At 44.2% G+C, this 71,777-nt stretch overlaps 5 protein-coding genes across 6 annotated transcripts; 1 reads left to right on the top strand and 4 right to left on the bottom strand.

Moving 5' to 3' along the window:
* Positions 1–27,319: 27,319 nt before the first annotated feature.
* LOC132383195 (histone H3) lies at positions 27,320–29,842 on the bottom strand. Its single transcript, XM_059954084.1, has one exon. The coding sequence runs from the start codon at positions 29,840–29,842 to the stop codon at positions 29,432–29,434; it is 411 nt and encodes a 136-aa protein (XP_059810067.1). The 3' UTR covers positions 27,320–29,431.
* Positions 29,843–30,311: 469 nt separating this feature from the next.
* Positions 30,312–31,143, bottom strand: LOC132383190 (histone H1-like). The gene has a single exon (XM_059954078.1). It carries the CDS (start codon positions 31,085–31,087, stop codon positions 30,461–30,463), a length of 627 nt encoding a protein of 208 aa, XP_059810061.1. The 5' UTR covers positions 31,088–31,143; the 3' UTR covers positions 30,312–30,460.
* A 5,223-nt stretch (positions 31,144–36,366) lies between these two features.
* Positions 36,367–40,790, top strand: LOC132383198 (late histone H2A.2.2-like). The gene has a single exon (XM_059954086.1). The coding sequence runs from the start codon at positions 39,544–39,546 to the stop codon at positions 39,934–39,936; it is 393 nt and encodes a 130-aa protein (XP_059810069.1). The 5' UTR covers positions 36,367–39,543; the 3' UTR covers positions 39,937–40,790.
* LOC132383202 (histone H2B 5-like) lies at positions 40,386–41,323 on the bottom strand. Its single transcript, XM_059954091.1, has one exon. The coding sequence runs from the start codon at positions 41,284–41,286 to the stop codon at positions 40,924–40,926; it is 363 nt and encodes a 120-aa protein (XP_059810074.1). The 5' UTR covers positions 41,287–41,323; the 3' UTR covers positions 40,386–40,923.
* Positions 41,324–66,036: 24,713 nt separating this feature from the next.
* LOC132383188 (zinc finger protein 229-like) lies at positions 66,037–70,569 on the bottom strand. Of its 2 annotated transcripts, none has more exons than XM_059954075.1 (2): positions 70,141–70,569; positions 66,037–69,369 (listed from the first exon to the last, which is right to left on the bottom strand). In XM_059954075.1, exon 2 carries the CDS (start codon positions 68,668–68,670, stop codon positions 67,564–67,566), a length of 1,107 nt encoding a protein of 368 aa, XP_059810058.1. In that variant the 5' UTR covers positions 68,671–69,369; positions 70,141–70,569; the 3' UTR covers positions 66,037–67,563. The 2 variants fall into 2 exon arrangements, with proteins under 2 accessions (XP_059810058.1, XP_059810059.1); XM_059954076.1 differs by having other exon boundaries at positions 70,516–70,548.
* Between the last annotated feature and the right edge of the window lie 1,208 nt (positions 70,570–71,777).

Raw genomic sequence — 71,777 nt, 5'->3', positions numbered from 1 at the left:
GATTTTGCACCTTGTGCATTATTCCCAAGAATACCTGCCATTGCTGTTCCACTGTCTTTTCTGCTAGGATATCCGTCCATTTAACTTTGGCCAGATCCTCTCTCATGGCTCCATAGTCTCCTTTGTTCAACTGCAACACTGACACCTCTGATCTGCCCTTATCCTTCTCAAATTGCAGATAAAAACTTATCATATTATGGTCACTACCTCCTAATGGCTCCTTTACTTCAAGATCGCTTATCAATCCTGGGCCATTAACAAGGGCTAGTAACATCATGAAGGATCCCATCTACCTTGCTCATGGACTGTTTGTTCCACAAGCATCAGGGAGGAGGCTATGTACAGTAGCCAAGACCACCAGACTCAGAAACAGTTACTTTCTCCAAGCAGTAAGTCTGATCTGCACTTTCACTCACTAACTCCAACACTATTCTGTTATTTCCCATCAGTCAATTTATGGACATACAATCAATGTATACAGTATATTATCTTATGGATTTGTATTAGTTGTGTGTCTTTATTATTATTGTGTTCTTTATCTTTTGTGTTTTTTTGTGTTGCATCAGATCCAGACTAACAGTTATTTTATTTTCCTTACACGTGTGTACAGGAGATGACAATAACAATCTTAAACTCTTTAAGCAACACTCGCAAAATGCTAGAGGACTCAGCAGGTCAGGTAGCATCTGTGGAAGTGAATAAACAGTCAAAGTTTTTGGCTGAGACTGCAAAGGAAGGAGAAGATGCCAGAATAAAAAGGTGGGAGAGGGGAAGAGGATCAGCTAGAAGGTGGTAGGTGAAGCCAAATGGGTGGGGGATGCAGGAATGAAGTGAGAAGCTGAGAAAAGTGATGGGTGGAAAAGATAAATGTCTGGAGAAAAAGGAGTCTGGTAGAAAAGCAGAATGGACCAGGGAGAAATGGAAAAAAGAGGGCACTGGGGGGGTAGGTGTTAGGCAGGTGAGAAGAGATAAGGGGCCAGAGTAGGGAATGCAAGAAAAGGGGAGGGTGAGGAATTTCTTTTTTACCAGAAGGTGAAATCAGTATTCATGCCCTCAGTTTGGAGGCCACCCAGATAGAATTTTAAGTGGTGTTCCTCCACCCTGATAGTGTAAAAAATGTTTTTCCACCCCCCCCCTTCTCTCACCTTCTATTCTCCACTCTGGCCTTTTGCCTCTTCCTCACCTGCCTATCCCCTCCCCCTGGTGTCTCTCCTTCTTCTTTTCTCCTGCTGTCCACTCTCCTCTCCTATCAGATACCTTCCCCTTCCCTTTACCTTTCCTACCTACGTGGTATCACCGGTCACTTTTCAGCTAGTCCTCCCCCTCAGCCCACTTTTATTCATTCATCTCCCCTCCCTCCCATTTCTAGACCCGAAAAAGGGTCTAGGCCAGAAACATTAACTGTTTATTAATTTCCATAGATGCTGCCTGACCTGCTTAGTTTCATCAGCATTTTGTGTCTATTGTGTTAAGATTTCCAGCATCTGCAGGATTACTTGTGTTTAAACTCTTTAAGAAGGGAGGGAGGCAAAAGACAGAAAATTATAAGCCACTTATTCTGCCTTGAGTGGTAGTGAAGATGTTGGAGTCCATTATTAAAGATGAGATTCCAGACTACTTGGAGATATGTGATAAAATAGGCTGAAATCAGCATGGTTTCCTTATTGGGAAATCTTGCTTAACAAATCTGTTGTAATTATCTGAGGAACTAACAGGCAGGATAGACATGGAAGAGTCAGTAGATGTTGTTTACTTGGATTTTCAGAAGGCCTTTGACAAGGTGCCACACACGAGGCTGCTGTACATAAGAGTCCATGGTATTACAGAAAGATACTAGTCTATTAGAAGTTTGGCTGACTCGCAGGAGACAAAGAGTTGTATAAAGGGGGCCTTCTCTGGTTGGCTGCTGGTGACTCGTGGTGTTGAGACCGCTTCTGAAACCCCTCTGGTTTCCTTGATTGCATAAGTCTCAGGAATACACACTCCAGTCTCATCAAACTCATGAGATTAAGACATCTCTCCCACCCCAAACCCCAGTTTGTGTGGATGCTGTGTAATTTGCTACCCTGTTACAAGTCAGTGCCACGAAATAATAAACAACTCACTGCATACGATTAAAGGAATCATATTTATGAATCTTAACTAAAAGGGTTACTAAAGAAAAGAAAGAAAAAAACAGAAAGGACCCAACATAATTAACATGTACAAACAAGATGGATGAACTCAACAGGTCGGGCAGCTTCCGTTGAAATGAGAAGTCAGCGTTTCGGGCCGAGACCCTTCATTAGAACAGAAGAAGGAGGGGGCAGAGGCCCTATAAAGAAGGTGGGGGGAGGGTGGAAGGTACCAGGTGAAAAACCAATCAGAGGAACGATCAAGGGGTTGGGGAGGGGAAGCAGGGAGGGGATAGGCAGGAAAGGTGAAGAAGGAATGTAAGGGGAAAGCACTATGGGTAGTAGAAGAAGGCAGAATCATGAGAGAGGTGATAGGCAGCTAGAAGAGGAGGCAGAGTGAAAGTGGAATGGGGGGAGGGGGGCAATTACCGGAAGATGGAGAACTCGATGTTCATACCAAGGGGCTGGAGACTACCCAGAAGTGTTGATCCTCCAACCGGAGTTTGGCCGTATCATGGCAGTAGAGGAGGCCATGTATGAACATATCCGAATGGGAATGTGAAGGAGAGTTGAAGTGGGTGGAAACTAGGAGATCCTGTCGGTTGTGGTGGACAGAGTGGATGTGCTCAACGAAGCGGTCCCCCAATTTGATTTGACCACAGCATCTGCAGTGACACCGGTCAGTGCACAGATCTCCTGAGAGAGAGGGTATGAGAGATACTGGTCAGTGTACAGATCATCCTTGAGAGAGAGGGATTGAGAGATACTGGTCAGTGTACAGATCTCCTGAGAGAGAGGGACTGAGAGACACTGGTCAGTGTACAGATCTCCCTCTGAGAGACGGACAGAGAGACACCGTTCAATGTACAGATCATCCCTGAGAGAGAGGGACTGAGAGACACTGGTCAGTGTACAGATCTCCTGAGAGAGAGGACTGAGAGACACTGGTCAGTGTTGCAGATCTTCTCCTGAGAGAGAGAGGGGGGAAAACACACTGCTCAGTGTACAGATCATCCCCGAGAGAGAGGGACTGAGAGACACTGGTCAGTGTACAGATCATCCTTTAGAGAGAGGGACTGAGAGACACTGGTCAGTGTACAGATCATCCCTGAGAGAGAGGGACAGAGAGACACCGGTCAGTGTACAGATCTCCTGAGAGAGAGGGACTGAGAGACACTGGTCAGTGTACAGATCATCCTTGAGAGAGAGGGACTGAGAGACACTGGTCAGTGTACAGATCTCCCCCTGAGAGAGAGGGACTGAGAGACACTGGTCAGTGTTCAGATCATTCCTGAGAGAGAGGGACTGAGAGACACTGGTCAGTGTACAGATCTCCTGAGAGAGAGGGACAGAGAGACACCGGTTAGTGTACAGATCTCCCCCTGAGAGAGAGGGACTGAGAGACACCGGTGAGTGTACAGATCTTTCCCTGGGAGAGAGGACTGAGAGACGCCGGTCAGTGTACAGATCTCCCCCTGAGAGAGAGTGATAAGAGAAACTGGTCAGTGTTGCAGATCTTCCTCTGAGAGAGAGGAACTGAGAATATAGAACATAGAACAGTACAGCACAGGAACAGACCCGTCAGCTTACAATGTTGTGCCTAACCAACTAAAAAGCAAAATCAAAAACACTGATTAACTAATCCATTTGAGCTGCACAATGTCCATATTCCTCAATCTTCCTCACATCCATGTGTCCATCTAGATGTCCCTGAAAACCCTCTAATACATTTACCTCTACCACCTTCCCAGGCATCCACCACTGTCTGAGTAAAAACCTTACCCCTCACATCCCCTTTGAATCTACCCCCTCATCTTTGATGAATACCCTCTGGCATTAGTCTTCTCTGCCCTAGGAAACAGATACTCCCTGTGTGCTTCATCGATGCCTCTGATCATCTTATACACCTCAATCTGATCTCCCCTCAGCGCCTGCCACTCTAAGGAAAACAACCAAAGTTTCTCCAGCCTCTCATGACAGCACATGCCCACTAAACCCGGCAGCATCCTGGTAAAGCTTCTTCAGCACCCTCTCCAAAGCCCCAACTTCCTTCCTATAGTGGAGCGACCACAACTGTATGCATTACGCCTAACCAGAGTTTTATAAATGTAACTCGTGGTTTGGCTAGCGACTTAATATAGTGGATAATAGCCCCCAGCATGGCCAAACTTAAGAAATCTCATTTCGGTGAATCCTACACAATGTGTCCCCTATTGCAAAATACCACAAAATGCAAAATACTCAGTACCACAAAATAACAAACAATACACAATATGGGATTATCCGATTGAGCTTGAAAATTCTTAATTTGACCATTTGCTTGGTAAAGAAAACAAATAAAGAAAAAGGGCCCATTCTCATGAAACAGTCTAATGTGCAACAGTGAAACTCACTGATGAGGCCGTTCGTTCACCCTCGGCCTCCGCCGATTGACGCTGACCGTCGGACCCTCGCTCCAAGTCTACCAACTCTCTCCATTCGCGTCTTCTCTCTTCATCTTTCCCCGGCAAAAAGACCGCAAATTCCCAGCTCCCAGACACACGACAGAACAACATCCCAGTCATTGGTTAACATGCCCTGTTATCTCTAGTCACTGCTGCTACAGAGAAACCATTACCTTAGCAGTGGAACACCACAGAGACGACATTACATTAGCAGTGAAACCTTACAGCGCGTTACATAAAGATGCGACATAACCTCGTGACTTTTGAACTCAATATCTTGAATAATAAAAGCAAGTAATCCATAAGCCTTCTTCACCACCCTGTTGACCTGCCTAGCTATTTTAGAGCTATGAACTTGGACCCCAAGATCTTTCTACTCAGAAAAATTGTTAAGGGCTATTAACAGTGTACTATCTTCTTATATTTGCCCTACCAAGGAGCAACACCTCACATTTATCTGGGTTAATACTGGTCAGTGTACAGATAACCCCCTGAGAGAGAGGGACTGAGAGACACTGGTCAGTGTACAGATCTCCCCCTGAGAGAGAGGGACTGAGAGACACTGGTCAGTGTACAGATCTCCCCCTGAGAGAGAGGGACTGAGAGACACTGGTCAGTGTACAGATAACCCCCTGAGAGAGAGGGACTGAGAGACACCAGTCAGCGTACAGATTTTTCCTGAGAGACACCAGTCAGTGTATAGATATCCCCTGACAGAGGGACTGAGGGACAGCAGTCTGTTTGCAGATCTCCCCCGAGAGAGAGGGACTGAGAGACACTGGTCAGTGTACAGATACCAGTCCGTGCATAAGTATGTCTTCACAGACAGGGAGTAGAGACTGTGGTCATTGTCAGGATATCCCACTGAGACAGAGGGACTGAGTGATACAATTCCTTTACAGCAACTGTGGGATGTTAGTCTTTGAACGGATATCCCTTGGGAGGAAGATCCCAGACAGTAATTTGGAATGAGCTGCCAGAAACAGTGGTTGAGGTGGTCACATTTGCAAATTTAAAAGCCACGTACTTATGCCGATGGATCGGAGAGATTCAGAGGGCTATGGTTCAAACACAGGCAGATGGAATCCCTGAGCGCTCACTGGGCAACATATTTGCCATTGCATGAGCAGCACATTCGCCGACTTCGTTTGCTGAACAATAACACCAGGTCAGGATAGGCCACATCCGTGGGCCGAGGAACAGAGCTCACAGCTCAGGTCACAGACCCTTCGCTACCCTCTGCTTTAATTTAGGTTTCCAGCATCTGCAGTTACTTTACCTTCACGTCCATGAGCACTGACCTTGTGCTCCTGTGGGGGCCCTGATTGAGAATCCAGATGTATCCCATTGCTGGTCTGCTTCTAGATACAGATTCACAAAGCTCAGAAACAGCCTTTCCAGCCCATCATGTCCAAACCAGCCTCTTTGCCCACCCACACAAACCCCACTTGCCCACATTAGGACCACCTCTCCCGTAAGCTGCCTGTTTCAGAGTGTGTCCAAATGTCTCTGAAACACCGTGTTTGTATCTGATCCCAGCACCTCCTCTGACAAGACCTCCCAGATATCAGCCACTGAGCTTAACCTTCAAATCACCATTAAAACTCGTTTCTCTCATCCTCAACTTGCCTACTGTTATGATGCCTTGACCACAGGAAGAGAATTCTCACAAAAATACAACTGCAGATGCTGTGGATCAAATAATACGTAGACAATGCTGGAAGAACTCAGCAGGTCAGGCAGCATCCGTGAGAAAAGAGTAGCCAACGTTTCGGGCCGAGACCCTTCATCAGGAATGGGGGGGAAGAGAGGGCTGAAGCCCAGTAATAGAGATAGGGGAGGGGGAGGGGATAAGCATGAAAGAAATGTAGAGATAAAGAAGCAGAAATTTGAAAGGGGAGAGAGGCAAAGAGGGACCTGTGATAGGGGAAGGAGGAGGGGGAGGGAATTACTGGAAATTGGAGAATTCAATGTTCATACCACAAGGCTGGAGGCTACCCAGATGGTAGATGAGGTGTTGCTCCTCCAACCTGAGTTTGGCCTCATCATGGCAGTAGAGGAGGCCATGTATGGACATATAGACTGGTAGGACTGAAGGCTAATAAATCCCCGGGTCCAGATGGTCTGCATCCGAGGGTTCTAAAAGAGGTGGCTCAGGAAATTGTGGATGCATTGGTAATCATTTTCCAATGTTCCTTAGATTCAGGATCAGTTCCTGAAGATTGGAGAGTGGCTAATGTTGTCCCACTTTTCAAGAAGGGAGGGAAGGAGAAAACGGAGAACTATCGCCCTGTTAGCCTAACGTCAGTCGTGGGGAAGATGCTTGAGTCCATTATTAAGGACGAAATAGTGGCACATCTAGATGGCAGAAATAGGATTAGGCCGAGCCAGCATGGATTTACCAAGGGCAAATCATGCTTGACTAATCTGTTGGAATTTTTTGAGGGTGTAACAAGGATGTTAGACGAGGGTAAGCCAGTAGATGTTGTGTACCTAGATTTTCAGAAGGCATTCGATAAGGTGCCACATAGGAGATTGGTGAGTAAAATCAGAGCTCATGGCATTGGGGGCAGGGTTTCAACATGGATAGAAAACTGGTTGGCAGATAGAAAGCAAAGGGTAGCAGTGAATGGGTGTTTCTCAGACTGGCTGGAGGTGACTAGTGGGGTACCACAGGACTCTGTATTGGGACCACAGCTCTTTACGATTTATGTCAATGATTTAGATGAGGGCATTGAAAACCATATCAGCAAGTTTGCTGACGATACTAAACTGGGTGGCAGTGTGACATGCGAAGAGGACGTTAGGAGAATACAGGGAGACTTGGATAGGCTGAGTGAGTGGGCAGATACTTGGCAGATGTCATTCAATGTGAATAAATGTGAAGTTATCCACTTTGGAAGCTGGAACAAGAGGGCAGAGTATTGTCTGAACGGTGTCGAGTTAGGTAAGGGAGAAATGCAAAGAGACCTAGGAGTCCTAGTTCATCTGTCAATGAAGGTGAATGAGCAAGTGCAACAGGCAGTGAAGAGGGCAAATGGAATGTTGGCCTTTGTTACAAGGGGAATTGAATACAAGAGCAAGGATGTTCTTTTGCATTTGTACAGGGCCCTGGTGAGACCACACCTGGAATATTGTGTACAGTTTTGGTCTCCAGGTTTAAGGAAGGACAATCTGGCAATTGAGGAAGTGCAGCGTAGATTCACTAGGTTGATTCCTGGGATGGCAGGGCTGTCTTACGCAGAGAGATTGGAGAGATTGGGCTTGTACACGCTGGAATTGAGGAGATTGAGAGGGGATCTGATTGAAACGTTTAAGATAATTAAAGGATTTGATAGGATTGAGGCAGGAAATATGTTCCAGATGTTGGGAGAGTCCAGTACCAGAGGGCATGGATTGAGAATAAGAGGTCAGTTATTTAAAACAGAGTTGAGGAAGAGCTTCTTCTCCCAGAGAGTTGTGGAGGTGTGGAATGCACTGCCTCGGAAGACGGTGGAGGCCAATTCTCTGGATGCTTTCAAGAAGGAGCTGGATAGATATCTGATGGATAGGGGAATCAAGGGATATGGGGACAAGGCAGGGACTGGGTATTGATAGTGAATGATCAGCCATGATCTCAGAATGGCGGTGCAGACTCGAGGGGCCGAATGGTCTACTTCTGCACCTATTGTCTATTGTCTATATCTAGATGGGAATGAGAGGGAGAGTTGAAGTGGGTGGCAACCAGGAGGTCCTGTCTATTGTGACGGACGGAGCGGGGGTGCTCGACGAAGCGGTCCCCCAATCTGCGTCGGGTCTCACTGATGTAGAGGAGGCCGCATCGGGAGCACCGGATGCAATAGACAACTCCAGCAGACTCACAGTTGAAGTGTTGCCTCACCTGGAAGGACTGTCTGGGGCCCTGATTGGTGGTAAGGGGGGAGGTGTTGGGACAGGTGTAGCATTTGCACTTGCAGGGATAAGTGCCAGGTGGGAGTTCTGTGGGATGTGTGGACCAGGTAGTCGTGGAGGGAACAATCCCTGCAAAAATCTGAGAGGGTTAGGGAGGGAAAGATGTGCTTGGTGGTGGGGTCCTGTTGAAGGTGGCGGAAGTTGCAGAGGATAATATGCTGGATCCAGAGGCTGGTGGGGTGGTAGGTGAGGACAAAGGGAACCTTGTCCCTGTTGTGGTGACAAGAGGATGGGTTAAGGGCTAAAGTGCGGGAAATGGAGGAGATGCAGGTGAGGGCATCTTTGATGACGCCAGAAGGGAAACCACAATCCTGAAAGAAAGAGGACATTTGAGAAGTTCTGGAACGGAAAGCCTCATCCTGGGAGCAGATGCGGTGGAGACGGAGGAACTGGGAATAGGGAATGGCATTTTTGCATTGGGCAGGGTGGGAAGAGGTATAGTCAAGATAGTTATGGGAGTCAGTGAGTTTGTAGAAGATGTCAGTGGATAGTCTGTCTCCAGAGATGGAGACCGAGAGATCAAAAAAGGGGAGAGAAGTGTCCAAGATGGACCAAGTGAATTTAAGGGCTTGGAGAAAGCTAGAGGCAAAGTTGATGAAATTGTCGAGCTCAGCAGAATTCTCTCTCTGCAATCTAATTATGAACTTAAACAGTTATATCCTTCTACCTATCTGGCAGCCCTCAGCTTCTTCACTCCAGGGAAAGTGAACCCAGGCTGTCCCAACTCTCCCCATAACTAAAGCTTCCAGTCCAGGCCACATCCTGGTGAATCTCTTCTGCACTCTCACCAATGTAATCACATCCTTCCTAAAATGTGCTCTGTGAAGATTTGTTTAAGTCCTTGACAATTTCTTCAATCCCCATTGCAAATCTGTTTGGGATTTCCCTTTAATGGACTCAAAAGCTTGAGCATGTAGATATTAAGAAAGAGGATGTGCTGGAGCTTTTGGAAAGCATCAAGTTGGGTAAGTCACTGAGACTGGACAATATGTACCCCAGGCTACTGTGGGAGGTGAGGGCGGAGATTGCTGAGCCTCTGGCAATGATCTTTACATCATCAATGGGGACGGGAGAGGTTCCGGAGGATTGGAGGGTTGCAGATGTTGTTCCATTATTCAAGAAAGGTTGTAAAGATAGCTTAGGAAATTATAGACCAGTGAGTCTTTCTTCAGTGGTTTGTAAGTTGATGGAGAAGATCCTGAGAGGCAGGATTTATGAACTTTTGGAGAGGCATAATATGATTAGGAATAGTCAGCATGGCTTTGTCAAAGGCAGGTCATGCCTTACAAGCCTGATTGGATTTTTTTTGAGGATGTGGCTAAACACATTGATGAAGGTAGAGCAGTAGATGTAGTGTATATAGATTTCAGCAAGGCATTTGACAAGGTACCCCATGCAAGGCTTATTGAGAAAGGAAGGTGGCATGGTATGCAAGGGGACATTGCTTTGTGGATCCAGAACTGGCTTCCCCACAGAAGGCAAAGAGTGATTGTAGACGGGTCATATTCTGCATGGAGGCCGATGACCAGTGGGGTGCCTCAGGGATCTGTTTTGGGATCCCTACACTTTGTGATTTTTATAAATCACCTGGATGAAGAAGTGGAGGGATGGGTTAGTAAATTTGCTGATGACACATAGGTTGGGGGTGTTGTGGATAGTGTGGAGGGCTGTCAGAGGGACATTGATAGGATGCAAAATTGGGCTGAGAAGTGGCAGATGGAATTCAACCCAGATAAGTGTGAAGTGGTTCATTTTGGTAGGTCAAATATGATGGCAAGATATAGTATTAATGTTAAGACTCTTGGCAGTGTGGAGGATCAGTGGGATCTTGGGGTCCGAGTCCATAGGACACTCAAAGCTGCTGCGCAGGTTGACACTGTGGTTAAGAAAGCATATGGTGCATTGGACTTCATCAATCATGGGATTGAGTTTAGGAGCCGAGAGGTAATGTTGCAGCTTTATAGGACCCTGGTCAGACCCCACTTGGCGTACTGTGTTCAGTTCTGGTCGCCTCACTACAGGAAGGATGTGGAAACCATAGAAAGGGTGCAGAGGAGATTTTCAAGGATGTTGCCTGGATTGGGGAGCTTGCCTTATGAGAATAGGTTGGGTGAACTCAGCCTTTTTTCCTTGGAGTGACAGGGGATGAGAGGTGACCTGATAGAGGTGTATAAGATGATGAGAGGCATTGATCGTGTGGATAGTCAGAGACTTTTTCCCAGGACTGGAATGGCCAGCATCAGAGGGCACAGTTTTAAGGCGCTTGGAACAATGGAGATGTCAGGGGTAAGTTTCTTATGCAGAGAGTGAAATGGGCTGCCGGTGATGGTAGTGGAGGCAGATACAATAGGGTCTTTTAAGAGACTCCTGGACAGTTAGATGAAGCTCAGAAAAATAGAGGGCTATGGGTACCCCTAGGTAATTTCTAAGGTAGGGACATGTTCGGCACAGCTTTGTGAGCCGAAGGGCTTGTATTATGCTGTAGGTTTTCTATGTTTCTATGTACCAATGGGACCTCCCTGGATTAGACCTATGGGATATTGTAGGGGCGACGAGGGGGCAGAGGGAAGAGATGTGAGAGGGGGTGGTTAGAGAGGATGGAGAGGTATTTGATGGTGGATCAGATGGGGGTGCAAGGGAGGGATGGGGATGATTGGAGGGAGATGAGGGGTTATTGGATGGTGGAGAATGAAGGGAAGTGAAGTGAGGGGGGATTGGAGAGGAGATGGAGGAATGGAGTGGAAGGAATGTGGGGCTGATTGGAAGGGACAGATACAGTGTTGGGGTGACAGAGCTGGTGAGATGGAGTGGATCTGTTAATCCTGTGTCACTGGGAGATTAGGATGGGATTAGTCATGGAATTTTTTCTCCTCCCCGGTACAGTGCCTGATACAACAACAACAACAACAACAACAACACCACCACCACCACCAAATGCAATGCGGGCACACAAGCCTCAGAGAACAATCTTGCTGATCAGATCCGTGCTAGTGGTGATTTTTCTGGTCTCCGCTCTCTCCGCGATTTGCTGGGTCACATGGAGGAATGGAGCTGAAGGAAGGCAAGTGGGTCTGACACCCAGTCCGTGAGACTGGTGACTGGGGGACAGAGGGAGAGGGCAGGAGTGGGATGATATTGAAATTGGGTTTGAACAGAGGGGTTTACATAGGGTGCAGAAGAACAAGGTTTCAATACATATCCCATCACCTCTGCTTTCTCTCCCACAGTTCCAACAGAGATGGACACCATTTACAGAGATTTGAGTGCATGAGGAAAGGCCGGCAGCCTCCTGAGGGGAACGAAAGGACAATGGCAGACACATTTCTCCAGGGAAAGGAGAAACTGAGGCACTGAACCCATTGATCTGCTCGGACCACCCTCACCTCAACACGAAAACACGCAGCTTTGCACAATGATACTGGGGAAGTGAACCCATCGGTCCACTGGGACCAGCTTCACCTCAACACAGAAACATACAATCCGACATACAGATACACTGGGGTACACTGTCCCACCCCAGTCACTGGAGAACACTCCCAATCACTGGGGTACTCTGTCCCCTATTCACCTGGTCACTGGGGTACACTGTCCCACATTCCCAGTCACTGGGATACATTGCCTCCCAGTCACTGGGGTACACTGTCCCACATTCCCAGTCACTGGGATACATTGCCTCCCAGTCACTGGGGAACACTGTCCCCATTCTCCCAATCACTGGGGTACACTTTCCCCCGCACACCCAGTCACTGGGGTACACTGTCACCCCCTGCGCACCAAGTCACTAGTGTACGTTGTCCCCTACACACAGGGGCGCATTTGATCCATCGCCTTATCTTGTCTCAAAATGAAGGCATCCTGAGGGTGAAGCAGCAACACCTCATATTCCGTTAGCCCCAAACCAGATGACATGAATATTGATTTCTCCTTACAGTAAAAAAAAATTCCCTTCTTCTCCTCTTTATTTTCCGACTTGGGCCACTCTCAGAGAGAGGAAGCCAGTGACATTGGTTAGTGAACAGATAATCCCATGGGGGAGAACAAACAAGAGACACCGGTCAGTGTACAGATATCACCCTGAGAGGGTGTAACTGAGAGAGACCATTAGTGTACCAATTTCCCCCTGAGAGAGAAGGACTGAGAGACACAGGTCACTGTATAGATATCTCCCTGAGAGAGTGACTGAAAGACACTGGTCAGTGTACATGGGACTACATTACTGCCAACCTGACACCCCCCCCCACCCACCAATATACAGTTAATGTATGTATCTATCTATAAATATACATGTTTCTGACTTCTTCTCCCAACAACATGGACGTAAAATATTTGTTAAATTTATTTGCTGTTTTATAAGTCCGCGACGTATATCAAACTATAGAAGAGAATTTTATTATTAGTGTACAAATATGTCTCCACAAAAGACACTGAGATTCATAAATTTCCAAAGTCTTGGACAACTCCAAAAGCCTATTGAGAATCCATATAGATATTAGCTGATTATTCTTTTGCTGTCTTACAGGTTTCAATTAAAGCTTTCAGTTCTGCCTGTTGTGCTGAGTATTAGGAGCCAGGTTTCCTGAGACTTTCTCTTCATAGAAACATAGAAAACCTACAGCACAATACAGGCCCTTTGGCTCACAATGCTGTGCCGAACATGTACTTATTTAGAAATTACCCAAGGTTATCCATAGCCCTCTATTTTTCTAAGCTCCATGTATCTATCCAGGAGTCCCCACCATGTATCAGATCATATCCGCCTCCACCACCGTTGTCGGCAGCCCATTCCATGCACTCACCACTTTCTGCATAAAAAACGTACCCCTGTCTACCTACTTCCAAGCACCTCAAAATGGTGTCCTTTCATGTTAGCCATTTCAGCCTGGGAAAAAGCCTCTGACTATCCATACGATCAATGCCTCTCATCATCTTATACACCTCTATCAGGTCACCTCTCATCCTCTGTCACTCCAAGGAAAAAAGACTGAGTCATCTTCTGCAACAAAATCCCAACCAGCCATTCAAGTTTCTCCCTCAATGATTGAGGAGCCATTGGTTGTTACGTACCCGTGACACGTGACAGTGGCGTACTTGTCACGTGACTGGGGTTGAAGCTATACTGGACTTGAGGTAATGGTCTTGTGATAGTGGAGTGACGTCATTTTCCCCACCAGTAGAGGTCATGTGACAGGTTTTTTTTACAGGGTATAAAAGGAGGACCCCTCCCTGTGAGGAGGGACAGTTTGTGGCTCGATTTGCCATGTTGACTTCATGCCACTGCGTGATTTAATGTAATAACGCAGTTTAGTTGAAAGATGGAGTTTTATTTAATGCCTAAAGTTTAAAAGGTCATTGCCAGCAGTTTCTTTATAATACTGCTAGTTAAAAATCAGTGGAGAGTGAACGGGAGTTAAAAGATCGAGGAAAGTCAGTTTCGATGGTGAAACAGGTTCGACCTTGTTTGATCCTCATTCAGAAGGAATTCGTTGACTGTCCCCGTGTTAATCCCTGTGAATAGCAGAAAGGACTGGGAACAGTTTTGTAAAGGAAAGGTCAGTGCCTTTAAGCCGTTTCATTTTCCAAATTTGTAAATTCTTCGTGGGAAAAGTAGTTCGACTGGGAAACGCAGCAACATGACGTAAAAGAGAATTTAAATCATCTTGAAAAGTCTCTCCCTTAAATGGACTGTAAGCATTTTGAACTTTTGCAATACTACTTTGAAGAACTGTTTTTGCAACATCGCTTTAAGAACTGTTTAAGCTGCCGCACAGCAGCTGATTTCTGGTTACGTTAGTGGTTTGTTTACTTTTGGGGGTTTGGTTTTCAGTGATTAATAAATGTTTTATTTGTTATAAAAATCCCTGCCTCACTCATATAGTTATTGTTGCTGAATCCGTAACATAAATATGGGGGCTCGTCTGGGATCAATCATTTTTGAGTTTAAATGCTTGTTAAATTTTGATTTGGTGTTTTGGAAAAGGGGAATACTCGATTCTTTTGTTTGATTGGCTTTTGTGAGTGTTATTCGGCAACAATGAATATTGATAAGTTTCTGGCTTCGCCAGATGCAGAGCTGTTAGCGAAGGCAAAAAAAAAAAACAGGTGTCTGAGATAGCTAGTAGATTGCAACTTAAAGGTAATTTGAAGTCTACATCAAAGGCTCTAATAGAGAGAAAAATCACGTCACACTATGTGGATTCGGGTGATTTTGATGAATCGATTTTAGAGTCGTTTCCAATAAGTAATCTGGAGATGCAGTTGCAAATCGAACAAATGAAGTTGGAACAAAGTAAAGCAGAATTGGAGTGTCATAGGTTAGAAGCTGATAATAAAAAATGGGAATTTGAATATGCGATGATGGAATTAAAGTCTGGGAATCAGTCTTCTGGTTCTAGAAAACCGTTTGTTGCTAGTCAAGAAATTAAATTGGTTCCTCCATTTAGTGAAACAGAAGTGGAAAGATATTTCCAACATTTTGAAATGATTGCTCAGATTTCAGAGTGGCTGAAAGATAAATGGTCAGTGTTGTTACAGAGTGTAATTAAAGACAAAGCACAACAAGTTTATACAGCTTTAACTGCTGTGCAAGCACTTGATTATGATATTGTGAAAAAGCATATTTTGAAAGCATACGAATTGGTCCCAGAAGCGTGTAGAGAAAGATTCAGAAGTTTGAAGAAATCTGTGGAAAAAACATGTGGAATTTGCCTATGATAAAGCTGTGTGTTTTGAGAGATGGGTTTCCTCTAAAAATGTAAATGGGGACTATGATATATTGAAAGAGCTGATTTTAATGGAGGAATTTAAAAGAAGCATCCCTGTTGAAGTAAGGACCTACTTAAATGAGAGGAATACTGATACATTACAGGACTCTGCTAGATTAGCTGATGAGTATGTTTTAATCCATAAGATTAAATTTCCTCAGGGCAGAATTTTGAAGAGGAAAAATAACACAGAGACTCAAGGTAAATCAGAAGTTAATGAGAAAGGTAAGGAGGAAGGAAAACCTGTGAAGGAAAGACAGTTTGGTCCTATTTGTAACTATTGTAAGAAACCTGGCCATGTAATAGCTAACTGTTTCCAATTGAAAAAGAAAGAGAAGGAAAAAGTTCCAGATGCTTGTGTGCAACATACTGAAGCACCTGTAAAATTACAGGGTTCGATAAACACAAATGAGGTTTTGTTAGAGTCTGACCAAGTTAAAAAGGGATATGATCATTTTATAACTGAAGGGTTTGTATCCTTGAAAGAAAGATCTACTCTGGTGCCAATAAAAATCCTTAGGGATACTGGAGCTTCTCAATCACTGATGTTAGACAGTGTATTGATGTTTAATGAAGAGTCTGATACTGGTGAGGTAAATTATATACGAGGTGTTGGGAGTGATTTAATGCCTGTACATTTACATAAAGTAAATTTAAAGTCAGGGTTAGTTACAGGATTTGATAAAGTAGGATTACAGCCTAGCTTACCTGTGAAGGCTATTTCTTTAGGTAATGACTTAGCAGGTGGACAAGGTTTTCCTGAAGTGCATTTGACAATGGAGTCAAAGGAACCAGAGATGAATTCTAACACAGATTCTTCCTGTGTTGTGACTAGAGCTATGGCTAAAAAGATTGATGTGCAGAATGAGGTTGTTACTCACGACTGTTCAACTCAGGATTCGAGTTTTGAGGATGTGTCAGAGACTTTCTTACCTTCGTTGTTTGAACAAGATTCTTGGAGTAAGTCTGACTATGAAGATTTATCTCTGTTTCGGAAGGAGATGATAGCAGAGCAGAATGGAGACCCTGAGATTATAAAATTTAGAGAACAAGCTCTACTAGATAGTGAAATTGAGAAGGTGCCAGTAGGGTATTACTTGGAAAAAGGGGTGTTAATGAGGAAGTGGAGATCACCTACAATTCCTGCAAGTGAGGAATGGAATATTGTTTACCAGGTAGTTGTCCCTAAAGTTTATCGAAATGAGATTTTGACTTTAGCTCATAGTGTGCCTTTAGGTGGACATCAAGGGGTAAGGAAAACTGGACAAGATTTAAAAACATTTTTACTGGCCTGGTCTAAGAAAAGATGTGGCGATGTTTTGTAAAACGTGCCATACTTGTCAAATTGTGGGTAAACCAAATTAAGTTACACCAGCTCCATTACAACCTATTCCAGCATTTGGTGAGCTGTTTTCTAAAGTTATTATAGATTATGTTGGTCCATTACCAAAGACAAAAACTGGTTATCAGTACTTGTTGACTATTATGTGTACTTCATCTAGGTTTCCAGAGGAATATAAAAGCTAAAACTGTGACAAAGGCCCTTATAAAATTCTTTACTTATTTTGGATTACCTAAGGAAATACAAACGGATCAAGGCAGTAATTTTATGTCTGGATTGATTCAACAGATAGTTTATAAATTGGGAGCTAAACAGATCACTTCATCTGCATACCATCCAGAATCGCAAGGTGCCTTGGAGACATTTCATTCTACCCTCAAGAATATGATTAGGACATATTGTGTGGAAAATGAAAGTGATGGGGATGAGGGTATAAACTTACTTTTATTTGCAGTAAGGGAATCGGTTCAAGAATCTTTAGGTTTCAGTCCATTTGAACTTGTATTTGGGCATAGAGTTAGAGGACCTTTAACTTTATCAAAAGAACAGTGGATTAGTAAGGAAATACACACTAATTTGTTGGACTATGTTTTGAAATTTAAGGACAGGTTACATAAACGTTGTAGCTTAGCCAAGGAAAATTTAAAATTGGCTCAGGAGAAAATGAAAAATTGGTATGATAAAGAAGCTAGGATGAGGATGTTTAAGCCTGGAGATAAGGTGCTGGTTCTTTTCCCAGTGCAAACGAATCCTTTACAAGCTAGATTTCATGGTCCTTATGAAATTGTGTCTAAAATCAATTATGTGGATTACGTGATAAAAACTCCAGATCGTAAAAGGCCAACACAATTTTGCCATATAAATATGACAAAAACATATTTTGAGAAACAATCTGATACTGTGACTGTTGTGGTTAATGATAATGAGTTTGATTTAACTAGGAACATGATAGATGATTCATCTGAATTTCATTCTAAATCCAACATTGTTTCTGTTAGGTTACCAAATTCAACCATTCTGGAAAATATTGATGGGAAACTAGCACATTTACAGCTAGAGCAGAAACAACAGATGAAGAAATTAATTTTTAAATATAAAGATTTGTTTCCAGATGTTCTGAGAAGGACTACTATAGCTTCACATGATGTAGATGTTGGAGATGCCAAACCTATTAAACAACACCCATATCGGATGAACATAGAAAAATGTGAACTTGCTGAGAAAGAAATTAAATATATGTTAGAGAATAATATCATTAGACCTTCTAACTCGAATTGGAGTTCACCCTGTGTTATGGTGCCAAAACCAGATGGTAGTATTAGGTTTTGTACGGACTATAGGAAGGTGAATGCTGTAACAAATACAGATGCATATCCAATTCCTAGTGTAGATGATTGTGTTGATAAAGTTGGAAAAGCAAAGTTCCTTACAAAGATTGATTTATTGAAAGGGTATTGGTCTGTTCCATTAACAGACAGAGGTAGAGAGATCTCTGCATTTGTAACTCCATCTGGGCTGTATGAATATAATATTCTTCTATGAATGCCCCAGGTAACTTTCCAGAGGATGATTAACTCTGTGATTCAGGGATTGAAAAATACTGATGCTTATATTGATGATTTAGTGACAGGTAATGATACTTGGGAAGCACACATTATTGCGGTGGAGAAATTGTTTAAAAGGCTTTCAAAAGCTAATTTAACTATTAATTTAGCTAAGAGAGAATTTGGACATGCCAGTGTGACTTACCTTGGTTATGTTGTGGGTCAAGGTAAGGTAGCTCCTGTTCAGGCAAAAGTTCGGGCAATTTTAGAGATTCCCACTCCAACGGGGAAAAAAAACTCTCAGAAGATTCTTGGGAATGGTAGGATATTATCAAAAATTTTGTAAGAATTTTGCTAATGTTGCCCTTCCATTAACTAAACTTTTGAAGAAGAATGTGAAGTTTGTGTGGATAGTGCCTTGTCAAGAAGCATTTGAAAAATTGAAAACTATGATATGTCAACAACCTGAGCTTAAGGCACCTGACTTTGAAAAACCTTTTTCATTAGCTGTAGATGCTAGTGATGAGGCTGCAGGAGCAGTATTAATGCAAAGGAATGAGGGTGATGAGGCTGATCATCCAGTAGCTTACTTTTCTAAGAAATTTAATAAGCATCAAAGAAACTATTCGACAATAGAGAAGGAATTGTTATCTCTTGTTTTAGCTTTAGAATATTTTGAGGTATATGTTGGTACAGCTCAAAAACCACTTATTGTTTACACTGATCATAATCCGTTAGTTTTTCTGAGTAAGATGAAAAAGTTCACCTGGAAGGATTGTTTAGGGTCCTGAATAGAGGTAAGTGGGCAGGTGTAGCATTTCTGTCACTTGCAGGAATATGTGCTAGGAGTGAGATAGTGGAGAGGGACAAATGGACAAGGGAATCATGGAGGAAGCGATTCCTGCAGGAGGTGGAGAGTTGGGGGAAGGTAAAGATGTGTTTGATGTTAGGATCCCATTGAAGGTGGTGGAAGTTCCAGAGAATCTTGTTGGAAATGTAGGCTCATGGGATGGTAGGTGAGGGCAAGAAGAACTCTATCCCAGTTAAAGTGCCAGGAAGATGGGGTGAGTGAGATGCCCAGGAAATGGAAGAGATGTTGCTGAGGGCAGACTCAATGGTAGAGGCCGAGCAACCTCATTCTTTGAAAAAAAAAGACCATATCTGTGATGTTCTGGATAGGAAAGACACATTCTATGAACAAATCTAGAGGAGATGAAGGAACTGAGGAAAGGGAATTGCATTTTCTGCAGGAGATCTGATTGGAAGGGATAAGGTCAAGATAGCTGTAGGAATTGATAGGTTTATAAAAAGATGTCGGTAGAGAGTTTGTCTCCAGAGACAGAGATGGAGAGATCAAGAAAGGGCATAGGGGTATCAGAAATGGACCAAGGGCGGGAAGTCAAAGTTGATGAAATTGACGAGTTTAGCATGGATATATGAAGCCGCATCAAAGTAGCCCTTAATATAGCAGAGGAAGAGTTGGAGTCTATTATCAGGGAAGTCTTGGGACTTGGACTGGTCTATGTAAGCAATGAGAAAGGCAGGTATAGCTCGAGTTTGGAGGAAGTGCAAGGAGCTGAAGGAGAAATCCTTGAGGATGAAGACCAGTTCTGCAAGACAGAGGAGGGTGGTGCTGGAGGGAAACTGATTGGTTCTTTTTTTGAGAAAGAAGTGGTGGGGGAAGAGACCTCCTCGATGGACATCCATGGTAAAAATGAAGTGGTTAGGGCCAGGGAGTTGAAAGTTGTTGAGGAGATTGAGGGCATGTGAAGCATCACGGCTGTGGGTGGAAAGGGACTGAGGCGAGTGGGGTACAATGGACGACACATGTTCAATTGGGCAGTTAGAGTCAGTGGTCCTACCCAGACCATCAAATTTGTGGATCTTGTGTAGGAGGTAGAAACAAGTAGTACAGAGAAAGGGATCTAGGAGTTTGACTGCTGTAGATGGGAGTTCTCAATGTGTGAGACCATAATGGTGTCTATTTGGGACTCCACACCTAACACAACCAATCCTATTCTGCGACCCCATCAGGCTGACCAATCAGGTGACCAATCAGGCTGTAGTACCTCATAAGCTAATGTTCTCAGCCATGTGTCTCCCACTGGGAGAGTCAGATCCAGGGGCGGGGGGGGGGGGAGTGAGAGGTAGGGGCTGAGACAGGTGGAGGAGGGAAGAGGGTGAGGGAAGGGAAGGGATGTGGGGAAGAAGGTGGCGGGTGTAGAGGATGGATAGACTGAAGTTATGGGTAGAAGTTTACCATCAAGGTGGCCATGCAAATGTGTGCTGCTATGGGTCAGTTTCTGCCTTCAGTCTTTCCCTCCCAACCCACCCACCGTAAAAATGGTTCTGTTTTGGGAGGGGGGATGGGGGGAATGTTATAGGGATACAGATTACAGGACAGTGGAAGGAAGAGATGTAGGGACCTGAGCACGGAGCCTCACGGACTCTGGCCTGTCCAACATTGTCACTGGACCTCACTCGACACCATAGTCAATTTCCACCCACAACCTGTATCCCTGGGCCAGACTGTCCCTCCCTCTTAAGCCCCCTCATCCAACATTTCCTCCCTGCCTCTACCATAAACTCCCTTCCTACCTTATCACCCTCACCCAAACAATTCCTCCCACTCCTCATCCAGACCCTACCCTTTGCCACTGCTCAACCACCAGCTCTTTTTCCCCCTCCCCTAATCCCAACACTCTCAACTACTAACCCCTCTTCCCCACAACTTCAGCCATCCAGCTTACACCTTCCCCCTCCCCTACTTTCCCCCACTCACTCATCCTGTTCCTTGCCTCCAGCCTCTCACTCCCCACACTCCATCCCTCCCCACTTTCCTATAGCCCACCCTCCCTCATACCCTTCCCACTCTCATATCACTTTCTGCCTCCCCTCCCCTACCTTTTACTCTCCGCCTTCCTTCCCCCTTCTCTTCCCCCCCCCCACTGCAGCCCTCCCTCCCATCCTCCCCGTTCCCCCACCCTCTCCCCAGATTGGACCTGTCGTCAGACACAGAGGAAGATCAAACCAAGCTGCCCAGACACAGTGTAATTTGGGGTAGAGATCCAATGATCAGTGTCCCCCGGACTGATGTGTCCCTGGAGGATTGGGGTACAGAGGGTCATTAACATTAAATTCCTGGGTGTCACTATCTTGAAGGACTTGTGCTGGACCAATCATGTAAAATTATTGCAAATAAAGTATGACAGCGCCTCTACTTGCTCAAGAGCCTGCAGAGTTTCAGCATGTCATTGAAAACATTGGCAGACTTCTATAGATGTGTGGTGGAAAGTGTGCAGACTGGCTGCATTACAACCTGGTACGGGAACACCAATTGCCTTTGAGCAGAAAATCCTCCAGAAGGTAGTGGATTCAGCCCAGTACATCACGGGCAAAACTATCCCAACCATTGTGCATATCTACATAAAACGTTGCCATAGGAAAGCAGCATAGATCATCAAAGATCCTCACCACCCAGGCCAAGCTCTTTTCTCACTGCTGCCATCTGGTGGAAGGTACAGGAGCCCCAGGACTTGCACCACAAGGTTCAAGAACAGTTACTTCCCCTCAGCCATCAATCATGCTCCTGAACAAAAGGAGATAGCTACACTCGTTAAAGGACTCTTTTATATTGTCATTTCATGCTTCTTGTTTTTTTGCTATTTATTTATATCTGCATTTGCAGTTTGTTTACAGTTTATAGTCCCTGATGTTTACAGTTACTGTTCTATAGATTTGCTAAGTATGCCTGCTGAAAAAGGACCTCAGGGTTGTATATGGTGACATGTATGTACTCTGCTCATTACTTTGACTTTTGACTTTGAACTCAATGCAATAACCTTAATGCACTCAGAGTTGATTCTGGTTCTGAATACTCACAAAAGCTGAAAGCTTGCAACTTACTTGAAGCTCCTTGAACTCTGTTCCAGATTAAAACCAAGCCACATCTCGCAAGTCACTGCTTGACTAAAATATCTAAAGCGTTCTCAGATATGTTGCCTATGAAAACTGTTGTAGTCAGACCACTGTTTTCCAACCATAGCCACAGAGGTTGGCACCAACACCTGTTAGCCCTTTGTTGGGCAATGGTTCATGGTGCTTGGCATGGAGTCAGTTGTGGCATCATCCAGTATCTTCCTTAATTTGGTTTCATTGCAGTAGATGTGGCAGGCAATTGGTGGATGGATCTCCAATCAAGTTGTAGTTGTCTCAGCCAATCATGTCCCCACAATGTTGGCCTTCCTGTTTTTACCACATGCAAAATCAAGTGGCTTGTTGGTTGTTGTCTTTCACTGTCACAAATGTCATTCCCATGGGAGTTATCTTTTCTCAAATTAAGTTCTTAGTTGGATATCTGCAGGCTTCAGTTCAGTACCTTTGAAATGCCATCCAAACTCATTTTGTGGAATGACTGAAACAGCTGAACCAGTGTCCAATTCCATTTTAATTTGCCGTTCTCTTCTGGCATAAACCATATTGCTTGTCCTTTGTTTGTTCAGACTGAAAGTCACAAGGCTACACAGTTTCATGTGACTCTCATCATTATCAGATTTATGAACAGCATGGAGATTAGTGTTCTCTTTGAAACTGCAACTTTACTTTTCATCTTTTTCTCTTCCCTATGCTAATCTTTGTCTGCCCGACGTGCTCTTTCTGCATCTTTGTCACCTTGTCTGGGTCACCGAATTGAACGAGCTTGACCCACTCAGTTGAAAGGAAGAAAGGCATGAGGCTGGAGGGGGGAGGGGCGTGGAGGAAACAGAAAAATGGGGGTTATAGCCCTGGACCAGAGCCAGTAAGCAGGTGACCTCGAGGCAATGGGATGGAGATCCATCAGGGAGTCGGGAGCCCCAAATATGTAACAGCGCTTAGAGAACAACCATCACACAGACACATGGAAACTGGGAGCACAAGGAACAGCACAAGGCCAGCATAGACTCCTTTCCTGGGTAATACCTTTCCTCTTCATTGACGGTGCATAGAGCGTCAGGAAATTCTATTGGGTGGGTACATGGGTAGTTTTGTGAACCCACTTACCTTTTAGTAGAGACAATGAAAGTTACTTGTTATTTACAGAGTCTCTCTGTCTCTCTCAGATCATTATTAATAAGGGGTTGATGCTTATAACACCATGTACAGGCAGATGGAATTGGCTTCGATTGTCAATATGCTCAGCACAAGCGTGGTGGACCTAAGGGCCTGTTCCCGCTGCTGTATTGTTTGTCCTTTCAGAGAGTTGGAATCAATTTATTTGATCTGTTTATCCCGTCAATCCTTCCACTGACAACTCCAGTAACTCTGATGTGGGCACAGGAAGATGCAAACGACGAGGAGGATTGCAGTCACAGTCCTGCTCCTTCTCTACTAATGGAGAGAGGCAAACTGAGCCATCACAGATTGATGAAGAGCAGAAATGATCCATTCTGATACAGAGAATTTGATGTTGTGTCCTGATGCCTGAATTGTGCCAGTTAGAAGACGAAGTGTTGTTCCTCCAAATTTATGTTGAACCTGGCTGTAACAGTGAGATATCAGAGGTCACGATAAAAACTAAAATTATCTTGGGGAAATGTAGTCTTTGGTGCATCAACATCCATTGCACACTTCCTACAGGGTAGAAAAAGGAAAGGATTTTGTGTATGGGTATCTCAAACACAACTGCTTGTTACTTCTGTCTGTCAGTTCACCTCAGACTGGCGTCCTGTTGCAGTCACCTCAGTAATAAACAAATGCTTTGAGAGACTGGTTAAGGATTACATCTGCAGTTTGCTACCACCCAAACTAGATCCCCTGCAGTTTTGCCTACTGACACAACTGATCGACAGATGACACAATAGCCGCTGCTCTACATACCAACCTTACGCATCTGGAGAAGAAGGATGTTTATGTAAGAATACTGTTCTTGGACTGCAGTTCAGCATTCAACACCATAATTCCATCCAGGCTCGACAAGAAGCACAGAGCCCTCAGCCTTGACCCTGCCTTGTGTAGCTGTATCCTGGACTTCCTGTCAGATCACCAGCAGGTGATAAGAGTGGGCTCCATCACCTCCAACCCTCTGACTCTCAATACAGGAGCCCCTCAGGGCTGCGTACTCAGTCCTTTACTCCCTGTATACCCATAACTGTATCACCACCCACAGCTTCAATCTGCTAATTAAATTTGCCAATGACACTACATTGATTGGCCTTATCTCAAACAATAATGAGGTGGCCTACAGGGAAGAGGTCAACTCTCTGACACAGTGGTGTCAAGAAAACAACCTCTCCCTCAATGTCACAAAAACAAAGGAGCTGGTTGTGGATTACAGGAGGAATGGAGACGGGCTAACCCCTATTGACATCAATGGATCTGGGGTTGAGAGGGTAAACAGCTTCAAGTTCCTCAGCATCCACATCACCGAGGACCTCACGTAGTCTGTACACACTAGCTGTGTGGTGAAAAAGGCACAACAGCTCCTCTTTCACCTCAGATGGTGGAAGAAGTCTGATATCGGCCTCCAAATCCTAAGAACTTTCTATAGGGGCACAATTGAGAGCATCCTGACTGGTTGCATCACTGCCTGGTATTGGGACTGTACCTCCCTTAATCACAGCACTCTGCAGAGTGTGGTGCTGACAGTCCAGCACATGTGTCGTTATGAACTTCTGTTGAGTCAGGACATTTACAAGGACAGGTGTGTAAAAAGGGCCGTAGGGTCACTGGGGACCCAAGCCATCCCAAGCACAATCTATTCCAGCTGCTGCCATCTGGGAAGCGGTGTTGCAGCATAAAAACCAGGACCAACAGGCTCCAGGACAGCTTTTCCCACCAGGCCATCAGACTGATGAACTCACGCTGATTTGAGTGTACTCTGTATTACATTGACTGTTCTATTTATTATACATTACTATGATTATACATTGCATATTTAGATGGAGACATAATGTAAAAATTTTTACTCCTGTATGTGAAGCATGTGAGAAATAATGTCAATTCGCCAGCACTGGAATGCCACTGATCCATGAATGTGGAGGAGGAGATCCTTGAGAAGACATCACACCAGTCATAGCAAAAAGAACCTGAATACATGATCTGACTGGATAAATCACTGTAGAGTTGGTAACAGTGAGAGGTCATTCACTGGCTCTCATTTTGTAAGGAATTCACTCGGCTGCTGCACCTGTAGAAACACCAGAGAGTTCACATTGAGGAGAGGCCATTCATCTTTTCCAAGTGTGGGAAGGGATTCATTCAGTTCTTTGAGTGAATGAAACACCAGCCAGGTCATGCAGGGGAGTAGCTGTACACCTGTTCCGAATATGGGAAGGGATTCATTCTGTCAGGGGAAAGCCTAGTTTGAAACGGGGTCCACAATTAACCCTATGAACTGTGCTGCTATTAAGAGAGTGAGAGGGAGGCGTCCGCTGCAGTGAGAGAGAGAGAGAGAGAGACAGACAGACAGACAAACTGCTCGATGTTATGGTTTCTCTGCCAGCTTGTTTATCTTTTCCCTGAAATCACTTGCCTACTTGTTGAAGTTCCTGCAGAGAGAGCAGGGCGGAACAGGTTGATGGACAGCTGGTGTCCAACATGGAGAGATAAAAACCAGGTCCGCTGTTACACAGACAGACACACCACATGACACACGGTGCAGACACTGAACGAGCTTTGTTGCACCCACACGAAGGTGGAGGTTTTGGAGGATCGATTCGGGGAAATCGATCAGTGGCTCACAATGTGAAAAGGTGTGACCGGTGGGGAACTACCCTCGCCTGGGTGATAATTCCACCACTTTTCGCATTTCCCCTTCTCCCCCCTCCCCCCACTACTTTTAAATCTCATACTATTTTTCCTTTCAGTTAGTCCTGATGAAGGGTCTCGGACTGAAACGTCAACAGTGCTTCACCTTATAGATGCTGCCTGGCCTGCTGTGTTCCACCAGCATTTTGTGTGTGTTGTTGTTTGAATTTCCAGCATCTGCAGATTTCCTCATGTTTGCACCAAAAGTTGTTTTTCTTTTCAGAAATATAAAGAATAAGAGAGCTGATAGTGTATATTGGACCACTGGAAAATGTCACAGGAGAGGATAAAGAAATGGTGGATGAACTGAATTTTGTGTCAGTCTTCACTGTGGAAGACACTATGTTGGAAATTCAAGTGTCAGGGAAAGAAGTGAAGGTCATTGATATCACAAGAAGATGATTGGGAAATTGAAACATCTGAAGGTAGATAAGTCACCTGGACCTGGTCTACACCCCAGGTTTGTGAAAGAGGGAACTGAATAGATTATGGAGATATTAGTAATTATCTTTCAAGAATTACTAGATTCTGGAGGACTAGAAAATTAAAAAAATATGTTACTCTAATTTTACTCCAAGAATGGAGGGAGGCAAAAGAAAGGGAATTATGTGCAGTTTGCCTGATGAAGATGTTAGATTCCATTATTAAGGAAGAAGTTTCAGGGTACTTGGAAGGGGAGGGTGGGGAAATGGAGGCATACTAGACACGATGGTGACAGTAATGGATTATTCCAGAATTGCAGTGGTGGTGGATGGGTTAAGGGTCCACTGGAAGTTCACAAGAAGGATTCCAGGGCCAAAAGGGTTAATCTACAAGGAGTGTTTGATGGTGGTGGTCCTGTAGCTGGTGGAATTTAGAAGAATGAGGATTGAGAATATTGAAAGGCCATGATAGAGTGGATGTGGAGAAGATGTTTCCTATCGAGGGAGGTGGGAGGTCTAGGACCAGATGGCACAGCCTCAGGATAGAGGGAAATCTATTTAGAACAGAGACAAGGAGGAACTTCTTCAGCCACTGTATTGTGCATCCCTGAAATTCTCTACCACAGTCATCTGTGGAGGCCAAGTCTACGTTTATATTTAAAGCAGAGTTTGATGGGTTCCTGATTCATTGTGGGTGTCAAAAGTTATGGGCGGTAGGCAGGGAATAAATCAGCCATGATGCAAAGGTGGGTATATTTGAGGTATCTATCTACACCTCAAGTATACCCAGTAAGGGGCAGAGAATTCCAAAGACTGTACACTTAGACATGGAATTCCAGAAAATTCCATACATTTCCATTTGAAATGAGAAGGCCCGTATTTAGCAGCTCAGACTGTGGGGGAAAGGATACTGATCCCACTTACCGACACATCAGTGAACTCACACTGAGGAGAGATTCAGATTCAGATTCAGTTTATTGTCATTTAAGAACCACAAATGCAATGCAGTTAAAAAATGAGACAATGTTCCTCCAGAATGGTATCAACAAAACACGTGACAAAATAGACTACACCAGAAAATCTACATAACGTTTGGCAATCCCCAATCCAGAGTCCGGAGAGGCTGCTGCGTATTAGTATTGCACGCGCGTTCCCCGGAAAGGAGCTCCAAACCCATCAGACAAAGCAAGACCAAAAACTAAAGCTACAAGACCTGCACAAAACCACGTAGTTACAACAGTACAAACAATACCATAATTTTGTAAAAAAAAAGACCATGGGCACGGTAAAAATATTTCAAAGATGTTAAAAGACTATAACTTCGAAAGAAACCACCACACAGTTTCCACAAGTCCTCAGGGTCCCGATAGACTCGTCATCCCATGCCGGCAGCCGAAGGGAATACCCCCGCTATGGACTTACACAGCGCTGCCCGAATCACATACTCAGATTGTGGGAAGGTGCTCATTCTGTTCCGCACCCTACGTGTACACCAGTCAGGTCACACCGAGGAGAGGCCATTCACCTGCACAGACTGTGAGAATGGATTCAGTCATCCAACTCCAGGGCACACTACTGAATTCACACTGAGGAAAAGGTTTTAAAAGGCTGCATGCTGTATACCTAACCATCACAGTTTTGGAAACGAGGTAGATTCAAAAGTGACTGCAGGTGAACTTACAGCACACTTTGTGTTCAGTCAGGAGATAACTCAGTCCAGTTGGTCCTTGCCACAGTTTCTGCTCCACGACAGTGCATTTAAATCCATCCCTGCTGTTCACCTCTGATTCTCCCAGTGGTGATGAGATCCAAATAGTGACCACAAAGTGGGTGAAGTAAGTGGTGTCCCTTTAATGTGGAAGACTCTAGCACTGCGCATAAGTTTGAAATTGCCAGGGTCTAGAAGTTTCCATAACTAGGGAAAAGATACCTGGGAAGCTGAAGGTGAGTTGGCACCTGGGCTATACCTCAGGGTGCTGAAAGAGGTGATTGAAGAGCTTGTGGACGTATCAGGAATGATCTTTCACGAATCAATTTATTCTGACATGGTGTCAGAGGACTGGAAAATCACAAATATCACTCCACTCTTCAAGAAATTGTAGGCCGGTTACTTTTACCTCAGTGTTATTGGGAGGATGTTGGAGTTGACTGTTAAGGATGCGGTTTCGGGTTAGTTGGAGGCATATGGTGGAACAGGCCAGAATGGATGGTATCGGGTCACGTTGTTACATGAAGCGCCTGGAGATAAAATTCCCTTTCATTCCCGATGAGCGCAGTAAGCCAATCAGAGAGCTGCCTTATTCACCAATGAACAGAGAGCAGAAAGAAAAGCGCCGAAAGTTACTGCCAGCTAGTTCCCCGGATGATCGAAAAGTTGAAAATCCCGCCAAGTTGCTTATTGATCGTTAGTCTACAAAAGTATGCGTTGACTCATTAATTCAGTGAAGATCTACATTACAGTAACAGCCTGAGTATTGCAACTCACCGGTTTGAATGTTTCTGATTATTTAGCTTCCAAAAGTCGATGCACAGTATATATTCGCGGTTGAGATTGGTCTGTGTATAAATGCTATCAGTTTATGCACTGGACTATCTTCTGAATCTGCAGCCTAAGGTGAATAGGTAACGTGAAAAAAGGTTTTGTTGTGTAAGAACCTGAATCCTAGCATCTGAAAACTCTTGTGACCCCGTGAACTTATACGCGGAATCGACTAGAAATAGGGTAATAAAAGGTAAACTGTATTTCTTAAAACCCTATCTCTAAAACAGTAACAATCGGAAACTGGACACCATGCCGACAATAACCACCTGTACACAGCAGGGGTGTGGGACAGGGACACTTTGGGTATGGGGTAAGAGGTTGTATCTGGCGTTCGCGCTGACTTCTCAGTGTTAGGAGTTAATGAGACCAAAAGGGACAACTTATTGAACAAAACACCGACAAGGAAAGGACGGAAGGGAATAGCATGATTAACGAAAGGTTAGTGAACAGGAATTGACAGCCCTTTTCCTGCCGGATTGGTGGCTCTGAAAAGAGCCTTTTGTTGTGCTTGGTGCCGAGGTCGGGTTTAGGCGCGCTCCCCGCGGATACGCCGGGCCAGCTGGATGTCTTTGGGCATGATGGTGACTCGCTTGGCGTGGATGGCGCACAGGTTGGTGTCCTCAAAGAGCCCCACCAGGTAAGCTTCGCTGGCCTCCTGCAGGGCCATGACGGCCGAGCTCTGGAAGCGCAGATCGGTTTTGAAGTCCTGAGCGATCTCCCGGACCAGGCGCTGGAAGGGCAGTTTGCGGATGAGCAGCTCGGTGGATTTCTGGTAGCGCCGGATCTCCCTCAGAGCCACGGTGCCGGGCCGGTAGCGATGGGGCTTCTTCACTCCGCCCGTGGCTGGGGCGCTCTTGCGCGCCGCTTTGGTCGCCAGTTGTTTGCGGGGAGCTTTCCCACCGGTCGATTTTCGCGCTGTTTGCTTGGTGCGGGCCATTCTCCTTCAGCAGTCCGATTGCAGCCTGAAATATCAGGATTGCAGTGTCGGAGCAGACGCTGGGTCTGGCTTTTAAAGCGTTGATGAAGGGCCGCCCTGCTCCCTCTGGTTGGTTGGAATGGAAATGTCCTTCATAAGAGTCTCAGCGGTTTGATTGGCTGCCTTTCCTTCATCGGTTTGAAGCCGGCCGGCGGTGGCCAAATACGGAAACGGGTGACATAGGGGTCATAATTCAACCAATCTAACTGCAGATTTCATGCCGGTTCAATCTCAAATCGCCCGCCAATTTCTTGAGCAACCGGGGCTAGTTTTACAATTAATAGAATCGCGAATCATCCAATTTCAATTCAATTCAAACACCCGTTTTGTTTCCGTCAATTATCTGAATCTGAATGTTTGCACATTTATTGGATCGCTTCTCGAGGCGGGTGAATTCAGTCCTGACGGAAACAGGAGCTCAGGCAGAAAACAGAAATAGATTTTAATTAACTGCATGTAAGTTTTGGGGAAAAACATAATCACCAAAGTACCACACAAATCTGCACAGCTCTTTCCTGTAATATGTGGGTGGCTCTTAGAAGAGCCGTTGGTTTCAGGTATATATGAGCGATTTCTTATTTACTTTTTTTTGGCCGCTGTCTTCTTGGATTTCACAGATTTTGCCTTCGGCTTGGGTTTTGCCGGTTTCTTGGCCACCTTGGGGGCTGCGGCCTTCTTCGGGCTCTTGGACTTCTGCGTAGTCTTCTTGGTCGCTGTTTTCTTAGCTGCCGCTTTTTTAACCGCAGTTTTCTTAACCACTTTGCGTTTGGCGGGAGATTTCTTGGCACCTGTTTTCTTGGCCGCAGGTTTCTTGGTCACCGCCTTCCTGGTCTTAGATGCCTTGGTCGCTGGTTTCTTCACCTTTTTCACGACTTTCCCGGCGCCTTCTTTTTTAGGGACCTTCAAGGAGCCGGAGGCACCTTTGCCCTTAGTGTGAATCAGGGAGCCGCGATCCACTTTCCTTTTAATGGTCAACCTGATCTGACTTCTCAGCTTATCAACATTGACGCCGCTGGCCGCCAAACTCTTCTTTATCGCGGCTACGGACATCCCTCGCTGGCTGTGGCAATCGGCCACAATCTTGTCGATCTGGTCGCCCAGTTTGGGACCGGTTGACTTTTTCCGGACGGCCGTCTTCTTCTTCTTGGCAGCCTTGGGTGTGGCGGCGGGTGCCGCCGGTGGAGCCACTTCTGCGGTCTCGGTCATGGTCGGACACTCTGCACTAACTCTCTCGAAGTGAGTGAGAAATGAAGCGAGAGGCGGCGGTACAGAGCAATTTAAAGGCAGCGAGCGGACGGGGCGGAGACATCCTGCAGTCCTCTCCTGGCTGTTCCGTCTCCCTGTGTTTCTCTCTGCTCAAAAACTCTCCGATTCCAATCAAACTGGGACATCTCCAAGACCCAGACCGCTCTCTGTCTGTGCCCAAGGCCGTATTCTCTACTGCAAAGGAAGTTTGGTCCAAATTAAAGGCAGCGTTTCCCATATTTACCGGTTTCCCTGCTGCACTGCCCTGGATTTCTCCCGCTATCTTCGACATGTTCGCTGTTTTCCGACTGAAATGTTGAAATCAGCTAAAAACTCGCGGTTAATTCCCACTTTGGGACTCAGCTGGGAAGCTGTGCCATCCCGTAGCAGGCAAATTGTTTTATTTTCTCTAGGTGGGGATGAAAAATCCAGCGATGTGACCGGACTCACAAACACAGTGATACCAGTCTAAGCCGTCAGGCCTCTTAGCACACTCTCCCTGACTCGCCGTTCAGATCTGTACATCCACAGCACCAACTGTTGGTCCGGAGCACAGTTCCCAGCACAGGTTTTCCTCTCCGCTCGACCTGCTCTCCGGATTATCGCGTGTTATTCGTAGATTCCCAGCTGAGTAACACCCCGAGGCCGGCGCTGTTCACAGCCCTGATCCCCTGGTTAGGGTTGGGTTAATCTCCGCTTTACGTGGGCTACATTTTCGGCTCAAACAGGAGACCAAGACCGTTGCGGTCTCCAGCTGTTTGATCAACAATCTGGGATATAATCGACCTCCCTACTTACTTGTTCAATTCCTCAGTTAATCTCCCAAATCTGTTCTAGTCTTTAAAGAGGTAACCCAGAGAATTGATGAGGGTATCACCGACACATCGTGTTAGAGACGCTTCATTCAGAAGAAAAGCATCAATGGAGTATAAATTAGATATAGTCCGCATGGAACTGCATGGAAGGTTAGATGACATGGGGTCCAGGGAGAGGTAGAAGTGGATAGATACTCGGCTCCACGTTACGAGACAGAGGGTGATGGTCGAAGTTTGTTTACGGGACTGGATCAGTGAGCAGTGACGTGTAACAGGGATCGGTGCCGGGCCCATTGCTTTTCATCATTCATATAAAGAGTGTAGAAGACATGGATAGTCAGTTTGAAGATGACACTAAGCTAGGTGGTAGAGTCACAGAGCAACACAGCGCAGATACCATGTAGACATAACCTCGCAAATCCCAGATTAAATGCCCTGACTGACACGTCTTTCACTGCCCGGTCTGCCAGTGATGCCACTTTTCTCAAGTCTGAACAGAGAAATGCCATTTTTATGCAGAGATTGTCTCTTTGGATACATATATTGATCAAATATGTATACTTCTGAATTCCATCATTTAAGTATCAATCATAATACGTAGTTCAAGAGTTAATAAGCAATTAACTCTGCATGTTATTTGCCAGTAATACTAGAGAATCAATAAAATAACTTTCCACAAACTGCTGTTTGTGCAACAATCCTACGTTTGCATCTTTATTTTGATATTCTTGGTCACCTTGGTTCTGAAGCTTGAACAGAAACGTTTTACAAAGTGACGCCCAGCTCTCAAAGATTTGGTTCAGCCTCTGACAGTACCGTGTCTGACAGTACACCAACTCCAGTGAAATGGAGGTGTGCTCGGACACAGTGTCTTCTACAGCCTCAACCAAAGATGTAATAATATATTCAGTATTCTGTCTTTTAAAATATATTAAGAACTTAAAGTACCATAGGGCTACCCCCATCCGTGAGTTGCTTGTCGGCAGAGAAAGTGGAGGAGCTGGACTTGATGTGAGTTGTGCTGCTGACTGAATCAGAGAGGTGTTGGAGAGATTTGGTGCACCAAGGTGCGGTGCTGTTTTGTAGTGAGTAAATCTCTTAGTCTCTTTTCTTGCCATCACATTTACACATTGTTAATGTGGAATGTTGCAAGACAAATTTATTCTTTGGTTTATTGGTAAGTATTGGGGGAACTGTGTGGGCTCGATCAGGCCTCAAGCTGCAGTGTTGCCTGTTTATCGTCACTCTGGGGAGGTGTCAGAGTTGAACACTCCACTGGAAAGCCAGAGGCAATGTAGCAAGGTGTCCATGCTGGAGTCATTGTTCGCTCAGCAGAAGACAAGTGTGAGGTGACTCATTTTGGTAGGTCAAGTATGATGGCAGAATATAGCATTAATGGTAAGACTCTTGGCAATGCGGAGGGTTAGAGGAATCTTGGGGTCCGAGTCCAGGTTGCACAGGTTTACTATGTGGTTAAGAAGGCATACAGTGCATTGGGCTTCATCAATTGTGGGATTGAATTTAGGAGTGGAGAGGTAATGTTGCAGCTATATAGGACCCTGGTCAGACCCCACTTGGAGTACTGTGCTCAGTTCTCGTCACCTCACTACAAGAAGGATGAGGAAACTATAGAAAGGGTGCAGAGGAGATTTACAAGGATGTTGCCTGGATTGGGGAGCTTGCCTTATTAGAATAGGTTGAGTGAACTCAGCCTTTTCTCCTTTGAGAGGCAGAGGATGAGAGGTGACCTGATAGTGTACAAGATGATGAGAAGCATTGATCATGTGGATAGTCAGAGGCTTTTTCCCCTGGGCTGAAAAGGCTAACATGAGAGGGAACAGTATTAAGGTGCTTCAAACTAGGCACAGAGAAGATGTCAGGGGTAAAATTTTTATGCAGAGAGTGGTGAGAGTGAGGAATGGGCTGTTGGCATCAATGGTGGAAATGGATACAATAGGGTCTTTTAAGAGACTCCTGGATAGGTACATGGAGCTTAGAAAAATAGAGGGCTATGGGTAACCCCAGGTAATTTCTAAGTAAGTACATGTTCAGGACAGCATTGTTGGCCAAAGGGCCTGTATTGTGCTGTAGGTTTTCTATGTTCTATGTTCTAAAATTCATGAATAATATTTTACTGAAATACTATATATGCTATATGTGGCATGTGCTGTGTGTGATTGTTGATACTGTGGTTTGCACCTTGGCCCCCAAAGTAACACTGTTTTGTTTGTAATTCAACGATACACATGAATAAAGCCAATTAAACTTGAATCTTAACCTTACCCTACAGAAACTTCCACAAAAGTGACATTACAGATGGGCAGGATGGTGAAGAAAGTATTTGGTACACTGGCCTTCAAGCAGTGAAGACAAGTAGTATAGGAACTGGAATGTGATATTCTTTTTATACAAGACGTTGGTGAGTCCAACCTCGAATATTGTGTGCTGCTTTGGACACCTCATTCTAGGAAAGAAGTAATTAAATTGTGTGTTCAGGTGCCTTGCCACTCAGCGTGGGCAATCATGTCTCTCTATCCATCACAGTCCCGGACCCTCTGAATTGTAGTTGTTGCCTCCCCTGTTTCTAACCATGATGTTAATCCATCATTCTCACTCTCTGTCTGTCTCTGCTTCTATTTCCTTCCAGCTTTCCAGTTGTAACTAAATATTCTAATGTCTCTCTTTGCATGATGTGTCCAAAGAATTTCGATTGCTGTTTTCTGATTTTTTTTAAAGTAATGCATGTTTTGTTTTTGTTCTCTGTAGAACTTCTCCATCAGTTATCCTATGCATAGCATTCTTCTGAGGAACCACATCTCTGCTGCATTGATTCTTTTTTCCATTGCATTTGTGATGGTCCATGACTCGCAGCCACACATCAATATAGGAAGACTGGCCTAACCTTAAACAAAAAGAAAACTGAAGTAATGGTAACATCAAAGAAACCTGATATCCTATATTGTAGGATTGTATTGGGAAAAGAAAAGAAATCCTGAAACAAGTTCACAACTTCAAGTACCTTGGATCATGGGTAATTAAATTACAGAGAGTGTAAAGAAGATGTAAAACAATAATGGTGGCAATCAAGGACTACGTTACAGAGAGAGGTTGGGCAGGCTAGATCTTCTATCCTTGGTGAGTAGTAAACTGGGAATTGGCATTACAAAGACATATATATAATCATGAAGAGATGAGTGCATGCAGTCTTCAACCTAGCAATAGAGAATCAAAAAGCCAGAGGGTATAGATTTCACTCACAACAGGCCTTCAGTCATAGAGGAAACCATCTACTACCACTATCTAGCTTCTCCCACAAAGTGGTGTCTATTCCAATTTACTACCTCTTTGAATGCCGATTGACTAAACCTTCCCGACCAACCTTCCATGCAGGACCTTGTCAAATGCTTACTAAAATCCATGTAGACAACATCCAATGTCTTCTCTTCATCAACTTTCCTGATAACTTCCTCAAAAAACCCTCTAAGATTGGTTTGACATGACCTACCGCGCACAAAGCCATGCTGACTACATTATGACATGCACCTGACCTCAGGGGTTTACATGCTCTAACTCTCTGGAACATCGATAGCTGGTATGGGCTCTTTAAATATTCAGGGCCTGCCCTGCTTTGGTGCCAAGATTTTAATATTTAAAGAGCACACGAATTGCGTTTCAGTGCTCAGTCATCAGCGCAACTTTGGATTCTCATCTAACATCTAGTTTAGAACCCTGTCTTTGCTTCAGTCTCGTATCATATTTCAATTCTAGTATCGTATGCTACTGTACAGCCTGGCCTCACTACATTTCAGTTCAACTTCCTGACCACATAAACTGACCAGCCTGTCTCCTGCTCAGAGTCCCATCGAGTCCATGCAGATTGGTTGTACAAGACTCCGTCGATGAGAGGTCCCATCATTGGAGCTGAGGTTGCTTCTCTTACTGCGGGGAAGCAGGTCACCTGCAGGTCGAATGTTCGGAGCTGCAGACCATTCAGTGTTGCGAAGACTCTAACAGAAGTAGCCACTACTCCCAACCCTACTGATTCTGGTTTCATGCTGAAGGCGGAGATTTCCTTTGGGTAAGAACCGACGAGAGGTGAATGCCTTTGTGCACTCTGGGGCAGCCGGTAATTTCCTGGACTTGGGGACCATCCATCAGCTCAATGTACCTCTGCAGGAGTTGAGCCAGCCCATGGCCATGTCCGCAACAGCTCTGGACAGTTTTCCTCTTGATTCCGGGCAGTTGCTGCATCGACATCAGCATTGCGGATGAGGATAGAGGAACGTGCAGTCAGGGCCGGATTAAGCTAGTCTGGGGCCTGTAGCATATGTTATAAAGGGGCCCCAAATTTTAAAAATGCACATAAGTATTAAAACATAAATTATTTACTTGCATAGTAAACTAGTTCAATTTTTTCATTTGCTATACAGCCAGATAATACGACAAATGTCTGACACTTCAGTAATAGTATTACTTACATGTATCAATTTCAAATGTCAACAGTAACAAAACTACAATTTAAAAGTTACATTTTCTAGATTTAGCATGAGCAAATTTGTTGATGATACTGTAAATGTCTATCTCACGCAGAAGTTCATGTTCAATGCTCATCAGAGTGAGATTGTTCAATCTGTGACTCATGGTGCTCGTTAGTGCATTTTTAATCCTTTTCAGTTTTGAGAATGAGCGTTCTCCACTGCAGTTGGTAACCATGAGTGACAAATAGATGCTCAAGGCATTTTCTACATTTGGAAAACATGACTCCAAAGAATTGTCAGTTATCAAACAGTACAACTGTACGAGGTCTTGTTTGGCAGCAAAATGCAAAGCAAGATCAGCTTTCAACAGTTCAGTAAACTGCACAAATTCTTCATCAAGACTTTCTTCCAGATCTTCTGGATCTGATTTAATAAGATTTGATGACCTCTTTATGACCTGTTCAGGTGTAAATGACTGAAGGAATCCAAAAACACCTTTAGATAAGCTTTCTGTCTTTTTGATAGGGCAGAAAGCAAACTGTCAATAATGGCAAGAAATGTTTGACTTTTAAACTTCCGAGAAGGCGTTTGAGATTCAACAAGCGGATCAAAAGTGCTGGAACCACGGAAATCACCATATGCGCTATTTTGCTTGTGCTGTCTTCGATTTTGCTGTTGATAATCTTCACACTTAGTCAGGTCCTTGGCTTTTTGCTCGATGTCTGAAAAAGTAGACCGCATAGCTTGAATATATCCACACAAGGATTCATGACGTGCACAAGCTGTGTTCAAGTCTTGGCCAGAAGATTGCAAAGAAGCACTGGTCATTTGAAAACACTGTAATACTTGATCCCACAATATGACCATTATTTCTGTTTCCAATTTCATGGTTGAAAGTAGTCCATGAGCCTGTTGTCGACACTCTGCCTTCTGATCATTGTTATTTGAAATAAGACTTGTTTTATTGCAGTAAAGCTGTGTAAAAGTGCTTTTGCTGCATCTGCACGAGCTGACCACCTGGTATCTGACATTCTTTTCACAATGGGCAAATGAGCTCCACCATCAGATAATGCAGCAGAAAGGAAATCCCATCGATAAGTAGAAGCAGAAAAAAATGTGTACAGGCTTTCTACAAATTGAAAGAAAATTAAGGCTTCTTGACAACATTCAGCAGCACATTTTCCAACCAAATTTAGTGAATGTGCAAAACATGGAATCTAATCCACACACTCATTCAGCTCTTTAATTTGTGCTCATAAGCCACTATACTTGCCACTCATGTTGCTGGCATTGTCATAACTTTGACCACGGCAGTCTTTTATATCGATTTTATTTCCCTTTAAAAAGTCAAGGAAACTTTGAGCGAGCCAAAAACTTCACAAATCTTTCAAGTGGTCCAGACAGCAAAACATAGCGCGCAGTCAAAGTCAGCTGGTCCACATCAGATATATCTGGAGCAGAATCACACCGATAATATGATCCAGTATGTTGGATCCAATCGGATTGATGAGTTCCTCACATGTTGTTTTCAATACATGTTGTTTTACATACCCTTCCTTGGTTTGCATGAGCAATTATATGCTCTGCCAGAAAAGGGTCAAACATGGCCAGTAATTCTAACAACCCTAAGTAATTTTCATTATAAGGACAGCCAACAGTTTCATCACTACCACAAAATGAAAGGCCTCGTTCTGCTAAAAACTTTACAACTTCAATTATTCGCTCTGGAAGTTTGTGCCAATATTTTTGTTCAGTCTCCTTTTTTCCCCCATAAGGTGGGAATCAACACATTTAGCTTTTCTTTTGTGCATCAACAGTGAAATTAAAGTTTGTCTACGAGACTGATTTCAATTGGGAAATACAGGTTGAAATCAGTCTAATATGATCTTGTATGTTCCTGAGCTGGTTCGGACTACCTAAAATCAGGAAAAAAAAGAGGAATCATGAACTGGTTTAGGAGTTTGGGAGCAAGCTAAGGAGGTGCCCAAGCAGTCTGGAGCTCTAGCAGCCAGACCTAATGGATCCAGTTACCAGGTACTGTGTGAGGAAAAGGCTCCTAAATGTAGACACTTGGAGCTGAGTCCCAGGAGCAGAAAGACCATTTGGAGCACCTCGGTGCCATTGTCTGAGGATACAGATGTGGAACTGGACTCTGATGTGCTCTCTGTTTCAACTAAGACTCCAGTGAACATATGGAGGGAACTCTGAGGTCTGCCTAATCTTCCCTGCTACCTAAAGAGATGTCTTTGGAAGGAGGTTCTTGGGGGAGTTGCAACATCCAAACTGGTTGTAAACCATTCCATCTGCAAGGAGTCTTCTATAAAGGAAAACCTTGGACTCTTCCTCTGACTGTGCTATAGATCCACTGCCTGGTATGCCCTCCACGGGGTTGATTATACATGCTCTCAGACCTGGAGAGAAACGATATGGAGGAGTACATAAAGGAGGCTCTTGCCATGAGAATCATTTGGCACTGCGCCTCACCAGGGGGTGCAGACTTCTTTGTACAGAGCAAAGACAGGAGCCTGTAGCCACGCATTGATTATAGAGGGCTGAATCCCTCTGTGACTCCCTGGTCCACTCATCCTCCACAACCACCTCTCCCCACACTCACTCACAGAGCTACACTTCGTCCCTCTCCACTTGTCAGGGGCTGAATGAGCACATCCAAGTGAGGCTGAGATCCGTGCTTGCCACTGTTTGAGAAATAGTGACACGTCTATATTCGAATGCATTTTCACACAAAAGAAACAAATTCCCAGAGACAGTCCTGGCACATTCTGTATGGACAAAACCGCAATGAGATGAAAAAGCTGGTAGTGCAGGGAATCAGCATTCAGACAGAAATTTGTTATTGATTTATGTTAAGGCCTATTGATTAATTTTATTTTCGCTTGGCGGGCTTTTCAAATTTCAGGGAAGTGACCGTTATTTTTGGCGCTTCTCTTGCTGCCGTCTGATGATTGGAGAATTGGACAGGTCGCTGATTGGGCTATTCCACATCACCCGCCGGAGAAAGTGCTGCTTCACCAATCGTAAGTGTCATTAGGCAATCCCCCCCAGAAGCTACAATAAGAGTGAATGCGGAAGAATTGGTTTATTCTTTGTATAGAAGTTTGTCGAGATGACAGGACGAGGGAAAACCGGTGGTAAGGCTAAGAGCAAGCCCAAGTCTCGCTCGTCTCGGGCCGGACTGCAGTTCCCGGTGGGCCGTGTTCACAGGCACCTGAGAAAGGGTAATTATGCTGAGCGGGTGGGTGCCGGAGCCCCAGTCTACCTGGCTGCTGTACTCGAGTACCTGACGGCTGAAATCCTCGAGTTGGCCGGCAACGCGGCCCGAGACAACAAGAAGACCCGCATCATCCCCAGACACCTGCAGCTGGCCGTCCGCAACGACGAGGAGCTCAACAAGCTGCTGGGAGGGGTGACCATCGCTCAGGGCGGGGTACTGCCCAATATCCAGGCCGTGCTTTTGCCCAAGAAATCCGGCGGACCCGCCAACCCCAAGGGAAAATAGATCTGCGAAACATCTATCTGGCAACACAAAGGCTCTTTTCAGAGCCACTCACAGTGTCTATGTAAGGGCTGAGCTCGGGGGAGTACGTTCAGTGCAGCTGGAGCAGACAAGTCTCTCCAGCCACATCTTGACCCTTACCTGAAACCAACTTCCTTCTGTGCACTATGCACTCCCTCCCAGTCCCGAGTTCCTTTATCCTCATGTGTTTTACCAGAACTGAGGATATTCTCTGGCGTTCGCCCCTGTGCTTCCCAGAGCGGTGAAACCAGCAAGCGGACCGACTCTCCAATGAACAGGTGACATTCCCGACTAACCCGAGTCCCCAGAACGTGAAAAGCCCACCAAGATTATAATTTTATCCATTAGTTCAAACACAACTGCAGACGTCTAAACAGGATTTCAGTCAAAAGATCCCCCCCATTCATAATAAATGGATTCCTCACACAAGCGATCATTTGATTTTAATTTTTATTTCCGATGGGAATAAACGCCGATTCACAGAACGCGGTAGGGTTATGTACAACGCAACCGGTTATAGACGAGTCACAACTGCAGTCGAAGCAGAGACTAGCGTTAGTTGTTCTGTGAAAGGACCGTGAGTGAAACTTGTAATATCGAGTTGAAATCGGATTCAGGTCTTTTACAAACAGGGGTACTGCAGTTAATATATAACATTCAAAACAATTTAGTATCAACGACAGCAAAAATCTTTCATCGGCTCTAAAGCTTTGTGTGAGACACAAAATGGCGATAAAAATACGGAAGTGAGAGGGCAAAATGGCCGTGAGCTGGGAATTACGAGTGATTTTCCCGAACAGTAGAAAAATTATTTTTTTTTACAAACAGGAATAGAATTACCTGCGACGGTAAAAAACCCCGAAGACAAGTTCGTTGCAATCAAATGAAGCATTAATATAACTCTTCCATGGAAAGTGTGAGTGGCTCTTAAAAGAGCCGTTGTTTTCGGTTTGTTTAGTTGATAGAGTTTCACTTGGAGCTGGTGTACTTGGTGACCGCCTTTGTCCCTTCCGACACGGCGTGCTTGGCCAGCTCCCCGGGCAGCAGCAGGCGCACGGCGGTCTGGATCTCCCGAGAGGTGATGGTCGACCGCTTGTTGTAATGGGCCAGGCGGGAAGCCTCGCGCGCGATGCGCTCGAAAATATCGTTCACGAACGAGTTCATGACGCCCATGGCCTTGGAGGAGATGCCGGTGTCGGGGTGAACCTGCTTCATCACCTTGTAGACGTAGATGGAGTAACTCTCCTTCCTCGACCTCCTGCGCCTCTTGGTGCCCTTGGCCTTGGACACGGCTTTCTTGGCGCCTTTCTTCGGAGCTTTGGTTTCAGGCATTTCTTCAGTCAATTCGAGACTCACAAATAAACAAAACCGGTTGGAGTTACAATTAAATATGCCCTTGCCCCGCCCTATGCAAAGGAGGAATCGGGAGTATTAGGTTTTCATTGGTCGGTACGGACGAATGAAAATTCAGATTCCCAACTAACGCTTTGATTGGACAATGTAAAGGACCTAACACAGCCGAGGCTGTGTGAAAACTTACAAGGCAAGATACAGTTTCTAGGACTCAGCAATGGTTTATTAGGTTAACGTGAGATGACAAATAGTTGGTTATCGAATATTGGCGACATTAGTAGACTGTTAGGAGCACTTCATTGATAAGGTCTTCAATTTTGGGTGGATGGGAAATGAATGGGCACAAAATCTTGGGTTGTTTAATGTGGAATATGGTCCAAGTGAATCCCCTTTTGTCATACCTGCACGTTTTTTTCCCTTTGCCTGTGGTTGATTTCACCCGTCAAGAAAAGATCAAGATGAAGAATGATAGTATAACAGCGGCACAGGAAGTTCCATGAAGAGATTCGTGTCTGAGATGTTTGCTATGTTACAAACTGTAACGTTTTAGAAACGAACTAGCAGCAATAGACTACACATGCAGTCTGGTTTTGATGTTAAAACCATTATCTTTATTAGTAAGTACTGATATAGTAACTTAAACCAAGATAAACAAAAGTTAACAATGTTATGTGTATAAATTTAACTCCCAAACTATATTGAGCTTGGAGGGGGAACAAGGCTTAGAATCTTGAGATAGTAAAGTCGGGAAAGTTCAGTTCACCCACGGAATAATTGATAGGAGATTTTTGTAATCCGGAGTAAATGTAGAGAGAAGGCAATTACATCGAATTCCACAGGTTGCACGATGAAAAGAGATAATAGTCGCCGTAGATTTTATCCGTCGTATCATTCCAAATCCACACAGGAATTATCACCGAAGGTGACTTGTCACAGAGATATCGTCTTCAAGTTAATTACCACACCACATACTGAGGATATCCACAGGATATACCAAACAAAATCCGCTCCTACGGATGATACGAGGTGACAGCCACGCATTCGATGTGCACTGGTTCGAAGAACAACCCACTCTCGCGGGCATAGGAGAGTTCTAGATCCCAGCCAAGCTGAAGCTACTGGCTTTTCCAGGCGCTTTTTTTGTTTTTTTGTTTTTTTTTCTCTCTCTCTCCCTCTCTCCCTCTCTCCCTCTCCCTCTCCCTCCCTCTCTCTCTCTCTCTCTCTCTCTCTCTCTCTCTCCTCGTCAGCCGGTGGCGGACGTCATAGCCCCGCCTCGCTTAGGCACTCTCTTAAAGTGACAGTTCACTGCAAATGCAACCTACGGGTTCGTAACAGCTATCATTTTACCTTTGCAATGGGATCAAGTACGTCCGGATTTTGTGCCTTAATTCGTTCTCAGTTTTTCATGTTGGAGTTGAAGGAACCACTTACAATTAAGGATATAAATGTAATGATGCCTTTGCATAAAGGGGAGATGAAAGCCATATTTTAAAAGAGCCAATATGATCATTGTGGCAACACTGATGAAAAGAAAGGACAACTTTTATGTAAAACTCAGGGGATGGTAAGAACTCACTTGGGAGATGGATATAAGAGGAGGGAAGAATTTCTTACACATTTATCTATTGAATATAATCGTTTGAACAATTCTTTGTTCACAATTAATATGCACGATACGTGCATTTGTTGGGAGCACACTTGTCAAGAATCGATGTTTAAATGAAGTTCCTATGAGGTGCAAAGGAAACATCTAATTGCCAAATTGAGATCACAGAAAGTTTGTTAGGATATCACTGCCATCATAATGTATATCATGTATCAAAAAACATTTGAGTTTTTGATGTTAATTGTGGTTGGGGGGTGGAACTTAGTGGGTATACTCCCTGTCTCTTTGCGCCACAGTCCAACTCAGTAGGTGGCGCTAATGCACCTTATGTTGGTCTCAATAAAAGTTACAAGAGGAAGAAAAACGGTTGACAGGACCTTGTTCCTTAAAATCCCGTTACATTCATTTGATTGAAATAATTTTAAGAGGTAACAATATATACTGATGTGGATAGTTGAGAAGAGAATTTCATGTGAGATATATAGTGGAGTAAAGGGAACTACTGAGGCATGAGAGAGAGGAGCTGGCCAAAGTTGATTGAAAGGAGACACTAGCAGGGATAACAACAGTACAGCAATGGCAGGAATCTTCAGAAGGCACAGAAAAGATAGAGGTGTCCCATAGATAGAGGGATTCTATCAAAGACAACAGAAAAGCAAAAAAAGAGGGCATATAATCTCGCAAAAGGTTGTGGGAAGTTAGAAGATTGGAAGCTTTTAAACTAAGAGATGAAATATGCAGGTAATATCAAAGAGGAGATCAAAAGTTTTTTTCAGATACATAAAGGTTGAAAGAGAGGTGAGAGTGGATATCAAGCATCAAGAAAATTACATTGGAGAGGCAAGATGGGGAACAAAGAAACGGTAGACAAACTTAATGAGTATTTTGCATCACTGTCAAAGATACATGCAGAATAACAGAATTTTTAGTGTGTCGAGGGGAGAAGTGAGTGTAGTTGCGAGTAGTAAGGAGATGATTTTTGGGAAGCTGAATGGTCTGAAGGCAAGACACGTGGACCAGATGGACTACAGCAGAGAGTCTGAAAGAAGGAGCTGAAGAAATTGTGGAGGCATTAGTAGAGATCTTTCAAGCATCACTAGTATCACTGGAAGAATTCGTGAGAACTGCAAATGTTACTCCACACCTTAAGAAGCAAGAGAGGCAGAAGAATGGAAATCATAGGACAGTTAGTATGACTTCAAATCATTGGGCCTACTTAAAGCAGAGCTCGATAGGTTCTTGAAAAAGGTGTGAAAAGTTATGGGTTGAAGGTGTCAGATGGGAGTGGAATGGCAGAACAAATTTGCTGGGCCATTGTGCTCCTACGGCTTATGTTCTAATGGGTGAGACCCGACGCATACTGGGAGACCTTTTCGCTGAACCCCTATGCTCGGTCTGCCAGAGAAAGCAGGATCTCCCAGTGGCCACACATTTTAACTCCACATCCCGTTCCCATTCTGATATGTCTATCCATGGCCTCCTCTACTGTCAAGATGAAGCCACACTCAGGTTGGAGGAACAACACCTTATATTCTGTCTGGGTAGCCTCCAACTTGATGGCATGAACATTGATTTCTCTAACTAACATTAATGCCCCTCCTCCCCTTTTTTCCCCATCCCTGATTTATTTATCCCTTCCCTTTTTTCTCTCTCTGCCCATCACTCTTTGCCTATTCCCATCTCCCTCTGGTGCTCCCCTCCCCCTTTCTTTCTCCCTCAGCCTCCCATTCCATGATCCTTTCCCTTTTCCAGCTCTGTATCCCTTATGCCAATCACCTTTCCAGCTCTTAGCTTCACTCCACCCCCTCCGGTTTTCTCCTATCATTTTGGATTTCCCCCTCCTAGTTTCAAATCTCTTCCTATCTTTCCTTTCAGTTAGTCCTGACAAAGGGTCTCGGCCCGAAATTTCAACAGTCTTCCTATAGATGCTGCTTGGCCTGCTGCGTTCCACCAGCATTTTGTGTGTGTTACCAGTTTACTGAACCAGTTCTGCTTCAGTCATACCCAGCCCCACAACAAAATGTTCCCTCATTTCAGCAGTATCATATGCATTGCCAATTGAAGCTCAGCAGCCATGTCAAATAGCTGTACAGAATTGTTCATTTTTACCACAGTTGCACGGAGTTGTACAACAGTAACCAGTCCTAATACGTCTGTATCGTGGCCTGCCTCACCACAAACAAGAAAGCATTTCCACTATCAGCAGAGAGGGTGTGAGGTACTTTGCACCCACTGTTACAACTATGGTAGCAACGCGTGCTACTTAGCAGGATGTAAAATATGAGGAATAAGACAGCCATCCACCAGTGTTATAGTTGCGCAGTGCTAAGTCAATCAACACTCGTCTGTAACTTCACTGGTGAGCAAACATTGCTGTGTAGAATGCTACTTACAGGGGTGTCAGAGTAAAACGATATGGGACACAGGTTCACGGTGTATCATAGCTAAACGGTGGAAAAGTAGGCACTTACCTGGAGTTAAACTGAGGGACATTTTGGAGGCAGTAGAGACACCCAAGGCATTACAGCTGGTGGCAACCAATGGTGCATATGTACAACTGGGTGCCATCACTTTCAAATTAGCTTTGCCTGGTGCAAAAGAATTGATCAATCTGGTTCTGAAAGGCAGGCCTCTATCCCATTCTATCAACGTGATTAAACAGATTATAAAGGACAGTGACAAAAGACTTAAAGACAGTGAGGGAGAACCTTTGTATGAAACAGTAAGAGCTGCATTCCCTAGCCTTAAGAGAAGCAAAATCAAGGTATTCATCAATCTGATTAGCACTGAGAATCCCTTTGAGTATCAAGTAAAGACAACAAAGGAGAGAATTTACATACCAGCACATACAACAATGCAATTTCAATGCTATGTACCAGAAGTGAACCGACAGTGGCCTTGAAGCGTGTGAAACACTCGTAACACTCCAGAGTTGTGCATGTCTATACACTGTTATTGATGTGCACAACAGGACAGACCATGATGTTGTGCTGCTGAGAAGACAGAGCTTGGGATGTTGGGACGTTTCATGTCCCCTGTCACAAGAAGGTATCATATTCAACTCAGCTACACGACACCAAATACATAAGCGTGAACTCGACTCTGATTTATGGGATTCCCCCAGTCGATGTGAGTCACCTTAATATACAACTGCAGCAGATGCTACAAGAAGAATGTCTCTCCTTTTCAAAATTAATGAAATTGGATGTATCAAAGGTTTGCAGCTGAGCATCTTCTCAAAGATGATGAATTAGTTTGCCTTCTCTTATATTTCAGTTCCAACACCCCTCTGCAACGAAATGGAAGATTTCTTGAATGACCTAATTGTCCACAGGTAGATCGAGAAATCAAACTCACTTTACACCTCACAAATGGCATGTGTCAGAAAGAAAGATGGAAGCCTTCGTCTCTGTATTGACTATAGGGACCTGAATAGGTAAATTATTTGTGACCATCAGCCCTAGTCCATGAGTGCAAGACATAGTGGATAGTTTAGGAGGTACTGCTTGGCTCTCATTACTTGATCAGGGGAAAGTGTACCATTAGAGATTCATAATGAAGGAAAGCAGGTTACTAACAGCCTTCATAACCCCTTGGAGCATTTATGAGTAAGCTTGAATCCCCTTTGGACTAATGAATGCACCCACAGCCTACAAATGTTTCATGGAGGAGTGCCTTGAAGGGTTAAGAGACGAAGTCAGTGTACCACACCTGGATGACATGCTGGTGTTCACCAACACTTTCAATGAGCATGTTGGTGCAGTGAGAAGAGTGCTACGGCAAATGCGGGCGCATGAAGTGAAACATGGAAGTGTCCCAGGCTGCAAAGAGGAGAGTGTTGGAGTCCTCATGGAGGTAGTAAATGTTCACAGGCCACAACGGAGATACCAGGTGACCAGAAGACAGTAAACATGTGATCTTTATTGAAGAACAGTAACAGCAATAATAACCAGTTACTTTAAAATCTATGACAGGGAGATTATTAGAATAATATTCTAAGGGACATGAATAATCTGCACTTGGAAAAACGGGGATTATTCATCAGGGATGGTCTGCAGGGATCAGTCAGTGGAAGACAGTCTGGCAAATTCAATTGAAGAGATAATCAAATGTACTGATGAGCACAGTGTGACTGATGTGGTTTACACGGATTTTAGTAAGGCCTTTGACAAGGTTCCACATGAAAGGCTAGTCCAAGATGTTAAAGCTAAGGAATCCAAAATTCTCTCATTAACAGGAGACGAGAGTCATTGAGTAATACAACAAACAGGCCCTTTAGCCATCTCATCTGAACTAGGGACAATGACTGCAGTTGACCCCTATCCCTCGAACCATTCCCTATGCACTTTTCCAAATATCTTTTAAATGCTGTTATCATGTCTCCCTCAACCATTTCCTCTAGCAGCTAGCTCCATGTACCCACCACACACTGTGTCAAAATGTAGAAATGGGGACAAAAAGAACATTCTCAGGGGGTTTTGTTGGCTGCAGAGTAGGGGAGTATAATACTGTGGGGAATAGGGTTAAAGTGAGAGGGGAAATATTTTAAACAGCATGTGATGGACAACTCTTTCACACAGTGTGTGCAGATATGTAGAATAGGCTGCCAAGGAAGCAGCTGGGGACAAATAGAATATGTTTAAGGATAGGAAAAAAATCAGATGGATATGGGTCACTTGCAGGCAAATGGGACCAGCTCATGTAGGCACTGGTAACCTGGGCTAAAAGCTTGTTTTTGTGCTGTAGAACACTGACTATAGGAAGAAATGTGTCAGACAAGAGGTAGAGGTTTTAGGAAAAGAGTAAGAGGTTTAGAGGGGATGTGAGGAAGAATTTGTTATTTGCCCAGGCGGATGTTATAACATGGAATATGTGTAGGCACGTATCAGGACAATCTTGATGAACACCTGAATCACCATGGCATGATCGATGACAGACCAAACGCTGAATTAGTGAAGACAGATACTCGATTGTTGCTATAGACACAATGGGACCAAGTCCCTATTTCTGTTCTACATAAAGCTCTGACTGTGACAGTGCAATGGGAACCTGGTCAATCAGGATTCAGGAAAGATTCACATTCTGCCTGGTTTAGGGAACTTGAGATAGAAGGAGAAATTAGACAAGCTGAGTCTGTTTTCTCAGGATCAGAAGTGGAGAGGACTGACAGAGGATATGATAGAGCTGTACTAAATTATGAGAGGCAAAGTACGGAGAGCAAGAGTTTGTTTCCCATGGTGTGGGTGTGTAAAGTTACAGGGCACAGGGCTAAGGTGACCTTGGGATCCAACTGGTAAATATTTCACCCAGGGAACATTTGGTATCTGCAATGAGCTGCCAGAGGAGGTGGTGGAGGCAGGAACCCAGAAAGTCTGTGTTCAACATCACTCCAAGGACTCTGTCATTCACTGCCCTGATTTAACCTTCCGAAATGGAGTCACGGATTTATGATGCCACTCCTTAGCATTCTATGCTCCAGGGACAACAAACTTCAAACTCTCCAAACCTTTCCTGTGACATGATCCCTCCAGTCCCAGTCACATCTTTGTGAATTGTTTCCAAACCTTTCTGCTTTATGATATCCTTTCTGTGTCAATTGGACAATGCTACAAGTGTAGTCACACAAAACACTTGCATAGCTGTACCATGAGATCATAACAGTTGTACTCAGTACCCTGGCCGGTGAAGGTCAATGTACCCAATGCCTTCTTCACTACATCTACCTGTGTCACCGCTATCAGGGAACAGTGTACTTGTACCCTAGCTCTCTCTGTTCTACAACACGACCCAGGACCCTGACATTCACTTTGCAAATCTTGCCCTGGTTTAACTAACCAAAATCCAACATTTTGCAACCGTATAACTTAAAAACACTTCCCCTTTCTTTGCCCACTTTCCCGGTTTATCAATATGTCACTTGTAACCTTGCCACCAATTTTCACGTCATCTGTAGACTTGTCAATCATGCTACCCACATCCTCAACGGAAATGACAAAATAACAGAGGATCAGTGTCAATCCCTGTGTTGGACCACCGGTCACAGGCCTACAGACAAGTCAGGGCCAGAAAGACAGAACTGGAGGAGAGCAGAGTTGTGTGGGGAGGGTGGTTTGAAGACTGGAGAAGTTGACAGAGAGAGTGAGGGGTGAGTTGCAAAGAGGCCAGAGCATAAGATTTGGAAACTTGAGGCAGGGAGCTGGTGCAGGAAGGTACTGACAGACACTCAATGTTCCCAAAGCGGCAGGCAGAAAAAGAAGAGGCCAATGGCCACAGTGGAGGAGCAGTCAGGCCCACCAGACTCTACCAGTCTGTTCCCACATCCATGTGACAATGACAGAGAGCAATTATCAGTTTATCTACTCCATCTCTCCACCTCTCCACATCAAGCTGAAAATGACAGAACAGATCCATTACATCACTTCTCACTCTTCAAAACCACAGCAAGTACAGACCGACCCCACTTCAGGGGAAGCATAAGTTCAGTAGCTTGTGGAATGAGGCGGTAATAGAAATTCTAATACCTAAACTTCTGTAGTTTTTTAGTAGTGCATGGCGGTGGGAAATCCATAATGGCAGCTATTTTTGAATGGACGAGGTTTGCAGTTTCTGCAAAGATACGATGGCTGAGAAAGTGCATTTAGCAGGGTTATGAGCCAACCAGCTTTGGCTTAATTGCTCGAAAAATATGCAGAGGTGAGATACATGTTCGGATTTGGATGCACTGGCGACAAGTATGTCATCCAGGTAAACAAAAAGAAAATCTGCATTGAATATGTTAATACAGAGCCTATCAGCCATTGGAAAGTCTGTGCTGCATATTTCAGCCCAAACAGCTTGTGCAGAAACTCAAAGAGGCCAAATGGGGTTATCACAGCCATTTTGGGAATGTCCTCCAAGCCCACAGGCACCTGGTGGTAGCCCCTAGCTAGATCAACTTTGGAAAAAAATTAACTTTCTGGCTAAGCATGCCAAAAAGTCTTGAATGCAAGTGAGTGGGTAACAATTTGGGGTGGTGACCTCATTAAGGAGTCAGTAATTGCTACATGAGCAGGAACCACCATCGGGATCATATGGAGAGGCGAAGCCCAGCACCTTTTCGAACGGCTTACAATGCCAGGTCTTTTGATGTAGGCAAACTCAGCCATCACTTTTTCCAGCTTTTCTTTGTCCAGTCCGCATGCGCGTGCATGTTTTATGACGTTAGTGAAGAATGTGGGCTTGATGAGGTTTGGGAATGCATCTAGCTGGCGAGTAAACTCACATGCGGTGATGAATGTGCTTGACAGAGTCATTGTGGGAAACTTGCTGGGGAAGCAGGGTAACGATCCGAAGTCCTTGAATCCACAAAGTGTCAGTTTTTAAGATTGACTAATAGTCCTTGGGCACACAGAGGATGAGCCACTTTAGCCAGGACAAAGTCCCATGTGTAATGCATCACCCATCATGTCCCATAAATCTGGATTCTGCTGCTGAAAGCGGTCTCCAGCAAGGTTTCGTCCTCATTGCCTTCTCACCAATAGATGATGCTGGCAGCACACATACTTGAGCACCCATGTCGTACAGGGTGAAAGGGTGTCCATAATGACCTTGTAGATGACCTTGGCAGCTGGAAACCCCAGTGTTCACAGACCTCTAATGTCCTGATGTGCTGGCACTGTTGAAGCTTCAAGGTGATCAGCACCTCCTAGTATTCATACCAGAGTAAGCGTGATAAAAAACACAGACCTGGCATCATCTGTTTTGCAGTCATGGGCATCTTTACATTGGGGTCCTTGCTGACCGGGCTTATTGAGGTAGTGAACAGAGGAATGATGCATTGCTGTCTAGCTGAGTGTACACTATCAGCTATTTTAGCAAGCTCCTTCTTGGATGCATTAGCGAGGGCTATGCTAACTTGATCAGGCATTTGCTGCATGAAGAGTTGATAGAAATAAAATAAGGATGGTGATTTCCCAGGAAGGACAGCATGTGGTCCATTAGCTCCAAAAGCTTAGTGTCACCGAGACTGGGTAAGGAGAGAGATTGTTTGGTGTGGTCAGACTCTGATAGTCCAAAAGTCTGTAAGAGGTGAGTTCTCAACGATTGGTATTTACTATGTTCAGACGAGTGTTCTGGAAAATTCACCACTCTCTCAGCTGTGGAGTTACTGAGCAATGCAACCACATAGAAATATCTGGCATTGTCGGTGGTGATTTCTCAGAGCATGAATTGGGCTTCGGCTTGTACAAACTAAGCAACAGCATTTTGCTGCCAAAATTCCAGTAGTTTCAAAGCGACTGCATTGGCCAACATGTCTGATAAATCTGGAATCATCCCAGAGCATTGGGGTCACTAAGGTAGGTCTTTGCAACTAAAAATAGTAAAAGCTTTTTTATGTTTAAGGAACAGTGTAACAACTCATGTGATCTACTGGAAACAATGAACACAAACTGTGGTAAAAGTAATTTATGTAATTACATCATCAAGACAGACCAGCCTCTTAATGTGAACCCCAACTTAATGTCATTGGTAATGAATTATGTATGTTTACATTCTTCACCCTACATCCAAAGAGACAGGACATTGGGATGTTTTCCTGAGGGGTGGGGATAGAAGGTAGAGGCTGGTGTATAAGATTGAGAGGAGCATCAATATTGAGAAACATTACCCCATGAAGGACAGGTATAAAAGAGAGTGTCTGAGTATTCAGGTGATGAGTTAGAGGGTTAGAAGGAAAATGATTACAATCTGTAATAGATTACGCTCCATGTTTGGTGAAGCCAGGTACTCTCACACTTTCCAAAAATATCAGAGATTTGAAATGCCAGTGCATCCAAGCTAACAGAACAAGAGCTGAGAAACTGCATTCAAGATGAAAGACGCAAGATTTAAGATTGTTTACTGTCAGTCTTCAGTGCATGTGTGTAAAGGAGAACAAAATGATTTTTACTCCTAGTCTGATGCAGCATAAAAAACACAAGCATAAAGAACACAATAAAAATCATAATATCACAATAAATATAAAGCAATCCTATCAAACACAATTGTGATATATACATAGTCTGATTGTATGTACTGTTATGTACATGCAACCCTGTAAAAATATCAGCAACAATAGATCACAGCTGGAGTCTGGTTTTGCTGTTAACAAAACACTATTTTATTAGTAACTATGTCATATAGTAACTTAAACCAGGTAATTCAAGAGTTAACAGTGTTATGCATATATAGGTGTAAAAATAAATCCCTAAACTTCTTCAAGCTTAGGTGGTAAGTGATACAGTCTTACGATGGTATGTAAGAGAAATTCAGTTCAAATGCACAGGTTAATTAATGCAAGATATTTGTAATCCAAAAGTGAGTGTTGTGAGTAGGCAATTATGTCAATATTCCACAGGTTCCACGACAGCAACACAAAATAACGATAGCAGAAGGTTTTATCTCCAAAGTTGTTCCACTCCATAAACGAAGTATCACCGACAGTGATCTTCAATGAATATCCTCTCAACACAAGTGGTACCATGCCCGAATTCGGCTATGGGACATCTCAAAGTGGTGGCCACAGGGTACTCAAACAGAATCCACGAATGGATTATCACCAACAGTAGCTTATCACAAAGGGGACCATCTTCAAGGGAAGCACCACCCAGACAAGGGTTGACACACCGGTAGATTCCACAAGGTTATCCCAATCACACAACATGATAACCACTTATCCAGCTCCATGACATACAAAATAACTCCAATAGTGATTTGCCACAGGGGTGCCTTTCTTCAGTGAACTACCACATCCAGACAAACACACAGTTTTCACAAAGGTTTTCCCCTCACCAGAGAACCCACTCCTGTGGATTAACTAAGTGACAATCACACTTTCATAGCTGAATGTAAACAAACTCACCCTCACGGGCTCCTTAGAGAGTCCAAACAGTGATCTCTTTGTCACTAGGCTTCTTCTGTTTCAAACCTTCCTCTCCTCTCTTCTCTGCAAAGTTCTTCTTGTTGCAGCTAACTTGTGAGAGTCATTTATCAATACCCTGGATCGATCTCAACTCACCCCTTTTGGGCTACTGAAAGTTTAAACCAGCGTCCGACTCAGTGGTGTCTTCCATTGACCGAATCCCTCCTGACTCTGACTGTGTGCGTCCCTGTGTCCTTGTATATTCAAAACAAGCTGCAGAGAAACCATAACATTGATTGTCCATCAAATAACTCCACCCCTCTCTCTCTCTCTGGAGCAGCTCAGTGTCCAAAAATCACTCTCATTCTCTCAGTGTTTTTAAGTGACAGTCCACAGAAAATATAAACCCTAGGGGTACGTAACAGTACATAAAGAGAGGTGAGGTGCTGTGTATGTAGTGGGGGTGGGTGGGATAATGAGTGGAGGTGTTGATCAGCCTGATGGTTCAGGGGAAATACCTGTTACTGAGTCTAGTGGTCCTAGCATGGATGCTGTCTTGTCTCTTTCCTAACTGGATGGAGTAGGATAAGCAATCCATAAACAGGTTAGATGGGATCATTCATAACATTACTGCCTTTTTCCAGCACCTTTCTGCAGTGCAGTATCTGTATCACACAATGATGCAGCATGTTAGGAAGCTCTCCACTGCATCTGTAGAAGGTTGTGAGTATTGATATGCGTGGAACAGCAGCCTCAGCACAAAGTAGAGGCATTGGTGAGCTTTCCTGACTATGGAGGATGTGTTCTTGGACCAGAGAGGTTGTCTCTGAGGTGCACCCCAAGGAGTTTGAAACTGTTCACCATTTTCACTGCTGTGCCACCGATGTAAAGAGTGGGATGAGCAATTGGATCAGCAAATTTACTGATGACACCAAGATTGGGAATAAGGTGGACAGCAAGGAGGACTATCAAAGCCTGCATCATGACTTGGACCAGCTGATGAAATGGGCTGAAAAATAGTAGATGGAATTTAATGCGGGCAAGTGTGAGGTGTTGCACTTTGGTAGGACCAACCAGATGAGCAGTAGGGCACTGAGGAGTGCAGTAGAACAGAGGGATCTGGGAATACAGATTGAAATTTGCGTCGCAGGTAGATATGGTCATAGAGAAAGCTTTAGGCACATCAGCCTTCACAAATCAATGTATGAAGTATAGGAGTTGGGATGCTATGTTGAATTTGTATAAATTGTTGGTGAAGCCTAATTTGGAGAATTGTGTCCAGTTTTCGTCCTCAACCTGCAAAAAGATTGAAAGACTGCTGAGAAAATTTACAAGGATGTTGCCAGGACTTGAGAACCTGAGTTATAGGGACAGGTTGAATAGGTTAGGACTTTATTCCCTAGAACGTTGAGTAGATGGGCCAAAGGGTCTCTTTCTGTGCCATAGTGTTCTATGACCCTATGGAGAACATGGGGCCTCTAAAGGATGAACAAGAGAATTTCTACCTGAAGCCAGACGATGTAGGTGAGATCATAAGAGAGTACTTTGTATTGGTCTTTACCAAGGAGATAGACACGGAGGGAGTGAGAGCAATTTGGAGAGTGTGAATAGTCTAAAGAATGTTGAGATCAAGTAGGTGGTGTTTGGTCTTTATCTCCAGGACAGAGTTTTCAAAAACTAGACTGCACAGTTTCAAGTTAAAAGGAGATGAGCAAGGCAAGTTTTTGTTTTTGTTTTATTTGGTGAGTACCAGACATGGTACTGGATGTAGACACGATAGTGGCTTTTGTGAGGCACACAGACAGGAACATGAACCACAAAGGTGGTTTCAGTTCAATTTTCTATCATGGTTGACGATGACATGATGAGCCAAAGAGCCAGTTTCTCTTCTGTTCTATATTGTATTGTGACAAACGTGTTTGACCTAATAGTTATTGCAGGGACATGGTTGTAGGCTGACCAGAACTGGGAAAGCAGGATTCCAGCATATTCAATGTTCCACACAAATCAGCAAAAGGGAAAGAACAGGGTAGTCTTGTTCATCATGGGGTGGTGACAGGTGATGTACATGGAGGGACAATGGACAGCAGGGGAAAGGCAACGAGGATGGGAATGGCCTCTACACTCTCGGGTGTTGCCTCTTCTTGGGACAAAGCATGAAAGGGGAAGTTATCAAAGGGAGTTAAGAAGGGAACAGTGGTTATTATTGGTGAATTTAATCTCTACATTGATAAAACTAATCAAACTGGCAAGGTACAGTGGAAAAGAAATTAGTGGAGTGGTCAGGGACTATTTCTTACAGAACCTAACCAGGGACAGGCCACTCTGGATGTTCTGTGTAGTGAGGCTGGATCAATAAGAAATCTTGTGGTGAAAGATTCTCAAGGAAGATGAGATCACAACATGGGACAATTCCAGACACAGTTTGAGGACAAACACCCGGGCAATTACACAGGTGTGAGGGTGAAGTTGTCTGGGGTGGATGGGGTAAATTGGCCCAGGGGCAGGTCAGTAGATGGGCAGTGGCAGATGTTTAAAAGCTGGTTCATAACGCTCAGCAGACATTGATCCTGATCAGAAAGAGGAATCCAAGAGAAAGAAGAACGATCTGTAGTCAACAAATGAGGTCAAGGGAAATATTAAACTAAAGCCCGGAGCACAGAAAGTGGCAAGGGCTGGAGGTAGACCAGTGGACTGGTAATATGTTAGGAGCCAGTGGCGAGAGACTTGAAAACTGAAACGAACAGAGTAATCTCAGTAAGTTAAACTCAATACTGTGAACAATACCAGGGTGGCAGGCAGGAAGAGAAGCAGATGCCCACCGTGGAATCAAAACCGCAGTAAGTACTGACTGACTCCACATCTGACTTGTCCTGTCCTGTCCCACACTGGACCAGACTGTTGCCGAGACAACACCAATGAAGGCAGGGCCCTCTGTGACATTGTGGCTGCAGCCTGAGAGGAGGGGAAGAGGGAGCTGACAAATAGATTGTCAGTCAAATTAACTTTATTATCCATCTATGTATATGTCACATATACTACCTTGACATACATTTTCTCACAGGCATTTACAGGAAAATAAATACAATAAAATTTATGAAAACCATAAATAGCAAAGACTGAAAAATAATGAATAGTCAAGCGGAGATGATTCATGCAAGTTGTATAAAAATTACTGAGAATATGAGTTGTAGAGCACTTGAAAGTGGGACTGTAGATTATGGAATCAGTTCAGTGAAGTTATCTATGCTGTTTGACTGGAGTAGGGTAATAAGAGAACCTGGTGGTGTGGGACCTAAGGCTCCTGTACCTCCTTCTCAATGGCAGCAGCGAGAGAAGAGCATGGTGTGGAAGATGGATGTCCTTGATGATGGATGCTGCTTCCATGTGGCAGCGCTCCTTGTGAATGTACTCAATGGAGAGGAAGGCTTTGCCTGTGACAGACTGGGCTGTATCCACCACTTTTTGTAGACTTCTTCATTCCTGGGCGTTGGTGTTCCCATGTCAGGCCATCAAGCAACCAGCCAGAGTACTCTCCGCTGTGCATCCACATACAGTATGTACGTCAAAGTTTTAGATGACATGCCAGTTATATGCAAACCTCTAAGCAGAGCCACAGTGGTGCCTTCTTTGTAATGCTCATTCCAGTATGGATCTTCTGAGAGGCCCAACTTGTCCATGCTGACCAAAATCATCTAATCTGGTCCCATTTGCCTGTATTTGGCCCATATCAGTCTAACCATTCACCATCCACATACTGATCTGGCTGTCGTTTTACATTTTGTTATTGTACAAGCCTCAAACAATTCTGATGTTTGCTTGTTCCATATCCCCACCACACTCTGTGTGAAAAAGTTTGTCCCTCAATTTGTTTCAAATCTTTCCCCTCTCACCTTAAATCTATGTCCTCTAGATCGGAATCCCCTTTGCTAAAAAAAAAATCTGTAACACTCATAAATTTATGTACCTCAACATTAAAATCCAACAGAAGGTTTACAAGGCATTTTTCAAATTGCCCTTGGGGTATTGTTAGCAATTTTGGGCATCATATCTATAAAACGATATGCAGGCACTGGCGAGGGTCCAGAGGAGGTTCACAAGAATAATCCCAGGAATGAAAGAGTTCATGTATCAGGAGTGTTTGATGACTGGGGGCTTGTTGGAGTTTAGAAGAATGGTGGTGGGGGAGGGGGAAATCTCATTGAAAACTATTGAATATGGAAAAGCTTAGATAGAGTGAGCATAGAGAGGATGTTTCCAATAGTAGGGTAGTCTAGGACCAGAGAGCACAGTCTCAGAATAGAATTAGGTGCCTTTAGAACAGAGATGAGGAAAAATTTCTTCAGGCAGTGAGTGCTGAATCTGTGGAATTCATTGCCAAAGGAGGAAGAGGTCACACAGGGAACACCGGATATAGTAGCTGACACAAACAGACTTGCAGGTAAAGTTTTACCTCTCCTGGGTGAACTCTTTGGGGTCCTGAATGGAGATGAGGAGGGAGGTGAATAGGCAGGTATAGCACATGTCCTGCTTGCAGGAGTGAGTGCCAGGAGAGAGATCAGGTGGGAGGGATGAATGAACAAAGGAGTCATGGAGAAAATAATCCCTGAAGAAAGCCGAGTGTGGCAGCTCATTCCACATTCTCACCACCCTCTGAGTGAAGAAGTTGCCCCCTCATGAACCCGTTAAATTTTTCATATTTCATTCTTAACCCATGACCTCCAGTTGTAGTCTCACCTAACCTTAGTGGAAAAAGCTTGTTTACATTTACCCTATCTGTACCCTTTTAGTTTTGTATACGTCTATACCTTCTATGCACCTCCTTGGTTTTTTGTTAACCAGGTCCTAAATATCACTTGGAAACCTTGGTTCTCTAAATCTATTGTCCTTGCTTTTTATTGTAATAGGAACATGCAAAATCTGTACTCTCAAAATTTCACTTTTGAAGGCCTCCAACTACAACTTTACCAAGTACAACTTTGCCTGAAAACAACCTGTCCCAATTCACACTTGCCAGATCATTTCTGATACCATCAAAATTGGCCTTTCCCCAATTTAGGATCTCAACCCAAGAGGCAGACCTATCATTTTCCATAATTACCTTGAAATTAATGACATTATGATCTGGCCTCCTTACTTGGGGAAGGATATACTGGCTTTGGAGACAGTGCATAGGAAGTTCACCAGGTTGGTTCCAGAGATGAAGGGGTTAGACTATGAGGAGAGATTGAGTTGCTTGGGACTGTACTTGCTGAAATTCAGAAGAATGAGAGGAGATCTTATAGAAACATATAAAATTATGAAAGGAATAGATAAGATAGGGGCAGCAATGTTGTTTCCACTGGTGGATGAGACTAGAACTAGGGGACATAGACTCAAGGGAGTAGATTTAAGATGAAGATGAGGAGGAACTGCTTTTTCCAGAGAGTGGTGAATCTGTGGAATTCTCTGCCCAATGGAGGCAATCTCAGTAAATGTATTTGTTGGATAAATGTAAATTACAAATTACATTTGTAAATGTAATGTTGGATAAATTTTTACATATTAGGGGAATTAAGGAATTAAGAAAAGGTGGTAGGTGGAGATGAGTCCAGGGCCGGATCAGCCATGATCCTATTGAATGGCAGAGCAGGCTCGACAGGCCGGATGGCCTATTCCTGCTCCTATTTCTTATTATGATCTCCAGTAGCAAAATGTTCTGCTACACAAACTTCTGTCACCTGCCCTGTCTCATTCCCTAATAGAAGATCTTGTATCACACTCTCTCTAATTGGAACTTCGATGTACTGATTAAGGAAACTTTCCTCATCACATTTGACAAACTCTTTTCCATCAAGCCACTTTACATTATAGGAGTTCTAGTCAATACAAGGAAAGTTAAAGTCACCTACTATAACAACCTTATGTTTCTTGCAATAGTCTGTGAAGGAGGCCTTTGGAATGCTGGCCTTCATCAGTCAGGACACTGAGTATAAAGTTGGGTTGTAATGTTGCAGTATACAACATGTTGGTTTGGCCACATTTCAAGATTCAAGATTGTTTTATGTTATTTCCAGTACACAAGTGTAAAGAAAGACCAAATAATTGTTACTCCAGTTCTGATGCAGCACCAAAAAACATAATAATTTAAAGAACAATAGATATAAATACATTAGATAGTACATATACAGAGATTGATTGTATGTCCATAATGTGACATTAGACACAGGAATCACTGTATATAATGTAACTCTGACAGGAAATGATAAGGTAGTGGAGGGGTGGGTTGTGGGTGGACATGTTGATCAGCTTGATGGCTTGGGGAGAGTAACTGCTTTTGAGTCTGGTGCTCCTGTTATGGATGCACCATGCCCTTCTCCCTGATGGGAGTGGGACATGCAATCCATGAGCAGGTGGTTGGGTTTCTTCATGATGTTACTGACTTTGTTCTAGCACCTTTCTGTATATATGTCCTTGATGGTGGGTAGGCTGGTGCCAGTGATGTGTTGGGCAGTTTTGACTACCCACTGTAGAGCCTTCCTGTCCGGCACAGGGCAGCTTCTGTACTATGCAGTGACACAGCATGTTAGGATGCTCTCAAATTCAAGTTTGATTGTCATTCAAGCATACATGAATACCCACGAGTACAGCCAAATGAAATAGCATTTCACTGGGGCCAAAGCGCAAAACACAGTACCAACAGTCACATGCGCACAAGGCACATTACAGTACAGCACATATAAACTATCAGTAAAATACAGTCGCACAAAAAAATAGTTCAAGACCCTCAGTCCATGAATGTGGCTGAGATCTGCAACATTATGGCTTGCCTTCAGCTAAGAGAACACCGTGGACTGCACCAACTGCTGCTTGGAAGCTGTGCCACATGGCCTCCAAATCCAATGCCTCTCTCCTCGACAGCTGTAAACGGGTGACACCTCGGCTAGAGGCCTAGCCCTCACTATGACCAAGGCCATACAGCTCCTCTGCCGTCTGCCAATAAATCAGTGAATCGCACTTGCAGTATTCCACATTAACAATGTCCAACAGGGTCTTGCGACTGATATGATCACTCAATGTGGGACTGCATACCTCCTTTGGGCACCGACTCCTCCGACACCTCTCTGATGCAGTCAGCAACACAATCTACACCAAGTCCAGCTCCTTAAGTTACTCCACTAATTAGCAACTCGCTTTTGAGGTAGACCTGCAGTACTTTAAGTTCTTAATGTTCAGCAGGGTCTTGTGATCACAAAAAACACCTTTTAAAAGGACAATAACACCTTTGGTTGACCCCATAGAAGCCGCTACAATTGAACACACCACCATATTAACAGAAGGCTCATGGACCTCTGGACTCTCTCCAAAGCCAACGCATCCATTCTTAGATATGGTGCCCCAAACTGCTCACAGTACTCCAAATGAGGTCAAACAGTGCCACCATCTTAACATAGAGAGTTGTGAGCACTGATATACATAGCTCACTTCAGTGTCCTCAGAAACTAGAACCATTGGTGAGCTTTCCTGACTGTGTAGGAATTGTTCTGAGACCACGAGAAGTTGTACGAGATGTAGACTCCCTGGAGCTTGAAACTGCTTGTAGTTTCCACTGCTGCCCCACCAATATAAAGAGGGATGTGAGTGTTGCAAATTCTCCAGAAGTCTATAACCACTTTCTGTCTTGTTGACATTGAGGAAGAAGTTATTTGCTTAACATCAGGCCTCAAGCTTTTCCTTCTCTCTGTAGCCTGTCTCATCATTGGTGGCAATGAACTGCATCACTGTTGTGTCATCAGCAATTTTACCAATGTGATTTCTCAGGTGTTTGACCATGCAGTATGTGTAAGCAAAGTGTATCGCAATGGGCTCAGTACACTGCACTGGGGGGCACCTATATTGAGTTGAAGATGATGGAGAGTGAGGAGCAGCTGTGCACCCTAAGTAACTGAGGTCTATTGTTAGGAAGTCCAACACCCAAGAGTCCAAGATTGCAGATTGTTGCAAAAAACTTAAGGTTGTTATAGTAGGTGATTTTAACTTTTCACATATTGACTGGGACCCCTATACTGTAAAAGGACTAAATGGGATAAGGTTTCATTCCTCAGTACATAGAAGTCTCAAACAGAGAGCATGTAATACTAGATCTGCTGTTAGGAATGAGTCAGAGCATGTGACCACAGTTTGTGTAAGGGAATACTTTGTATCTGGTGACAACAGTGCCATTGTTTTCAAAGTAAATATGCAAAAAGATAGGACTGGTCCATGGGTTGAGGTTATAAATTGGACAAAGGACAATTTTGATGGTATCAGAAATGATCTGACAATTGTGGATTGGGACAGGCAAAAGGTGTACTTGGTAAGTGAGGGGCCTTCAAAAATGAAATTTTGAGAGTACAAAGCTTGCATCTGCCTGTCAGAATAAAACATAAAGATAACAGGTTTAGGGAACCTTTGTTTTCAAGAGATATTGAAGCTAGTTAAGAGAAAAAAAAGGAGGTACATAGCAGGTATAGACAGGTGGGAACAAATGAGGTGCTTATGGAATATAAGAAATGTAAGAGAACACTTAAAGAAATCAGGAGGGCTAGAAGAAAGCAGGAAGCTGCTCTAATACAAGGTGAAGGAAAGCTGAAGGGATTCCACTGATATGTTGAGAGCAATAGGACTGCAGGGCACAGAATTGGTCCTCTGAAAGATCAAAGTATCAATCCATGTGTGGAGCTAAAACAAATTGAGGATATCTTAATTTTTTTTTTAAATCTATATCTATGTAGGAGACAGACACTGAGTGGACCCTGTACAGATTACAGAGGAGGAGGTATTTGCTATCCTGAGGGAAATCAGGGTGGATAAATTCCCAAAGTCTGACAAGGTGTTCCCACGATCCTATGGGAGGTAAATGCAGAAATTGCCACCAACCTAGCAGATATATATAAATCATCCTAAGTGACGAGAGTACCCAAGGATTGAAGGATAGGCGATGTTGACCTGCTGCTTAAAAGAGGCTCGAAACCTAAACCAAGAAATTATAAGCCAGTGAGTCTGACATCAGTTGTGAGAAAAGTATTAGAAGTTATTCTAAGGGGCTAGATATAGAAGTATTTGGGCAGACATGGACTGATTAAGGATTGTCATCATGGCTCAGTAAGTGGTAGATCATATCTACGCAATGTTATGGAGTTCTTTGAGGAAGTTACCAGGAAAATGAATGAAGGCAAAGCAGTGGATGTTGTCTACATGGACTTTAGCAAGGCATTTGACAAGGTGTCACATGGGAGGTTGGTCAAGAAGGTTCAGTCGCTCTGCATTCAAGATGAGGTAATAAATTGGATTAGACATCAGCTACGTGGGAGAAGCTAGATAGTGGTAGTACATGGTTGACTCTCTGATTGGAGGTCTGTGGTGAGTGGACTGTTGCAGGGATCAATGCTGTTTGTTGTTGTTTGCCATCTATACCAACTATCTGGATAATAATACAGTTAACTGGATCAGCAAATTTGTGGATTACGCCAAGATTGGGGATGCAGTGGACAGCAAGAAGGGCTATCATGGCTTGCAGAGGGACCTGCATCAGCTGGAAAAATGGCAGATGGAATTTAATGCAGACAAGTGCAAGGCTTTGCACTTGGGTAGGACCAAAAAGAACAGGTCTTACACAGTGAACAGTAGGGCACCGAGGAGTGCGGTAGAACAAAGGGATCTGGGAATACAGGCCCATAATTCACTGAAAGTGGCATCACAAGCATTGGACTTCATATATTAATATACTGAGTGTTATGTTGAAGTTGTATAAGATGTTGGTGAGACCTAATTTGGAATTTTGCGTACAGTTTTGGTCACCTACCTACAGGAAAGATGTAAATAAGGTTTGAAAGAGTACAGAAAAATTGGATATTAGAAAAAAGGATATTGCTGGGTCTGGAGGACCTGCGTTATAAGAAAGGATTGAATAAGTTAGGACTTTATTCATCATAGCATAGAAGATTGAGAGGAGATTTGATAGAGATATCCAAAATTATGAGGGGTATAGACATGGTAAATGCAAGCAGGCTTTTTCCACTGAGATTTGGTGGTGCTGTAACCAGGGGTCACAGGTTAAGAGTGAAAGGTGATAAGATTAAGGGGAACATGAGGGAAAACTTCTTCACTCAAGAGGGTTGTGAGAGTGTGGAATCAGCTGCCAACACAAGTGGTGCATGCGAGCTTGATTTCAACATTTAAAAGAAGTTTGAATAGGCACATGGATGGTAGACTATAGAGGGCTACTGTCGCAGTGCAACTCCATGGAAATAAGCAGTTTCATTGGTTTCGATATGGACTAGATAGGTCAAAGGATCTGTTTCTGCACTGTATTTCTCTGTGAATCTTGATGACAATGACTCAGTTGCATAATGGTTCTACAAGGGCTGTGTACAATAGCACTGAATGATGAACTGAGATCCAGAATTAGTTTAGGAGGATGATGGCACCTAACAGCAACTCCTTTGCTTGCATTTTTGGAAACAGCTCTATTTCTAGCTTTGATATCTTTTTCCCCCTTTCAAGGTTTTTTTGAAGACCCTGACTTGGAATTACATGCTGACTGTGGTTCTTTGCGGAAGTGCCTCACAGCCAGCTGCATTTCGATACACCAAGGAAGACGAGTGCACCTTCAGCGTGCTGAATTTTCGTGGCTCTGGAAGCAAGCAGATTCAAGGCTGGTACCGCTGCCTGATGTGTAGTGGGAGACAGAAGATCGTAAGCAGCGAACTGGCTGTTGTCTGTGTGCCCAGAGACCCGAATTCTTTGGGCACAGAGATCGGAAGAAGTGACACAACACGTTTAAGATCATAAATCAGCAATTTGCTTTGTCACGTCTCTCCTCTCAGTCTTTTTCCCTTATCAGGGAGAGAGAGCCTGTGGTATTTTGAATACCGGGTGAATGAGTAGTCTTTGGGGTACTGCAGTGCTGTGTCTTTATTGATGTTCTGTTGCATGCTTGAGTGCTAGGTGGGGGGGGGCGCTGATGCTTTTTTTGATGGTGGGGAGGGGGGGTTTCATTGCTTTGCTGCTACTTATGCATCGGAAGGTGGAGCTTTGGGGTTCTAACATTTAACTGTCATTTATTTTTGGGGCACCCCTCTGTTTTCGTAGATGTTTGCAAAGAAGAAAAATTTCAGGATATATATTGTATACATTTCTCTGACATTAAGTGTACCTATTGAAGAAACAGCATTCTGACATTAGTATTGTTGTTTCTTAGATAGAATATAGTATATGGAGTATTGTGTCAGTTTTGGTCACCCTGCTGTAGGACGGGCACCATTAAACTGGAATGATATTAGAGGAGATTATGAAGACATTGAAAACTCTGAGATTCAGGAGGATCCATGAGGATCCTCTTACCCTTACCTACCACCCCATTTTCCTTGCAAACAACATATCATCCGCTGCAACTTCTGCCACCTCCAAAGGGATCCAACCACTGAATATAGCTTTACTTTCCTCCCCCACCCCTATGCATTCTGCAAGGATTGGGATGATCCTCTGCCATTCCCTTGTCCATTCGTCCCTCCTCACTAATCTCCCTCCAGACACTTACCCCTGCAAGCAGCCTTAGAGTTAAACCTGCCCATTCACCTCTATTGAGTGCCCCTAACAGTCCTTCCGGGTGAGGCAACATTTCACCTGTGAATCTGCTGGGGTCGTCTATATTGTGTCCGGTGCTCCCAATGCAGCCTCCTCTACATTGGTGAGACCCATCGTAAAATGGGAGACCGCTTCATCAAGCCACAAGTGAAACTTCCCAGTAGCCAAAACATTTTAATTGATTCCCATTCTATCATGTTGGTTTATGGTCTCCTCTTTTGCCCAGTTGAGGCCACCCTTGGGGTGGAGGAGCAAAACCTCATATTCTATTTGGATAGCCTCCAACCTGATGGCACGATTATCGATTTTTCCTTCCAGTAAAAATATTTATCCCTCCCTCTCCCCTCTATCTCTAATCCTGACTCTGGCCTTTTACTGCTTCTCTCCTATCACGTTCCTCTGGATCCCCTCCTCCTCTTCCTTCTAAGCCCTCTCACCTCTCCTATCAGGAGCCACCTTCTCCATCCTTTTACCTTTCCCACCCACCTGGTTTACCCATCACCTTCCAGCAAACCTCCTTCCCCTACTCCCACCTTTTTATTCTGGCATCTTCCTGCTTCCTTTTCAGATCTGAAGGGCTTTGGCCCAAAATGCCAACTGCTTACTCATTTCTATAGATGTCTGAGCCGATGAGTTTCCAGCAGCATTTTGTGTGTGTTGCTTTTGAGGGTGTTGACATGTCCTGAAGGAGTAATTTAGAGATAGGCTCAGCAGGTTTGACAATTTTCCTGGGCATGTTAGAGAATGCGTGTTGACATTATAGAGATGTATAATGAGGGGCTGAGATAGGGTCAAAGAGCACAGCCTTTATGCCAGGGTTGGGAAACCAAGAACTGGAGGGCATTGGTTTAAGATGAAAGGGGAGAGATTTAATAGGAACCTGAAAGGCAACTTTTCCACCCAGAGGGTGGTCAGTGTATGGAATGATCTGCCAGTGGAATTGGTCAAGACAGAATAGATGGAAAGGAAAGTTTTTGAAGGATATGGGCCAAATGCTGGGAAATGGGACAAGCTGATGGAAACCTCAGTCAGTGTAGACCATTTGAGCTGAAGTGCTCGTTTTCCTGCAGTGTGAGTTTGACTTTAAAACATGCGGACCCCATTTAATGACATTACAGTTTTCTAAATGATTTCATAGATTAGATTCAGCATTTTGCCAACAGAGGGAAGTTAACAGTACTACAGTTACACACAAAATGCTGGTGGAACACAGCAGGTCAGGCTGCATCTATAAGAAGTGCTGTCGACATTTCAGGCCAAGACCCTTCATCAGGACTAACTGAAAGGAAAGATAGGAAGAGTACAGTTACCTGCTTTTTGCTCTCCACCCTTCTTCAACAATGGAGTCATATTTGAGGTTTTTCATTCCACTGGGATCTCCTAGAACAGAGTAATTTTTGACAAACTTCAGCTAATGTCTCCACTTTCTCTCCAAACCTTCGGGCGCAGATCGGGATCATGTGATGTTTGCTTCAGTTTTTCCTCGTGTTGGTGATTGTTAAATCCTTTTTCTCCTCCTCCTCTCTTCTGCTGAGCATCGAGTATCCTGAAATACTGAGCTCCCAGTCTCTCACACCTGACAGATTCTGGTGTTTACATCCAAAGTTCTTTTAAACGGCAGGAATGAGTCATAAAATCAATTGCTTCACAATTGTTTTATTCAAAATTGATAAAACAAGAACAGAACAGTGACAGTGGTCTAGCACTTGGAAAACAGAGAGAAACTAAAAATGGCATCTAGAATAAAATAGCTACTGTACTTTTACACCCAGAGGTAAGAAAAATTCCATTCAAATCTATAGATAATAATAAACCAGTTAGAAGTCATTTAGTTAATACTGCAGTAAAAATTATCCAACGAGAAAACACTTACTCAATAAAGTACAAAGAAGCTTCAGAATTATACTTCATGTCGCCAGGAGAGGCATATTAAACTGTTATGCATATAAAGGCTACTTAAAATATAAGCAGATAATTAATTGTTAAACTGCAAAGAAAATGACTATTAAAATTAAATAACACACACAAAATGCTGGTGGAACACAGCAGGCCAGGCAGCATCTATAGGGAGAAGCGCTGTCGACGTTTTGGGCCAAGACCCTTCGTCAGGACTAACCGAAAGGAAAGATAGTAAGAGATTTGAAAGTAGTGGGGGGAGGGGGAAATGCAAAATGATAGAAGACCGGAGGGGGTGGGATGAAGCGAAGAGCTGGAAAGGTGATTAAAATTAAATAGTTGGATCCAACAGACTCTCGGCACCTGTGTGCTCAATTCACAGTGATAGCTTATTCTGAAACTCAGAGGTTTCTGGGTAAGTAAGAATGGTGGCATTGGAAGCGCTTACAAGTATTACCTCCTCTCTACCAAATGGCACCAACTCGATCAATATGAAGAGCACTTAGTAGCCAGTTTAACACAGCAAGCTCTCAAGCAATATACTCAATGTCAACAGGAATTGTGTGTGGTTCAGCAGTCAAAGTCAACCTAATTTTTTCTGTCACTCAGCTTGCAAATGTTGCTACTCAATCATTCAATGTCACACTTCCCCGCCCCCCCCCCCCCCCCAGCTCCTCATTACATGCTTCTACCTCTTCCACTGTCCACAGCCCCAAACCCTGCTCAGAGCTGACCTGCCTCTGGTTTCTGATGCTGCTCTGCTGAACATCGACCATGTGGTTCTGCATTCTTCCAGACTTTGCATGACAGTGGTGTATTCTGACAAGCCAGCTTAGAAGCAGTGAAAATAACCCATAATGTTGAAATGAGCAGGAAATGAGGTTAACTACCAATGTCATTCTCCCACAGCCCAGCTTTGAGAGATGAAGAACACATCAGACACAACTGCAGTCAGCTTGTCTTCTTCCGTCAGTAGGAAATTTTGCAGGAATTTCAAGGGAAACTCCTTCACCCAGTGGTGACTGTTTGGAACCCATCACCACAGGGAGAACAAGAGGTTTACAGCAGGGATGGATTTAAAATGACTGTCATGGAACAGAAACACTGGCAGAGATCAGCTGGGCTGAGGTGACTCCCTACTCTAAACTGGCTGTGTTGTAAATCCACTAGGTACCTCAAGAGTTTGAAATAGAACTGCTGTATGTGTCTCAGATCCAGATTAAACTGTAGTCCCGTTAAAGGTGAACATATCCAGCACACAGCTGAGTTAAACTTTTTCCCCAGTGTGAACCCGGTAGTGCGCCACAAGGTTGCATGACTGAGTGAATCTCTTCCCACATTCGGAGCAGGTGAACGGCCTCTCCCCAGTGTGAAGTCGGTAGTGTGCAACAAGGGTAGATGACTGAGTGAATCCTTTACCACATTCAGAGCAGGTGAACGGCCTTTCACCAGTGTGAACTCGGTAGTGCACCTCAAGGGTGGATGACTGAGTGAATCCCTTCCCACATTTGGAGCAGGTGAACGGCCTCTCCCCAGTGTGAACTCGATAGTGAGCCACAAGGTGGGATGACTGAGTGAATCCCTTCCCACATTCGGAGCAGGTGAATGGCCGCTCCCCAGTGTGAACTCGCTGATGTAGCTTCAGTTGAGATGACTGACTGAATCCCTTCCCACAGTCCAAGCATGTGAACAGTTTCTCCCCAGTGTGAATTGACTGGTGTGCCAGTAGATGAGATGACCGAGAGAATCCCTTCCCACAGTCTGAGCAGGTGAATGGCCTCTCCCCAGTGTGAACTCGCTGGTGTACCTTCAGTTGAAATGACCGAGGAAATCCCTTCCCACAGTCTGAGCAGATGAATGGCCTCACCCCGGTGTGAACTGACTGGTGTGTCTGTAGGTGGGATGAGTGACTGAATCCCTTCCCACACACGGAACAGATGAACGGCTTCTCTCCTGTATGCACTCGCTGGTGTGTCTGTAAGTGATATGACCGAGTAAATCCCTTCCCACATTCAGAACAGGTGAAAGGTGTTTCCCCAGTGTGAACTCGCTGGTGTGTCTTCAAGTGGGATAACTGAGTGAATCCTTTCCCACACTCACAGCAGATGAATGGCCTCTCTCCAGTGTGAACTGACTGGTGTGCCAGTAGGTGAGATGATCGACTGAAACCCTTCCCACATTCAGAGCAGGTGAACGGCCTCTCCCCAGTGTGAACTGACTGGTGTGCCAGTAAGTGAGAAGATCGACTGAATCCCTTCCCACAGTCTGAGCAGTTGAACGGTCTCTCCCCAGTGTGAACTCGCTGGTGTACTTTCAGTTGAGATGGCTGAGTGAATCCCTTCCCACATTCGGAGCAGGAGAACTGCATCTCCATGATATGAACTGGCTGGTGTGTCTGAAGATGGAATGACTGAGGGAATCACTTCACATATTCAGAGTATATATACACACACACAGAGCTTCTTCCAAGTTTGAACTCACTCGTGTGTCAGCAGTTCAGATGACTGAGCGAACCTTTCCCACAGATGAAGCAGGAGAATGGCCTGCAGATCAATGCTGTGAATATTCTGATGTACCTTCAGCTTAGACGACAGAATGAATCGTTTACCAGAGACAGGTGAACCATCTCAGGATGGTGTGAACATGCTGATGTATCTTCAGGCCGAATGACTGATTAGATCCCTCCCGAGCGCAGAGCTGGTGAAAGGCCATTCCCCATTGTGAATTCACTGGTGTATCTGTGGGTCGGCTGAGTGAGAATCACTCCCAACACTGAGAAAAGGAGAATGATATCTTCTTGTGATCAATTCTCTAGCAATTCATTAAGTCATATGCCACACGTAGTGAATCCCTTGCACAATTGATGCAGTTGAAGACCTGATCTCTGCTGGTGTGCTCTCAGCACCCAGTTCTTGTGGATTTTACTGAGTTACCATAGAAAACTTCACTTCAGTGTCAAAGCACGTTTACATCCTCATCTCCAAGGATCAACAACAGATATATCGGTGTTATAAAGGAAATATCTGTTGTTTTGTGTGAGATTGCCGTGCACAAATTCTTTGCTGTTTCTAACCTGTAAAAAGATTTACAAAAGACATTGATGGGTGAAAGACAGCATTTCAAATGAGATCAATTTTGTCTCGATGATGAGCTCTGTCATCACGCTGTTACAGCCAGGTTCAACCCAAGCTAGAAGAACAACTCCTCACTTTCTAACTGGGCCTGGATCAGGCATCTGGACTGATCATCAAATTCTCTATTTTTCTGTCTACATCACAATGGACCATTTCTGCCCACAATCAATCTGTGATTAGCTCAGATTGTCTCTCTCCATTAGTATTATTTCAAGTTCTGGTCATACCCTGCAGTGCTACAAAGAGCTCATGATATTTACATGGCTGATCCTGGAGACTTCCAAATTACTCTGACCCACCCCAGGTGATTGACGGTAGTGAACTCATCGATGGCGATGCCAATTAATATGAAGGAGAGGGCAATAGCCTTCCGCATTGGAATGTGCACTTTTGTGATGTGAAAGTCACAGGTCACTTGTTACCCGGGACAAAGGTGTTTGATCAGCATCAGAATTAGTTTTATTATCACCGGCATGTGTTGTGAAATTTGTTAACCTTGATATCATTATGTACTCAGACAGAATGGCAGAAAACACAGGTAAAAAAAGTCCAGAACAAAAGTGAGGTTTTGAAGAACTAAAGCGTTTGTTTTTTTTCGCATGCATTTTCATGGAGAGGTTCTTTTTCGCATTGACATTTTCATTCACTGTAAGTTAGACTCTTCATCCGGAATAACTCGGAACTATATTGTCGTTCCGAGTTCCTAATACCTGGATTTAGAGAGCTGGAGCTCGGCAGTGACTAAGAGCTCCATCCGTTTGTGCTTGTAAACTACAGCCTGGCCGGAAAGCGGTGGAAATGTCATCCATGGCTGCCTCTTTACCCAGAAACCCCCACGAACGAGAGACCAATCTATCCGCCACAGTCCCGGCGATGCGCTGCAAAAATAAAAATGGCGCCAGCAACTTCGCTCATCAGCTGAAAGCTCCCCGGAGTCCGGGTGCGGATCGTGGGGCTGAGAGAGGGAAAGGACCGGGAATATCACGGGTTTGCGGTGCACGGTATGTCCGAAGCTGGCAACAATTGTCCCTCAGTCGCGGCGCGGACGCCGGTACCGACGCATCTCCACGGAACCTCACTCCTACCTGCTGCCAATGCTCCAGAGCCGTTTGTACGCGGTGCGCACGCGCGATATTCCGGAACAGCAACTACCTTGACGCCTGCGCAGTTAATCGCTCGGTCACTGATGGCGAGTTCTTGGGGTCGGAGGTTTCTGGGTAAGCAGGATGCCATAAATAGTGTCCGCAGCCACCGGCCTCAAAAACAGTCCCCGTGTTTATAAAGAAAATTGAGTAGCTACTTTAACTCAACAAGCTCCTACATACAATATACTCAACATCAACAGGCATTCCGGGGTGTCAACTGTTAAAGTCCCTCCCAGTTACAAATACAGATATAAAACACAAGTTATTGGAAATACAGAGCAACACACACCAAGTGCTGGAGGAACTCAGCAGGTCAGGCAGCATTCTAAGCTGAGGAATAAATAGAAAAAGGATTTGGCCCAAGATGTCAACAGTTTATTCCTCTCTATAGATACTGCCTGACCTGCTGAATTCTCCCAGCATTTTGAAGAATAAACATTTTTTTTCAGTCAATCAGTTTCCAAATGTTAAATCAACAACATACAAAATGCTGGTGGAACACAGCAGGCCAGGCAGCATCTATAAGGAGAAGCACTCTCAATGTTTCGGGCTGAGCCCTTCGTCAGGTTCCTCAAGTTTCCAAATGTTGTTGATCTTCCATTTGTAACCTCATCCTCCTCATTCCTGTAAACTCTAGTCCCCACCCCATTCTGGAGCTCCAAAGCCCTGACTCATGCCGACTCTTCTTTGGTTTCTGACCCTGCTGCATTGAAGATTTACCTACCACTCTGGTCTCATAATTTAGTGGAGAGTAGCGTACTTTATCAACCCCGCCGTGTGAAGCACAATGTTGAAAAAAGCAGGGAAAAGAGAGTTTAACCACCCATGATATTCTTCTTTGGCTAACAGCCCTGAAGAATGAGGAACGTATGGGTCAAAACCCCAGTGAGCTCATCATCTTATTCATTCTGGTGAAAAACATGCAAGAAATTCAAGGGAAACCTCTTCACCCACAGATTTATGACCATTCGTGACATGTCATCACAGAGGCGAGAGGTGAATAGCAGGAATGGATTTAAAAATGAAACATAGACAGTGACAAGCTGGACTGACTGGCCTCTCTACCAAACATCAGGTGTAGGACAGACAGTAAGCACCTGAGACACAGGATTTGAAATAGAAGTGGTCCACAATATTAAACACCGGGTTAATTTAAGGCTGACATCAACAGGACAATCCCCTCCGATGCTCAGTGACCAGGG

The sequence above is a fragment of the Hypanus sabinus genome, chromosome 29 (assembly GCF_030144855.1).
Source record: "Hypanus sabinus isolate sHypSab1 chromosome 29, sHypSab1.hap1, whole genome shotgun sequence".
NCBI lineage: Eukaryota > Metazoa > Chordata > Chondrichthyes > Myliobatiformes > Dasyatidae > Hypanus > Hypanus sabinus.
Note: the sequence above shows the minus strand (reverse complement) of the source record. Positions and strands in the feature narration are given on the sequence as shown.

Coding starts and splice junctions, on each gene's coding strand:
- LOC132383195 (XM_059954084.1), bottom strand. CDS start 29,842: ATGGCCCGCACCAAGCAAACAGCGCGAAAATCGACCGGTGGGAAAGCT.
- LOC132383190 (XM_059954078.1), bottom strand. CDS start 31,087: ATGACCGAGACCGCAGAAGTGGCTCCACCGGCGGCACCCGCCGCCACA.
- LOC132383188 (XM_059954075.1), bottom strand. CDS start 68,670: ATGGAGATGCAGTTCTCCTGCTCCGAATGTGGGAAGGGATTCACTCAG.
- LOC132383202 (XM_059954091.1), bottom strand. CDS start 41,286: ATGCCTGAAACCAAAGCTCCGAAGAAAGGCGCCAAGAAAGCCGTGTCC.
- LOC132383198 (XM_059954086.1), top strand. CDS start 39,544: ATGACAGGACGAGGGAAAACCGGTGGTAAGGCTAAGAGCAAGCCCAAG.